We start from the raw sequence: 72089 nt of genomic DNA, 5'->3' as shown, positions 1-72089 counted from the left end.
GGGAGCAGGAGGATCAGGGAGCAGAAAAGTCAGGGAGCAGGAGGTTCAGGGAGAAGAATGTTCATGGAGCAGAAAAGTCAGGGAGCAGGAGGGTCAGGGAGCAGGAGGGTCAGGGAGCAGAAAGGTCAGGGAGAAGGAGGGTCAGGGAGCAGGAGGGTCAGGGTGCAGGAGGGTCAGGGAGCAGGAGGATCAGGGTGCAGGAGGGTCAGGGAGCAGGAGGGTCAGGGAGCAGGAGGATCAGGGAGCAGGAGATTCAGGAAGCAGGAGGATCAGGGAGCAGGAGGGTCAGGGTGCAGGAGGGTCAGGGAGCAGGAGGTTCAGGGAGCAGGAGGATCAGGGTGCAGGAGGTTCAGGGTGCAGGAGGGTCAGGGAGCAGGAGGGTCAGGGAGCAGGAGGGTCAGGGAGCAGGAGGGTCAGGGTGCAGGAGGATCAGGGAGCAGGAGGTTCAGGGAGCAGGAGGATCAGGGAGCAGGAGGTTCAGGAAGCAGGAGGATCAGGGAGCAGGAGGATCAGGGAGCAGGAGGTTCAGGGAGCAGGAGGATCAGGGAGCAGGAGGATCAGGGAGCAGGAGGATCAGGGAGCAGGAGGTTCATGGAGCAGAAAAGTCAGGGAGCAGGAGGGTCAGGGAGCAGGAGGGTCAGGGAGCAGGAGGGTCAGGGTGCAGGAGGATCAGGGAGCAGGAGGTTCAGGGAGCAGGAGGATCAGGGAGCAGGAGGTTCATGGAGCAGAAAAGTCAGGGAGCAGGAGGATCAGGGAGCAGGAGGATCAGGTTGCAGGAGGGTCAGGGTGCAGGAGGTTCAGGGTGCAGGAGGGTCAGGGAGCAGGAGGTTCAGGGTGCAGGAGGGTCAGGGAGCAGGAGGATCAGGTTGCAGGAGGATCAGGGAGCAGGAGGTTCAGGGTGCAGGAGGGTCAGGGAGCAGGAGGTTCAGGGAGCAGGAGGGTCAGGGAGCAGGAGGGTCAGGGAGCAGGAGGATCAGGGAGCAGGAGGTTCAGGGAGCAGGAGGATCAGGGAGCAGGAGGTTCAGGGAGCAGGAGGGTCAGGGAGCAGGAGGGTCAGGGAGCAGGAGGATCAGGGAGCAGGAGGTTCAGGGAGCAGGAGGTTCAGGGAGCAGGAGGGTCAGGGAGCAGAAGGTTCATGGAGCAGAAAAGTCAGGGAGCAGGAGGTTCAGGGAGCAGGAGGATCAGGGAGCAGAAAAGTCAGGGAGCAGGAGGATCAGGGAGCAGGAGGGTCAGGGAGCAGGAGGTTCAGGGAGCAGGAGGGTCAGGGAGCAGAAAGGTCAGGGAGCAGGAGGGTCAGGGAGCAGAAAAGTCAGGGAGCAGGAGGATCAGGGAGCAGGAGGATCAGGGAGCAGGAGGGTCAGGGAGCAGGAGGGTCAGGGAGCAGGAGGTTCAGGGAGCAGGAGGGTCAGGGAGCAGAAGGTTCATGGAGCAGAAAAGTCAGGGAGCAGGAGGGTCAGGGAGCAGGAGGATCAGGGAGCAGGAGGGTCAGGGAGCAGGAGGGTCAGGGAGCAGGAGGGTCAAGGAGCAGGAGGGTCAGGGAGCAGGAGGGTCAGGGAGCAGGAGGTTCAGGGAGCAGGAGGGTCAGGGAGCAGGAGGATCAGGGAGCAGGAGGTTCAGGAAGCAGGAGGATCAGGTTGCAGGAGGGTCAGGGAGCAGGAGGATCAGGGAGCAGGAGGGTCAGGAAGCAGGAGGGTCAGGGAGCAGGAGGGTCAGGGTGCAGGAGGTTCAGGGAGCAGGAGGATCAGGAGGTTCAGGGTGCAGGAGGGTCAGGGAGCAGGAGGGTCAGGGAGCAGGAGGATCAGGGAGCAGGAAGTTCATGGAGCAGGAGGTTCAGGGAGCAGGAGGATCAGGGAGCAGGAGGATCAGGGAGCAGGAGGATCAGGGAGCAGGAGGTTCAGGAAGCAGGAGGATCAGGTTGCAGGAGGGTCAGGGAGCAGGAGGATCAGGGAGCAGGAGGGTCAGGAAGCAGGAGGGTCAGGGAGCAGGAGGGTCAGGGAGCAGGAGGGTCAGGGTGCAGGAGGATCAGGGAGCAGGAGGATCAGGGAGCAGGAGGTTCAGGGTGCAGGAGGGTCAGGGAGCAGGAGGGTCAGGGAGCAGGAGGATCAGGGAGCAGGAGGTTCATGGAGCAGGAGGTTCAGGGAGCAGGAGGTTCAGGGAGCAGGAGGTTCAGGTTGCAGGAGGGTCAGGGAGCAGGAGGGTCAGGGAGCAGAAAAGTCAGGGAGCAGGAGGATCAGGGAGCAGAAGGTTCATGGAGCAGAAAAGTCAGGGAGCAGGAGGTTCAGGGAGCAGGAGGGTCAGGGAGCAGAAAGGTCAGGGAGCAGGAGGATCAGGGAGCAGAAAAGTCAGGGAGCAGGAGGATCAGGGAGCAGGAGGGTCAGGGAGCAGAAAGGTCAGGGAGCAGGAGGATCAGGGAGCAGAAAAGTCAGGGAGCAGGAGGATCAGGGAGCAGGAGGGTCAGGGAGCAGGAGGGTCAGGGAGCAGGAGGGTCAAGGAGCAGGAGGGTCAGGGAGCAGGAGGGTCAGGGAGCAGGAGGTTCAGGGAGCAGGAGGGTCAGGGAGCAGGAGGGTCAGGGAGCAGGAGGGTCAGGGAGCAGGAGGTTCAGGGAGCAGGAGAATCAGGGAGCAGGAGGTTCAGGAAGCAGGAGGATCAGGTTGCAGGAGGGTCAGGGAGCAGGAGGATCAGGGAGCAGGAGGGTCAGGAAGCAGGAGGGTCAGGGAGCAGGAGGGTCAGGGTGCAGGAGGTTCAGGGAGCAGGAGGATCAGGAGGTTCAGGGTGCAGGAGGGTCAGGGAGCAGGAGGGTCAGGGAGCAGGAGGATCAGGGAGCAGGAGGTTCATGGAGCAGGAGGTTCAGGGAGCAGGAGGATCAGGGAGCAGGAGGTTCATGGAGCAGAAAAGTCAGGGAGCAGGAGGGTCAGGGAGCAGGAGGTTCAGGGAGCAGGAGGATCAGGGAGCAGGAGGTTCAGGAAGCAGGAGGATCAGGTTGCAGGAGGGTCAGGGAGCAGGAGGATCAGGGAGCAGGAGGATCAGGTTGCAGGAGGGTCAGGGAGCAGGAGGATCAGGGAGCAGGAGGGTCAGGAAGCAGGAGGGTCAGGGAGCAGGAGGGTCAGGGAGCAGGAGGGTCAGGGTGCAGGAGGTTCAGGGTGCAGGAGGTTCAGGGAGCAGGAGGTTCAGGGTGCAGGAGGGTCAGGGTGCAGGAGGATCAGGGAGCAGGAGGGTCAGGGAGCAGGAGGTTCAGGGTGCAGGAGGGTCAGGGAGCAGGAGGTTCAGGGAGCAGGAGGTTCAGGGAGCAGGAGGATCAGGGAGCAGGAGGTTCAGGGTGCAGGAGGGTCAGGGAGCAGGAGGGTCAGGGAGCAGGAGGATCAGGGAGCAGGAGGTTCATGGAGCAGGAGGGTCAGGGAGCAGGAGGGTCAGGGAGCAGAAAAGTCAGGGAGCAGGAGGATCAGGGAGCAGAAGGTTCATGGAGCAGAAAAGTCAGGGAGCAGGAGGTTCAGGGAGCAGGAGGGTCAGGGAGCAGAAAGGTCAGGGAGCAGGAGGATCAGGGAGCAGAAAAGTCAGGGAGCAGGAGGATCAGGGAGAAGGAGGGTCAGGGAGCAGAAAAGTCAGGGAGCAGGAGGATCAGGGAGCAGAAGGTTCATGGAGCAGAAAAGTCAGGTTGCAGGAGGGTCAGGGAGCAGGAGGGTCAGGGAGCAGGAGGGTCAGGGAGCAGGAGGATCAGGGTGCAGGAGGGTCAGGGAGCAGAAAGGTCAGGGAGAAGGAGGGTCAGGGAGCAGGAGGGTCAGGGTGCAGAAGGGTCAGGGAGCAGGAGGGTCAGGGAGCAGGAGGGTCAGGGAGCAGGAGGGTCAGGGAGCAGGAGGTTCAGGGTGCAGGAGGGTCAGGGAGCAGGAGGTTCAGGGAGCAGGAGGGTCAGGGAGCAGGAGGTTCAGGTTGCAGGAGGGTCAGGGAGCAGGAGGGTCAGGGAGCAGGAGGGTCAGGGAGCAGGAGGGTCAGGGAGCAGGAGGATCAGGGAGCAGGAGGTTCAGGGAGCAGGAGGGTCAGGGAGCAGGAGGATCAGGGAGCAGGAGGGTCAGGGAGCAGGAGGATCAGGGAGCAGGAGGGTCAGGGAGCAGGAGGGTCAGGGAGCAGGAGGGTCAGGGAGCAGGAGGTTCAGGGTGCAGGAGGGTCAGGGAGCAGGAGGTTCAGGGAGCAGGAGGGTCAGGGAGCAGGAGGTTCAGGTTGCAGGAGGGTCAGGGAGCAGGAGGGTCAGGGAGCAGGAGGATCAGGGAGCAGGAGGGTCAGGGAGCAGGAGGGTCAGGGAGCAGGAGGTTCAGGGAGCAGGAGGTTCAGGGAGCAGGAGGTTCAGGGAGCAGGAGGGTCAGGGAGCAGGAGGATCAGGGAGCAGGAGGGTCAGGGAGCAGGAGGGTCAGGGAGCAGGAGGTTCAGGGAGCAGGAGGTTCAGGGAGCAGGAGGTTCAGGGAGCAGGAGGGTCAGGGAGAAGGAGGATCAGGGAGCTCAGGAAGCAGGATCAGTGGCAGGCAGGAGGCACTGTAAGTAGAAAGTAACATTTTTCCTATAAAACAAAATAAGTTTAAAAATATAAAAATTGTTTCCTCTACCAACGTAGGTATTTAGCTCTTCCAGTTTTTAAAGTAAGTTTTGTATTATTCAGCGTTTAAAAAGTTTACTTGCAGAGGGGCATTTTTAATTCCTTATATTTTCCTGGTTATAGTTTTATAAATGCTGAATTTTTTTCATTGTACGTGTACTATTATTTTTAAGTATCATATGTGAAGTTGTTTTAGTTACACACATCGCTCAGTAACATTACATCATGAAGGAATAGGGAGCAATGATAAATTAATATTCGATGTGGCTCTCACGTTACAGATTTTTTGCCAGAGTGGCCCTTTCTTGAAAAATAGTGAAGACAACTGGATAGAAGATTGGCTGGCTAACAGGAAGCAGAGAGTTGGTATAAACAGGTCTTTTTCTGGTTGACAGGATGTGACGAGTGGTGTGCCACAGGGATCAGTGCTGGAGCCTCAACTTTTTGCAATTTATATAAATGACTTGGATGAAGGGACCGAAGGTACGGTTGCTAAATTTGCTATTGATGCAATGGTAGGTAGGAAAGTAAGTTGTGAAGAGGACGTAAGCAGACTACAAAGGGACATAGATAGGATAAATGAATGGGCAAAGATGTGGCAAATGGAGTATAACGTGGGCAAATGTGAAATTGTCCATTTTGACAGGAAGAATAGAATTGACTCTTATTATCCAAATGGTGAGAAATTGCAGAGCTCTGAGATTCAGAGGGATCTGGGTGTCCCAGTGCATGAATCACTAAGGGCTAATATGCAGGTACAGCAGGTAATTAGGAAAGCTAATAGAATGTTGTTGTTTATTGTGAGGGGAATTGATTACAAAAGTAGGGAGGTTATGCTTCAGTTGTACAGGACACTGGTGAGACCACATCTGGAGTACTGTGTACAGTACTGGTCTCCTTATTTAAAGAAAGATGCAAATGCATTAGAAGCAGTTCAGAGAAGGTTTATCAGACTAATACCAGGAATGGGCAGGTTGTCTTATGAGGACAGGTTGGACAGGTTAGGCTTGTATCCACTGCAGTTTAGAAGAGTAAGAGGCGACTTGATCGAAACCTTTAAGACCCCGATGGGTCTTGTCAGGGTGGACGTGGAGCAGATGTTTCCTTTTGTGGGAGAGTCTAGAACTAGGGGTCACTGTTTAAAAATAAGACAGAAAAAAATTTAAGAGAGATGAGGAGAATTTTTTTCTCTTGGAGGGTTGTGAGAATTTGGAATTTTTCCTCAAAGGTGGTGGAAGCAGAGTCTTTGAACATTTTAAGGCAGCGCTAGATAGATTCTTGATTAACAAGGGGGTGAAAGGTTATCGGGGGTAGGCAGGAATGTGGGGCTGAGTTACAATCAGATCAGCCATGGTCTTATAAAATGGCGGAGCAGGCTCGAGGGGCTGAGTGGCCTAATCCTGCTCCTAATTCATATATTCATATATGTGTGCCATCAGCCATGCATTTAAACAAACCTAGTCCAGTTACCTAAGGTGAAGCATTAGCTTGATCTTCAAGCCAACATTTTGACCTCAATCTCACATCTGCAAACAGCAAGGCAGGGGCAAAGGTCTCTCCAATAAGAGGCTAGTGAATCTGAACTACAACTTAGTGAAGATCTCCAAGAGTCAAGCCAACTGAATCATTGGGACTTTCCAAAGTTGAAAGGGAGGGCCCATGATGGAACGTGGGCTTGATAGCACAGTGGTTATGTTACTGGACTAGTAACCCAGAGACCAATGTATTTGATAGAAACGAGGTCAAACCCCATCACAGTGCCTGTGGAATTTAAATTCAGTTAAATGAGTCTGAAATAAAAAGCCAGCCCCAGTAGTGGTAACTTTGAAGCTACTGGATTTTTATGAAATGCCACCGTTCTTTTTAAGGAAGGAAATCTGCCATCCTTACCCGGTCTGGCCTACGTGTGATTCCAGTCAATGCGGTTGACTCTTACCTGCCCTCTGAAATGGCCTAGCAAGCCACTCGAGTTGCTTCTCAAGGGCAATTAGGGATGGGCAATAAATGCTGGGCTTGCCAGGAACGCCCATAATTCCACCTGTGAATAGGAACAAAGCTTATTTTTGGGAACCTCTTCCCGTGACAAAAGGAAAAGTGTATTCTGAGAGAGAATTCTGGCTACTTTTAAGACCTGCATTGCCGAATTGGGTGTTCCCACGTGGCAGGACAAGTGTGGGGCGAGTCCGCCTGATGCGGGGCCAAGTGTGGAGAGCTGCGGATACAGGGTAGCTTTGCTGGGGACCTCAGCGCACCTTGTGTAAATTGAAAGGAAGGAAGAAAAAAGAGTTCTTTCAATCTTGATTTCCAAGTCAATCTGCTTAATCGTTGAGCAGCCGAGTTTTGGGGGTGATTGAATCTTAAATGGTCGCTGTGCTACCAGTTGATTCTCTGGCAGCTTTTATTGGGCTTCGCCGAATGCAGCAAATAGTAATACTTGAAAGAACTTGCATTCCTATCGTGCCTTCCACAACCTCAGGATGTCCCGAAGAGCTTTACAGCCAATGAAGCGCTTTTGAAGTGGAGCCACTGTGGGAAACGTGACCACAGCAAGTTCCCACAAACAGCAATGAAATGTCGACCAGGTCACCTATTTACCCTCGATGTTGGTTGAGGGATAAACATCAGCCAGGACGCCTGCTCTGCTTCGAAACAGTGCCACAGGATCTACCACTTCCCCCTGAAATGGCAGTCAGGCCCTCGGTTTAACGTCTCATTTGAAAGCCAGCACCCCTGACAGTGCAGCACCTCCTCAGTATTGCAGTGGATTGTCAGACTAAGTTTTCAGACCCGCATGTCCCCCCGCCTCCCCCCACCTACCCACCCCACCCCCCACCCCCACCACCGCACCCCCCCCCCCCCCCCAACCCCACCCATGCCCCCTAACTCCCTTCCCTGCCCTGCAAGAATTGCTAATGCATGCCACAAATAAGAAGATGCAACGGAGATCTAGTTTAACTTAGGAAGTGCGCTCCTGTTAGTGTAACTGGACTTGGTCCATCTGTTGCAACAGGGGGCAGACAATTGTCATCTGAATGCGTTAAGCAGCAATCCGCTGGTGCTGGCAGTCGCAGAGTTACAATTTTACACCGATTGTGTGTCACTGCCACCCAGTACGTGGCATCCTTGTCATTGCCAGCCCACTATCACATAAAGCAAACAATTTGTCCTTCTCTGACTCTTTGTGCATCCTAATAATAGGACATTGGAGGCAGTGGAAAGCAGCTCTCTATTCTCATTAGCCTGATGGTGACTGCTGACAGACCAGAGGGCACTGCGCAGGTGTCTGTATCTCCTGTTTGTGCTAATATAAAATCGCTTGAAGGAGAGTCTACAATGATCTAGACTAGAGAACTTTCAGAGAAAGTAAACACGATTAATGTGGCTTCAGAGAGAGAGAGAGAGAGAGCTGCCTCTCTCACACAGTCTTAGTCAGAGATGACAATGCTAATCCCTGCTGAATAATGATTGAACATTTCTCACCTGTAGCCTTTCTCATGATTGCACAGAGGCCTTGAGGTGTTAATCCAATGTTAATTAGAAGTGCTCAGGGCTCCTCCAGCTCAGAATGAACGAGAGGTGGGATGAAGGGGGAGCTGGGGGTAAGGCTACAATTGACCCCAGGACCCTCATGGAGAGTGGAGGTCGCCTTCTCTCCTCCCACACGTTCCCAGCCCTCCACTCCTGTCGCTTGTTGGAGTGTGGATTCACCTCTGCCAGTCACCCTCTGCTACCGAGCGGCCCTTCAAAAACACAGGAATTCGAGCGAGCGAGCAGTGGTAGATTATCGAAATGGAGAGAGCTTCCTAGTCCCAGGCCAAGCCTTGTGCGATGCTGGCTGAGTGCCTCACACATGTATATACCTTCCAGCAGTCTGGCTCTAAGTGGCCTTTGGGAGCAGGAACCTTGGCTAATTTATTGTTCTCTCCAGCCATTGAATGGAAGAGAAAACCCAAGTGTGGATTCAAAACAGGCAACAAGTTCAATATCCACATCTCTCAGAGTTCAAATTACTTCCCTGTGAGTCCCTTCACTAATTCCATTTGCGGGGAAAAAATGGCGCAAGTTGGCACATTTAAGTCAATGATTAAATCCAACTCGATTATTGCAAGTAAAGTGGCTCTTAATTTATAACGTGAGTAAATGAATAAATGAATTCAATCAAACGCTCATCTTGCGTCCTCTGGTAATTGCTGAGGGATGGATTCCCATCGCCATCGATACTATGCCGTAAGGAGTACAAAGTAGAAGCAAAGAAAGCAATAATAAGAAAAGCGGGACTCAAAGGGTCAAACAAATATCAATGTTCTTTGAGTTAGGCATGATAGATGAGAAAGAAACAGAGGGCTAGTGTAGATTAAATATCCTGTCATGGCTCTGTCAGCATTTCCACTCAGGCCCTGGTGTCAATGATGAGATTAGTCTGTTGTCTCTCCGCCCATCAGTCCCCGTCAAAAGGCAGACAGGATTTTGGCAAGTAAGCCCAAACTGGTTTGTGTTGGCATGTAGCAAATTAAACTAGGTAATTAAAATCAATAAGAGTGCTGCTAGGCCGGGAGCAGATCCTGTTTTTAATTGCATAGTGTGGTAACAATCTCGTTTGCTTCAGAGCAGGAGGAGGAGGAGGAGGAGGAGAAGTTGTATGGCTGTAATCGTCCTTGTTGAAATAACCCCTATATCTGTCTCAGTCAATAGTACAGGGGCTCTGGGATAAACAAGTGTGATGATGCAGCTCCTTGCATCAGGAAAAAAAAAAACAATGTTTCTCTCTGGAGCAGAAGCCAGTAGTATGATAACGTTTGTGCCGGTCTGCTGCTCCTTTCATTCAGCATTATCATCCTTGTTTTCAAATCCCACCATAGCCTCGCCCCCTTGCTCTTTCTGTAACTTCCTACAACTCTCCAAGATCTCTGCATTCCTCCAATTCTGGCTGCTTGCACAGCCCCGATTTGTATTGTTACACCTTTGGTGGCCATGCGTTAGCTGACTAGACATCAAACTCTGGAATTCCCTCCCTAAGCCCCTCAGTCTCTCTACCTCACTCTTGTCCTGTAAGGCATTTCTTAAGATCTGCCGCTATGAGTAAACATTTAGCCATGTGTTTTAATATCTCCTTATGTGTTAATCTTTTTGGTAATTGCTCCTGTGAAGTGCCTTGGGATGTATTCCCACGTCAAAGGTGCTATATAAATGCAAGTCATTGTTGTTTATATTTCAGGATTCATAATAGGGCAAGCTCAGTAGTCAACAAATACAAAGAGCTTGAGCATTCTTGATCTATTGTATCTAGAATTTCATGCGGGTGCAACAATAATCTCCCAATCAATCCGTTATACAATCCTCGCAAGGTCAAAAAGATATGGGCGTCTAGTTGATGCATGTGAGATGCATTCTACCAGCGGCTTGCCAAAGGATGAAAGACGTGCTTGCAGATGGCATAAGATTGATTCGGAAGTAGACAATACATGACTTGTATAATAACACAGTTATGGACTCAAAATCTAGGCCTTCCTATTACCTGAATGTCCCTGCTTCAAATTGAGAGAAGGTAGACCCTCTCAGCCACCATACCCTCCCATCCCCCCACCTCTCTCCTATCTATGCAGTAAGGATGAAGGGGTTTTCCTAATTCGTCAGATGAAGGGGTTCCTCTTGGGAGGAAAGATTGAGCGGGTTGAGCCTATGCTGGAGCTTAGAAGAATGAGAGGTGATCTTATTGAAACATATCAGGCCCTGAGGGAGCTTGACAGGGTAGATGCTGAGAGGATGTCTCCCCTCGTGGGGGAATCTAGAACTAGGGGGGCACAGTTTCAAAATAAAGGGATCTCTCATTTAAGATGGAGGTGACGAGGAATTTCTTCTCTCAGAGGGTCGTTAATCTTTGGAATTCTCTCGCCACCCCCCACCCCCCCCCCACCCCCAACCACCCGGAGAGCAGTAGAGGCTGGGTCATTGAATATATTCAAACCTGAGTTTGATAGATTTTTTTTGACAAGGGAGTCAACAGTTATGGAGGACAGGCAGGAGAGTGAAGTTAAGGCCATAATCAGATCAACCATCATTTTATTAACTGGCAGAGAAGGCTCAAGGGGACAAATAGCCTTCTTCTGCTCATACTGCTTATGTTTATAAAAAGGGATCAAGCTGGCTTATTGTTACATACAGTAATTTATAAGAAATACCCCAAAAAACTGATTCCCTGGTCATTTATCACATTGGTCACTGTGCGTTTACAATGATCACATTGGTTGCAATGCATTTGCGGCAGGGACTATACTTCAAAAACGCTACATTTGCCAGAAAACTGTTTGGGATGTTCTGAGGCCTGGTTCACTAATGCCGTTTAGGGAAGGAAATCTGCCATCCTTACCTGGTCTGGCCCTACATGTGACCCCAGGCCCACAGCAATGTGGCCGATTCTTAACTGCCCTCTGAAATGGCCTAGCAAGCCACTCAGTTCAAGGGCAATTAGGGATTGGTAATAAATTCTGGCCTGGCCAGCGACATCCACATTCTATGAAAGAATAAATTTAATAAAGGAATTATGTCACTTCAAACTCGTTCTTTTTTTCATTTCTATTAGAAATTGATCCAATCAGATAAAAATGAGAAGAGTTTTTTTGTGTTTCATCTTGACAGAGTCACTGCAGTGAGGCTAACAAAGAGTTGACACCCACGGTTTAGTGCACATCTGGCATGGTGCTGAGCCAGACAGGTACAAGTGAGCAGATTTTATCCTTTTAGATGAAGTTTACTGACCTCACTCCAGGCAGAAGATGGGCTGTGGCAATTGGCCAGATAGCCTCTGAATCTCGGCGGGAGTTTCTGTGACCCCAGTGACCACCCCACCACCACCACCTCCCTGACTGGAGAGCGCAGATCAGAAATCAGGTGAGGGGCCCCGTGATCCATGAGCCCGACATGTGGGCAGAAGTCCAACGGTTAACAAGTTGGGAAAGACGGTGGAGAGCAACCAGCATTCTTGGCACCTCACTTCAGTAGAGAGAAGAGGAAGAGGAATATGGCTGATAAAGGGCAGGGAGTTACAAATGAAATCGGTCCTTCAGCTGATATAGGTTCTAAAAAGCCAAAGGGCACGGTTGGTCAAGATTGCCTACTGTATCCAGTGTGTATAGATATATGGAGGAGTATGGGAGAATTTAGAGTGCGGAAAGGCCGATATGTCAGCCCTATTTCAAACCTATGCCTGGCGATTCTGTTGCTGTGAACTCCTTGCTCCTTCCTCCCCTCCCACTTCGCTGATCTTTCCCTCTAAGTTCCCCCCACCCACCCCCAACTCTCCATCTAAACAATCAACCAATGATGGTGATGCCTCTTTCAATCCAGAATCCTCCTTCTCAACATCAGTCCTGCTCACCCCTTTTCCCAGTTGTCAATTCACCCCTGGGTCAGCTGCCTCCCCCAGGCGCCTGTTTCACATCTCCAGCAGCCTCCAGGTGCAGCAACACTAAGGGGAAAAAAAGTAGTGTGCTTTCTTGCAGTCCCTGAGCTTGCTCCAGGCTCGGGGATTTTTGTACTTGACAGACTGCTGAAAAATCACGAAAGCAATCCGATGTCTTTTGACGGCTTCTAATTTTATCACTTTAACACCCAAACCCATCCTTTCCAGGATTACAGTTGCACTTGCAACTGGGCCCCTGTCAGGCAAGCAATGCAGGATTTCACAGGCACTGTATCCCTCCCTTTCCAATTTACACTGAGCGCTGTAATCACTCTTCTGCAATCAGGCCAACACAGCACATCAGTGTAATAAATTTTACATAATTACCTTCTCCATTCAATTCTCTGGTTGCAAGTTGACTGTGATATAACGAGCTATAAAAAGTGCAGGAAAACCACCCACAGGGAAGAGCATGTGAATATCACCACTAATGGTCAATGTTGCTGAGGCAGTTTAAAAAATGTATATATATATATGTACCATTTGTTGTGTGTAGGTGTGAATCATGGCTCCATTGGTAGCGCTCTGTCCCTAAGTCAAATCTGAAGAATAGAGGAGCTGAATATTATTTAAATGGAGAAAGACTGCAGAAAGCTGCAGCACAGAGGGATTTAGGGGTCCTCGTGCATGAATCATAAAAAGCTAACATACAAGTTCAGCAGGTAATAGGCAAGGCAAGTAGAATGTTGTCCTTTATTTCAAAGGGAATGGAGTATAAAAATAGGGGAGTCTTGCTAAAACTATACAAAGCACTAGTTAGACCACACCTAGAACACTGTGAACAGTTTTGGTCCCCTTATCTAAGGAACGATATACTGGCATTGGAGGCAGTCCGGAGAAGGTTCATTAGTTTGATCTTGGAGGGATTTTCTTATGAGGAGAGAGTGAGTAGGTTGGGCCTGTACTCATTGGAATTTAGAAGAATGAGAGGCGACCTTATTGAAACATATAAGATTCTTAGGGGGGTTGACGGGGTGGATGCTGAGAGGTTGTTTCCCCTTCTGGGAGTATCTAGGACCAAAGGGCATAATCTCAGAGTAAAGGGTCACCCATTTAAGACAGAGATGAGGAGGAATTTCTTCTCTTGGAGGGTAGTGAACCTGTGGAATTCTTTACCACAGAGGGCTGTAGAGGCTGGGTCATTAAATATATTCAAGGCTGAGGTAGACAGATCTTTAATCAGTAAGGGGATCAAGGGTTATGGGGAAAAGGCAGGAAAGTAGAGTTGAGGATTATCAGATCAGCCACGGTTTCATTGAATGGCGAAGCAGACTCGATGGGCAGAATGGCCTACTTCTGCTCCTACATCTTATGGTCTTATGTTGTGTGCTCAAATCTCACTTCAATGATTTGAGAATGTGATCCAGGTTGGCAGTACTGAGGGAGTGCTGCACTGTCAGAGGTGCCGTAAATTGTCTGCCCTCTCAGGTCGATGTAAAGATCCCATGGCCACTATATCAAAGAAGGAGAATTCTCATTGCCCAATATCTATGTCCCAATTCAGCATTGTCACTAAACTGATTATCTAGCCAATATCAAATTGCTATTTGTGGGAGCTTGCTGTATGTAAATTGGCTGTCGTCTTTCCCTCCATTACAGCAGTGATTGCATTTCATTGCTGTAAAGTGGTTTGGGAATGTCCTGAGGTCATGAAAGCTGCTTTGAAATTCAAGTCCCCTTTATATATCGTGTGGTGCCTAAAATAGAGCGTTGACTTGTGTACATCTCTGTCCCACAAAGGCAGGGAGTCATCGGAATTACTATCACTGTCATTGGGTTCAGTTGCTCGAAATTAGATGATGACTTAAAAACAGAAAGTGCTACAAAAACTCAGCAGGTTGGGCAGCATCTGTGGAGAGAGAAACAGCAATGACATAAGTTCGGATCCCACCATTGGCAGCTCCAAATTGCATACAGATAAAGATGTGGCTTCTGAATTTGTACCCAATGTTTTTTTTTACAAATACCTGGGATGGAATTTGTTTGTGTGCGTTCTGTATCTGTTAGGAGCTGTGCAACAGCAGAAGGAAACTATGAATGGACGCACAGGTTGATGCTCGGATTGTACTCTGAATGAGAAATCTTGATTAAAGTCAGGTCCTATTAGTGAAAATTTCTGTGCACTGTGGTTGAGTGGAGCCTATCTTTGGTGGGTTTTTGAGTTTTCATTAACATTGTGTGATATCACCATGGTTATATTTATTTTTTCTTTTGTTTAAATTGAAGCCTTGGATAAGAATGGGTCCTGCCTGGTCAGAATAGCTCAGAGCCCCCAGATGGCGACAATGCCAATGGGAGCGAGATTACCATCTGTGTAGTGCAAGAGTTGTCAACCGGGTGATTTACCTGCTGCTCAACTGCTTGACACAATGGGCCAATAAAAAAATGATCTAAGCACATGCTTGGGGCAGAGCAAGTGAAATTTTTGACAGTAGAAAGGGAAGTCCAGGGGCAAAGAAATATCTGAGTGCTAGTCAAGCTCAAGATCTACAGTGCAGTAGCTCTTGCTTCGCCGCTGTATAGAGGTGAGACTTTAAACCCCACTGAACCGTGATGTGTTTGATCAGCCATGTCTCCAAAGAGTACCTGGGTTTAAATGTCACCGGAAAGGCCTGAGGTGACCATGGAAGAAACACAGCAGCCAGCTTTGTCACTGATAATTAAGAAAATGATTAAACTCTGGTGATGTTACCAGAATAACTAACTGCCGACTGTGCAGTATCCCGCTCACCATGGACTGAGGCAGGAAAGATGAAGCAGGATAGAGCCAGGAATGAAATCGAGATTCGCCGGGAGGCTGCATGAAGAGTTGGCTGTCAGGCCAGCTGAATTGAAGCATCCAGCGAGCAGCCATGATCTGTGCAGTCGAGATTGTGAAAAAGAAAGCCCGCATGCTCTCGAAAATCTGGAATAAAAGCATAAGACCATAAGACCGTAAGACATAGGAGCAGAAATTAGGCCAATCGGCCCATCGAGTCTGCTCCGCCATTCAATCATGGCTGATAAGCATCTCAACCCCATTCTCCCGCCTTCTCCCCGTAACCTTTGATCCCCTTACCAATCAAGAATCTATCTATCTTGGTCTTAAATACACTCAATGACCTGGCCTCCACAGCCTTCTGTGGCAATGAATTCCATAGATTCACCACTCTCTGGCTAAAGAAGTTTCTCCTCATCTCTGTTCTAAAAGGTCTTCCCTTTACTCTGAGGCTGTGCCCTCAGGTCCTAGTCTCTCCTACTAATGGAAACATCTTCCCCATGTCCACTCTATCCAGGCCTTTCAGTATTCTGTAAGTTTCAATCAGATCCCCCCTCATCCTTCTAAACTCCATCAAGTATAGACCCAGAGTCCTCAAATGTTCCTCATATGTTAAGCCTTTCATTCCTGGGATCATTCTCGTGAACCTCCTCTGGACCCTCTCCAGGGCCAGAACATCCTTCCTGAGATACGGGGCTCAAAATTGCTCACAATATTCTAAATGTGGTCTGACCAGAGCCTTATAAAGTCTCATCAGCACATCCCTGCTTTTATATTCTAGTCCTCTTGAAATAAATGCCAACATTGCATTTGCCTTCCTAAATACCAACTCAACCTGCAAGTTAACCTTAAGAGAATCCTGGACTAGGACTCCCAAGTCCCTTTGCACTCCAGATTACTGAATTCTTTCTCCAGTTAGAAAATAGTCTATGCCTCTATTCCTCGTACCAAAGTGCATGACCTCACACTTCCCCACGTTGTATTCCAGCTGCCACTTCTTTGTCCATTCTCCTAACCTGTCCAAATCCTTCTGCAGCTTCCCCACCTCCTCAATACTACCTGTCTCTCCACCTATCTTTGTATCATCTGCAAACTTAACCAGGATGCCCTCAGTTCCTTCATCTAGATCATTCATGTATAAAGTGAAAATTTGTTGTCCCAACACTGACCCCTGCGGAACTCTACTAGTCACTGGCCGCCATCCTGAGAAGGACCCCCTTATCCCCACTCTCTGCCTCCTGCCAGACAGCCAATCTTCTATCCATGCTAGTAACCTGCCTCTAACACCATGGGCTCTTATCTTACTGAGCAGCCTCCTGTGCGGCACCTTGTCAAAGGTCTTCTGGAAGTCCAAGTAGATAACATCCATTGGCTCTCCTTTGTCTAACCTACTTGTTATATCCTCAAAGAATTCTAACAGATTTGTCAGTCATGACCTCCCCTTGATGAAACCATGCTGACTTTGCCCTATTTTACCATGCACTTCCAAGAAATCTCATCCTTAATAATGGACTCTAAGATCTTACCAACGACCGAGGTCAGGCCAATCGGCCTGTAATTTCCCGTCTTTCGCCTCACTCCCTTCTTAAACAGGGAGACTACATTAGCGATTTTCCAGTCCTCTGGGATCCTCCTTGACTCCAGTGATTCCTGAAAGATCACCACCAACGCTTCCACTATCTCTTCAGCTATCTCCTTCAGAACTCTGGGGTATAATCCATCTGGTCCAGGTGATTTATCCACCTTCAGACCTTTCAGTTTTCTTAGCACCTTCTCCTTGGTAATGGCCACCATACTCACCTCTGCCCCACGACTCTCTTGAACTTTGGGGATGTTACTCGTGTCGTCCACCGTGAAGACTGATGCAAAGTACCTATTCAGTTCCTCCGCCATTTCTTTGTTCCCCATTACTACTTCTCCAGCGTCATTTTCCAGCGGCCCAATGTCCACTTTTGCTCTCTCTTACCCTTTATATATCTAAAAAAACTCTTGCAATCTTCTTTTATATTACTGGCTAGTTTACCCTCATATTTAATCTTCTCCCTCCTTATTTCTTTTTTAGTTGTCCTCTGTTGGTCTTTGTAGGCTTCCCAGTCCCCTGGTTTCCCACTGCTCTTCGCCGCATTGTATGCTTTTTCTTTAGCTTTTATGCTGTCCCTGTCTTCCCTTGTCAGCCATGGTTGCCTCGTCCTGCATTTAGTATGCTTCTTCTTCCTAGGGATGACTTTTTGCTGTGTCTCCCAAATTACTCCCATTGCTGTTCCACTGTCTTCCTGCTAGGCTCATCTCCAGTCAATTCTGACCAGCTCCTCCCTCATGCCTCTGTAGTTGCCTTTATTCAAGTGTAATACCGTTACATCTGATTTTAGCTTTTTCCTCTCAAATTGCAGGGTAAATTCTATCATATTATGGTCACTTCCTCTGAAGGGTTCCTTCACCTTAAGCTCCCTTACCAAATCTGTCTCATTACACATCACTAAATCTAAAATTGCCTGTTCCCTAGTGGGCTCCACCACAAACTGCTCCAAAGAGCCATGATAAAAATGCTGGAAGTGCGCAACACATCAGTCAACATCTGAAAGGGAGCAATTTTTTTTTTAAACAAACAGTTGACGGTTTTACGTTGTGTGATAGTGTAAAACGGCTCATAGTGAATGAGCAAGCTAATTCACTTTACCCCCTCACCCCATCAACATTTTTACTTCCAATGAAGTCAATGGGGACAAGAATTGGGAAAGGTGTGACATGTGCTGCCAACTCACTAACATCAATTCGACACTATAGCACTGTCAAAATGGCCCCCTCTTTACTGAGGATTCAGGAGAACCTAGTTCCTATATTTTAAACATTTATTTTATTTGTTCGAGGGATGTGGGCTTCGCTGGCTGGGCCAGCGTAACTTTTGTCCATTGTCCTTGAGAAGGTGGTGGTGAGCTGCCTTCTTGAACCGCTGCAGCCCATCTGGTATAGGTGCACCCACAGTGCTGTTAGGAAGGGAGTTGCAGGTTTTTGTCCCAGCAACAGTGAAGGAATGGCGCTAATAGTTTCAAGTCAGGATGTTGAGTGGTTTGGAGAGGAATTTGCAGGTGTTGGTATTCCCAGTTATCTGCTGCCCTTGTCTTTCTAGGTGGTGGGGGTCACAGGTTTGGAAGGTGCTGTTGAAGGAGCCTTGGTGAGTTACTGCAGTGCATCTTATAGATGGTGCACACTGCTGCTACTGTGCACCAGTGGTGGAGGGAGTGGACGTTTAAGGTGATGGTTGGGATGCCAATCAAGTGGGCTGCTTTGTCCTGGATGGTGTTGAGCTTCTCGAGTGCTATTGGAGCTGCACTCATCCAGGGAAGTGGAGAGCATTCCATTACACTCCTGACTTGTGCCTTATGGACAGTCTTTGGGGAGTCAGGAGGTGAGTTACTGACTGCAGGATTCCCAGCCCTAGACAATATTTAACTGGCTGATCCAATTAAGATTTTGGTCAATAGTACCAAAGATGTTGATAGTGAGGGATTCAGTGATGGTAATGGTGTTCAGCGTCAAAGGAAGATATAGATTCTCATTTGCCAGCTATTTTTAGTATGTACTCTGCAGCTGTCAGTCACAAAAACATTTCAAGTTCTGAGGAAACAGTTGGGACTTAAATATGAATAGAAAATGGGTGCATTTGATTTCCTTGTTATCAAGCTGTCCAGAAATGTCAGCTCATGCAAAATTCTGCTGATAAATCTTCTTCTGTGTGAAGCCCTCATCTCCATCTTCAGCCAACTCTACTGGCTTCTTCCTCACTTTGTGTCAACCTCACGACACTGGCCTTCATTTCTAAATCCATCCAGCCCCTTATCCCCACCCTCATTGGGAAAAGCCCCTCTAGCCGACACCCCGTGACGTCCTGAGGATAGATGATTGCTTATCCTCTATCCCTCCACTTCACTGTCAGTGTCTGACCCTTCAAGCCCTTACGATGGCACACCAAAACCACATCACTTGGGCACCTCTCTTTCAACTACTAATGGCCTCCATAGAGGTTTTGCATATGACCTTTCTTTGTTCCCCACGGCCTTTCCCAATCTCATTTTAACTCACAACCAATGTTCACTAGGGGAATCAAGCGTACAAGTAGGGAAGTGCTGCTACATCTGGGCTTTAGTGAGATCGCATTTGGTGTACTGTGTAGAGTTTTGGTCTCCTCACTTAAGAAAGGATATAATTGTATTAGAAACAGCTCAGAGAAGGCTCATTCAACTGATTCCTGGGATGAAAGGGCTACCCTTATGAGGAAAGGTTCGGCAGGATGGGCCTATACCCATTGGAGTTTCAAAAAATGAGAGGCGATCTTATTGAAACATAACTGGGGGCTTGACAGGGTGGATGTTGAGAGGATGTTTCCCCTCATGGGGGAATCTAGAACGAGGGGGCATAGTTTAAAAATAAGGGGCCTCCTAATTAAGACTGAGATGAGGAGAATTATTTTGTCTCTCAGAGGTTCATTAGTCTTTGCAATTCTTTTCCACAGTGAGCAGTGGAAGCTGGGCCATTGAATATATTCAAGGCCAAGTTAGACATTTTTGATTGACGAGGGACTTGAGGGTTATAGAAGGCAGACAGGAAGGGGGAGTTGAGACCACAATCAGATCAGGGGCCGATCAGGCTTGCTCCTGCTCCTAATTCTTGTGTTCATTTTTCATTTGTGAAGTACTAAAGGATATTCTTTTAATTTGTGAGCTAGTTAATAAAAAGACCTGTTGTACTAATCTCACGAGGGCTGAAGTTGGAAATGTTAGTCACAATCCCACCATATGGGTTTCAATCCAGTCCGCATTCATGGAAATGAATGTCCATTCCCACAAATTTCCCAACTGAAATGAGCTGGTCAACCTAGAAACAGTTCTTACCACATGAGTTACAGAATGAAATGACTACAACCTGTTACTCTTCCAGCACAGAAAGAGGTCATTCGGGCCATCATGCATGTCCTTGCTCTTTGAAAGAGCTATCCAATTTATCCCACTCCCTTGCTCTTTTCCTGCAGTCCTGCAATTTTCTTCCCTTCAAGTATTTATCCAACTCCCTTTTGAAAGTTATTGCTGAATCCGCTTCTATCGCCCTTCCAAACAATGCATTCCAGATCACAACAATTCACTGTGAAAATAAAACTCTCCTCATCTCGCCTGGTTCTTTTGCTGAATGTCTTTCATTTGCGTCCTTTGGTTCCTGACCCTTCCACCAAGGAAAATAGCTTCTCCCTATTTACATAATCAAAACCCTTCAAGGTTTCAATTACTTCCTTTACCTTGCCACTTAACCTTCTCTGCTCTCGGAAGAACTATCACAGCTTCTCCAGTCTGCCCACATAACTGAAGTTCTTCAACCCCGGCAAACTGACAGGAAATTGACCGTCCTGCCCCGGGCCTAAGGGAGAAATTGTCCGAAGGTTGTAAAAGTCACCTAAAGTTCAAGTGGAGTTGGAAGTACAGTAATCAACGGGGACAATGGGACCTTTACCCTGTGTGTGATCAATCCAATTCCGGGTCTATAAGTGGCAGTGCAGGGACAGACAATGCAAAAAAAAAAACAGCCTGTTCCTCAGCAGCACCATCCATCATTTCGAGAGTATAAAAATGTCACAGGAAAGGAGGTTCTGGTGTTAGTAATACGCAAGGGCAGAAAGATGATCAATCTGTAAAGTAATAAAGCAGGCGGGAATAGACGTGCCACTGCTTCGGTTTTATTTTGTGCTTGGCAATGCATTTCCTGCATGGCTGAGTGTGTAGAACAAAGACGCTGCTTTTACTTAGTCAGTACACCATAGAATCATAGATTACTAGAATCTGCCCAGACAAACTGTACCGGAGGCCATTCAGCCCACTGTGTCTACGCCAGCCCTCTGCAAGAACAATGCGGCTGGTCCCTCTCCGCTGCCTTTTCCCTGTAAGCCTGCAATTTTTCTTTCCTACTCAAGAGCTTCTCCAATTCCCTTCCAGAAAGCCAAGAGTGTGCCTCCACCACAATCTCAGGCAGCGCATCCCAGATCCAAACCACCCGCCGTGGTTAAAAGCGTTTTCCCCCGTGTTGCCATTGCTTCTTTTCTCATCCACATTAAATCGCTGCCCTCTGGTCCTCGGCCCTTCCACCAGTGGGAACTCTTTCTCCCTATCTGCTTTGTCCAGAACCCTTATTTTGAACACCTCTGTCAAATCTCCTTTCAGCCCTCTCTTCTCCAAGGGAAACAGCCTCAACTTTTCCAAACCATCCATGTACTTGAAGTCCCTCATCGCTGGACCCACCCTCGCAAATCATTGAGTCAGGTGGCACAGAAAGAGGCCATTCCTCCCATTGTGTCTGTGCTGGCTCTCCAGGAGAGTTACTAATTAGCCCCACTTGCCTACTCATTCCCCACAGTCCTGCAAATGTTTCTTTTTTAAGTAGAGTTCCAATTCCCTTTTGAAAGTTACCACTGAATCTTCTATCTCTGGGTAGGCAGTACATTCCAGGTCATAAAAATTCACAGAGTTAAAAAAAAAATTCTCATCTCCCCCGGCTTTTCTTCCAATTATTTTACATCTGTGTCGTCTGGTTATTTGACATTCATTATTTAATTGGTATACATTTAAGAATTCAATTAGCACTGGGGGAGCAAAATCAATGTAAAACTGCCTGGGTCTAATCTCTGACTAACTAACATGCTCCGGGGGAAGTTTTAAGGAACCGAAACTCATGGCACAAAATGGACGCCCCCATGTTGAATGGGCGCCCTTCCTGACACTTAATTCCACGGATCCCAATGGAACTGGACAGCTGTTGCGCATAATGAACAGCTGATCCGATATCTGAGTTGGGTGGTCGGAGACTGGGGCTGAGAGCAGAGGTAAGCGGGGAGGTGGGTGGTGGGGGGTGCAAGATCAGATGTTTCAGATAGTCCGGAGGCTGTCCAGGCAGACACACTGGATTTGGTAGTTAATTGGGAAGGGCGTTACCTCCTGATCCAACAGTCCCTTGCCTCGGTTTAGCTGACGGGCACTCCTGGGTTAAATTTTGAATGGTGAAGCAAAAAAAGAGGTGTATAGCTCCATTATAAAATTTAAAGTGGCAGGCACCTCCTGGGAGTTGATTTGCTGTCCTCCCCCTTCCCAACCTCTGCTCGAGCTGGAAGTGGGCGGGTTGTCATCAGAATTCCAAATTTAACAACTTAAACACCCTCGCCACCCACTCAACATAAACCCAAATTCCTCTCCCCCCCTACCGTGCCTAATCTTTGGCTGTTTAACATGCACCTTCTGCCCCATCCATCTAGGTGGTAGAAGTCAGGGGTTTGGAAGGAGTTGTCGAAGAAGGCTTGGTGAGTTCCTGCTACGGTTTGTGTGAAAAAAAAACTGCTTCCTGACCCCTGCCGTGAATGGCCGGGCACCAACTTGAATCTTGTGGCCTACAATTTTGACTCTCCTACAAATACTTTCCCTGTGTCGATTCTGTTGTAGGAGGTCTTGCGACGCAGTGGGTCGTGTTGGTTCCTGGAATTTACTTGGGGCCCGTGTTATGGAATCCTGGATCTCCTCAGTGCCACGGACTTTCATCTTTGCTCTTCACCGCCAACACGCATGATTGCTGAGCACAACAATGTAACGATCCTCAAGCATGCTGATGGTATGGTACTTGCGTGTCTCAGAAGGAAACTCAGTGGAGAAGTTCGTGAAATGGTGCGATGACGATTCTTTTAAACTGAACAAAAACAAGACGCAAGAACCGAAGAGTCATACGGACTCGAAGCGTTAACTGTATTCCTCTCCGCAGATGCTGTCAGACCTGCTGAGTTTTTCCAGGTATTTTTATTTTTGTTACGCAAGAACTAGTCACTGACTTCAGGAATAAGCCAGTTAATTATATTGTTCCCATGAAAATTCATGATGCAGACGTTGAGGTAGTTACCAGCTGCAAGTATCTGGGTATGAAAGTCGTTGATAAGTTGAATTGGAGGGAACAGCGTACAGATGCAGTGGTCAAGGGACATACATGATCATACTGCCTCAGGAAATTAAAATCCTTTCAAGCAGATCCCACAATCATGAAACTGTTCTATACGGCTGTAGTTGGGAATGCTATCCTTTTTGGATGCCTTGCCTGGCCCTGTTTTCTGAGGGAGGGAGACTCTTTAAGGGTACAGGGATAATTGAACCAGGCTGGAAGGGTATTTGATGAGCAGATCTTTTGTGATGAAATCTGCTCTCGAAGAATTTTGATGCAAGTATCGAGTGCCATGGACAATGAGACTCACCCTCTTGTCTCAGTATTACTGTTGGATACGCTCAGAGTAAAGGCTACAATCCCTCAGATGCAGGACAAATGGGTTCCTGAATTTGTTTGTACCCTTCTCGAGAAGAATTTTGAACAGGAGTTTGATGTATGAACGAAGATATTCACTCAGGGTAGGACTCACTGACTGTTTTAATGCACTGGAATAGTTTTTAGTACAGTTTAATTAAAGTTAGACCTCTGTGATCAGGTAATCTTCTTTCTCTTTATTGTTATTGTTCATTTGTATGTCGTTTTTGAGTGAACGAGCAATGTACCCAGAATGAATTTCTGTACGGACAATAAAGCAAAATTGAACATTCTGGATCCAATCAGGTTCCCTCCAGGAATTACAATCTGGACTGCAGCAGTGAGGCTTTGGAAATGCAGCATAGGGGGGGTTTTTTTCATCACAAACACATGGCCTTTTCCAATCGTCCACAAGCACTGTAATCACTCTTCCACGTTCAGGCGAGTTCTGCACATCATCAGTGTAATACGTTTTTGTATAATTACCTTGTCCGTGCAGTCCTCAGGTTGTGAGCTGACTGCTAAATAATGAACTGTTGCAAGGTGCAAGGAAGCCACCCACAGTGAACAGCGGAGCGTGTATCTGTTTTGAAATGTCAAGCTCGTACTCTGCTCTATGCTTTGTGCTGCAAAATGCCCTCGTTTTCACATCTAATTCCTTTCCTTTCTCAGTCACCATGAAGACTCGTTGAGATGTTCCCCCTGTCTGCCTCTAGATCACTCGTGGTCTTACTCAGGGGCAATTCCTGGGGGACAGGGCAGGGAGCGAGCGAGATGGATGGAAAAGAGCACAGGTGATTGGACAGTGTCTGGGAATGGTGAGAATGCAGGTCAGACAGCTGCAGGTCAGTAGGTAGCACTGTCCCTTCCAAGCCAAAGGTTGTGGGTTCGAGACCCACACCAGGGACTTAGGCACAAAATCTAGGCTGACACTCCTGAGGGAGTCCTGCACAGCTGGAGGTGCTGCCTTTCAGGTGAGATGTTAAATTGAAGCCACTGCCTTCTTGTAAAAGACCCCACTGCATAAAACAAAGGAGGAACCTCCCTGGGTACTGGTCAATATTTAAGTCTCTGATCATTATCACGTTGCTGTTTTTGTGGGAGCTTCCTGTGCATAAATTGGCTGATGCATCTTCTCCGTTACACCTTAACTGTATTTCCTTTGGGGTGTTCATGAAAGACACTATGTAAATGCGAGCTCTTTCATTTATGCAGATTATTCTCATAGCTTTGAAACCATGATGTCACTGAGCCCCATGCTCTGTCAATGGGGAGAAGGCAGTTGGGTAAAAACAAGTGACGATGGCCAAGAGTGGTCAGCCAGAAAGAATTGCAGGGTGCTTAAGAAAATGTCTACATTCAGTCTTGTGGGAATTGATTGGTCTGTGCTATAATGTGATTATCATGGAGTGATTAGCAAAGCTATACAGTATTATTAGACTGAAGAAGCTGGTATTGTTCTCTTTAGGGCAGAGAAGGCTAAGGGATTTGATAGAGGTATTTAGAAGCATAAAGGGGCTTATGCAGAGTAAATAAATAACACAGTTTGTCTGTTGTGATGGAATATCTCATAGGACTGCTTTGAATTCTCCATGTCTCAGCCAACAATTAGCCCTCGCCCAAAACAGATCAATTGGCCCTTTCTCTCAGTAGCTGGGATCTTCCTGTGTGTAATATGGCTGCCCTATTTGCCAGCATCACCTTGATTACAATTCAAATACAATTGATTCAAGAGCTTTGGGACATGGTGAGAATGTTAAAGGCTCCATTTCAGTGCAAAATCTTTCTTTGCCAGTCTTGATCTCGTTGAGTGACTCAGGGGGCTGAACAGTCTCCTCCTGTTCCCCAGTCACTTATTTTTTAAGTTTAAGCGCCTCCATTTTCCCTTGTGACTCAGTCTCTGACAGTATGGATCAGTCTCGGGACCTTTCTCCTAACTGTCCCTCAGAGCTACCACCTGATGAAAACTGGGCCTCAACCTCCCACTCCCTTCAGTACGGGTGGCTGCCCCTAATCTCTGAAATTCCCTCCCTAGCCCGTCCGCCTCTCTACATCTCTCTCCCCCCACTCCACCCCTTAAAACGCCCCTCAACACCTATACCTCTTTGACTAAATCACTCCTCCTGATCTCTCCTTTGGTGGCCCCCATGTCAATTTTCAACTGATGGCTGCTCCTGCAAAGTGCCTTGTCTGACTCTCCTTAAGCTAAGGTGCTATATAAGTGCCAGTTGTTGCCTGACCTAGCACTCAAAATCAAACCTGACCAGAAACATTTCCCACTTTTGGCGTCCCCATCCTTCCAGTTAAACTTTCCTCCCAGTCAGGAGTGCAGGGAATACGCCCCAGGGAGGGGTGGGGGTCACGGGAGAGAAGGGTGCGTGAGAACAAAGAGATCCTGCTCTGCTCCAACTCAAATCAATCTGTCCTGTCTCATTTTAATTCGAGATGAAAATGCAATCGTGGTTGTTAAAAAAAAAAGCTCATTTTCTGTTTCATGTATAATTTACAATTTTACCCGTAGCTTGATGAAGTTATAGCCTGAGGTGGACCTGGAATCATCAAATGAGGCAATTGAGTCATTTTTGTTAATTGAAGCAACAAATTCATTTAAGGCTGAGAGACTTCCTTTGACAATGCAAAATCTCCCTGCCTTTTCCTGAAATATCTGCTTCCTTGTTCTCCATTCTGCCCAGCCACTGCCTCCCGCGCTGTAAGTGCCAATTCATTCCGGGTTTCCGTGGGCACTGGTTGTCCATGTGGGTGCCCCAGCTTTGCACGGGCGTTAGTTTTTCAAGAGCCAGGATAACAGGCCGTTCGGTGGGCCTTTGTCACTCCTCCCAGGTGAAGCAGCAGCTTACATGTACTTCTTTCAATTTAGTATACAGTCTTGGGCTGCTCTACACTGGGGAGCGACCAAATGCAGGTCACGTGACTGCTTTGCGGACGCCTCCACTCAGTCCGCAAGCATGACTCAGAACCTCTGGCTGATTTTCCCTCGCCCGGATCAGGAGGCAAAGAAAGCACCTGCATTTATATAGCACCAGTGATGACTAAAGTGACTGCACAGAACAAAAAAAGGAGAATCTCTCACATTTTAACTTCCCTCTAGCTCTGATGAAGAGTCACACAGACTCGAAACGTTAGCTCTGTCTTCCTCTCTCCGCAGACGCTGTCAGACCTGCTGGGTTTTTCCAGCACTTTCTGCTTTTGTTTCAGGTTTCCAGCATCCGCAGTATTTTGCTTTTAACAAAGAAGGAGGACCTGTGGAGATCAATCCCCCCACAGGTAATGTTCACTGTAAGCGCTAGGCACACACAGCCACACAGCAGCCCAGGTGCTAGTCGCTCACAAGTTACTCCCTTTAAGATGCCACAGCATGCAACAAATTTAAAGTTACCACGCATTCTGATGCATTGGGGGAAAGGGTGGCATCGTGGTGATGTCACTGGATTAGTAAACCAGAGGAGCAAGGCTCTGGGGACATGGGTTCAAATCCCACCTCAGCAGCTGGTGGAATTTAAATTCAATGAATAAATCTGGAATTGAAAGTTAGCAACTATGATAACAATTGCTGTAAAAACCCATCTGGTTCATTAATGTCTTTAAGGAAAGGAAATCTGCTGTCCAGACTACATGTGACTCCAGACCAACAGCAATGTGGTTGGTTCTTAACCATGTCCTGAAATGTTCAACTCCAGGGCAATTAGGGACGAGCAACAAATGCTGGTGACAGCCACATTCTATGAAAAGAATAAAGAACCAAAAGAATGAACAGGCCACAAGCAAATAAGAAATACCCAATGTCCCAGAGGGGACATTGCCCAAAGCTGGCAGAGTGGGCAAAAAACAGAGAAAAATTATTTTTTTCACATTTCCAAATTGGTAATCAAACCATTGGTAAGGTCCAGCTAAAAGCCTGAACAGCCAGGCCCATGCCTTTTTTGTTTTATTCATTCACTGGTTGTGGGCACCACTGGCTGGGCCTGTGTTTATTGCCCATCCCTAATTGCCCTCGAGAAAGTGGTGGTGAGCCGCCTTTGTGAACCGCTGCAGAGTTGGCAACAGGAGCCCCATCAACTAGGCCGGAATGAAGAAGACACCAAGGCAGCAACAAACAGCTGCCTAGCAGTTGTCAGAATTGGGTTCCACTGGATTGGATACCAGGACCCGCCAAAACCAGGGGCCGCAAAGTGTATTTTGAACTGGCGATGACATAGAGCACATTGAGGTGAAGCAGCTCTAAGGAAACAACCTGAGAGACAACACTATGTAACAACATTATAGCACCAAAGCCTTAACTTTTGGATATGGAAACCAACACATGTACCACACGTTAAAGCGAGTGATAAAATTGCAGAGCGTTTTCGTTATTAATTAATTATATATGTTTATTGTGCAACACCACCAAACATCAGATGATAATCATGGTTGCATGGCTGGAAAGGTCACTAGATACAGTATACAATAACTCGGTTGCATCTTTCTGTTGATGCTGGATTCCAGACTTAGTAAACCTGGAAAGCTGGTATCACAAATTCGACCCAAGACCTCCCCAACACCCAAGTGCCCACAGGCCTCCTTTGGCCTGCGATGATTCACTGGACTTTCTTCCTGCGGTAGGGTCATTCCATAATGGGACACACATTCCATGAAGGTATTTTAATAGTCACCAATAGGTCCAATGGGGAATTCAGAAAAGAAGAAGAAAGACTTGAATTTTTATGACACCTTTCACGATCACCAAACATCTCAAAACGCTTTCCAGCCAGCGAATACTTTTGATGCATAATCACTGTTGTCATGCAGACAACACAATAGTCAATTAGCAGAGAGCAAACCCCTGCGAATAGCTTTGTGATAATGGCTGGATAGTCTGTTTCCGCGGTGCTGATTGAGATATGGCCCAGGACACCATTGATGACTCCCCTGCTCTTTCACAATGGTGCCATGGCATCTTTTATATCCCCCCAGAGAGGGCAAACCCAAAAGACAGCATCTCCAACAGTGCTGCACTTCCTCAGTACCGTACTGGAGTGTCAGTCTGGAGTCTGGTGCTGAAGACGTAGAGTTGGACTTGAACCCAGAACTTTCTGACTCAGAGGCAATAGTGCTGCCAACTGAGCCACATGAAGATCCCCTTTGCAAGAGAGTCATTAGAATGAGGTGAATAGCATGTATGAACTTAAGGGGAAGCTCAATAAACAAATGAGGGAGAAAGGCTCAGAAGGGTTTGTTGATGAGGTGAGATGAAGAAGGGTGGGAGAAGGCTCGTATGGGGCATAAACACCAGCATGGATCAGTTGGGCTGAATGGCCTCTTCCTGCTCTGTAAACACTTATCAAGCTGTTGTAAGGGATGCTCCACAGAATCTGGTGGTGACCACCGGGTTAAAATGGGCATCCCAGAATCATGGCTTGTTGGAGGAGTGATGGTGTGTGGGGTCTGTGAGGTGATCTCGAGGTCCATAAGGTCATCAGATCCCTGTCCATCTTGCATCAGGTTCTGTGTTTTGGTGTAATTATGGCCTTCCTCGCTCAGTTCCTCTGACATTGCCACCAATGGAAATAGTTTTCCTGACTGCCATGCTGTCAGTTGGAAGTGATGCTAGACATCCCCGGGGAGTGTCTGAAGACTGCACAGGGTCCCCGGGGAGTGGGCCAAGACTGACAGGGTTTCCTGGGAGTGAATCAATATTTACACGTTGCACACCTGACACAAATATTCGAAAAGCACAGTCTCGGAACCATAAATCCTAAGCTCAATGATCCTAAAATTGGTCAGGTTTGAACTAATTAGTCAACAGTTTAACTGAAGCAATGTTTAATTGCTCATTTGTACTGTAACTGTTGGAATGTTGGCAAGCTACTGGATTCCTGTGCCTGAGATGGACAAGACATTAATTTCTGTGCTAAAGCAGGATTGATGCATTAGCCTTGTGGAGTCCCTTATGAGCAAAAGGCCGCAGCCATCATAATAAATATCCAGATTCCTGATGTGTCATAAATTTTGCTGCGACGAGACACTGTGGGATACTGAAGGCAGTTGTCTGATGAATGTTCTAAGTTTAGCTGAGGTACTCAATAAAATGTTCTCTTTCTCGGTTTCTGTGATCCCTCCCTTCTCGAAGGCGTTGACTGGGACATTGTTCCAAGACACGAACGCCTCGTAAGTGCTTTGGGCTGTCCTAAGGCCACAAAAGTTGCAGGCTCTTTCTTCCTTTGTCACCCAAGTTGCTAACCTCCATGTTGGCAGTCTTTCAGCAGCTGTGACTCAGTGAGTGGCATTCATGGCCTCCGAGGCAGAACATGTCCCGCACCAGGGTCTGGTCTGAACTGAATCTGAAACTCCAGCGCAGTATTGAGGGAGTGCTGCGCTCAGGGGTCTTCTGGGTGTGATGTTAAAGCAAGGCCCCATTAAACCCCTCAGCTAGATGTAAAACATCCAGTGACACTTGGCTGAAGAAAAACTGGGGAGTTCTCCTGGTGTGCTGGTCAAAAGTTATCCCTCAACTAACATGCCACCAAAACAGTCATTAGCTCACCGCTGTTTGTGGAATCTTGCTGTGCTCAAGTTGACTGCCATGTTTCCCACACTATAACCGTACTTCAAAAGTACTTCATTGGGTGTAAAGTGCTTTGCGACACCCTGAGATTGGGAACGATGCCGTATAAACAAAAGCCTGTCTGACCCTCTTCCTTTCACAGGGCATCACAGTTCATCCCATTGTCAAAAGGCGCGCTCCATCCAGCAGGGAGGTCACTTTGAGGAGTAGTGCCCCATTTCTCTGGACCATGCGGTGCAGAAACCTTATGATGATGCTGACTGCTGAGATCAGTAACATAGCAGGAATCAAACTGAGGACCTCCATGGTCTTCTTAGCCCAATTCCACAGCAGGGGGAGATGCTTGATATCCAGAGGTTAAGGCTAATGCTCCAGAGACACAGGTTCTAATCAATGAAAACTGCATTTAATCAATAAAAGTTAGTTAATATTCTAGAATTGAAAATTCGTCTCAGTAATGGTGACCATGAAACCCATCTGGTTCACTAATGTCCTTTAGGGAAGGAAATCTGCCATCCCACCTACATGTGACTCCAGACCCACAGCAACGTGGTTGACTCTTAACTGCCCCTCTGAAGTAGCTGAGCAAGCCACTCAGTTGTAGTAATTAGGGACGGGCAACAAATGCTGACCCTGCCAGCGATGACCACATCCTGTAAAAGAATTTTAAAAAACTGTACACATCCTAGCTGAGGCAACTCCTTTCAATGTCACATCGATTAGCATATAAAGTTTATCAACTCATGGACAACTAAAGCGATATCAAAGGCCTTTCTTTTCCTTTCTGCTAAAATTGATGCTTTCATTCAGTTGTACAGCTGAAAGTCTTGCAACATTACATCTGGATTCAGAACAGGAATTGCTCCTCTGTCAGATTTGATGTTTGATGCAATATTAAATCAGTCAGCTAGTACTGTATATTTCAGCTATCTCTCACAATCAGCCCTTTATTTCTACAAGCTAGGCTGATGTCATCTGGTTAATGGGAGCGCTACCTCTTACCTCGTGAAGGAAGGAAAGATTTACACCTGCCTTTTCAAATTGCTGAGGGGAAGTTACAATCTTCTAAAATATGTACCTATTCTGAAATATGTACCTGTTCTTGTGAATCTGAGGGCTCACTTTCACCTCTCAATTAGAAGGTGGTGGCTTCAAGTCATAAGCCTGGAGGATATAATCTTGGCTGACACTTCTGTGGAGTGCTGTACTGTCGGAGGTGCCAACTTTTGGATGAAATGTTAAATCGGGGTCCCACCTACCTCTCAGATGGATGTAAAAGACTCGACAGCGTTATTCAAGGAGGAGCAGGGGATTTCTGCCAACGTTCCTGGCCGATGTTTAGCCCCTGCCCAACATTGCTGAAACAGTTTAATTGGAAATGTATGCAATTACTGTCTGTTGGAACTTGCTGTGCGCAGAATAGATGGTGCATCTCTCTACATTACAACAGTGACGGGGAGCGTAGGAGCAGGAGGAGGCCATTTAACCCCTCAAGCTATTCATGAAATCATGGCTGATCCACATACCCAACTTTGCCCCATATCCCTTTATAGCTTCGGTCAGCAAAAATCTAACAATCTCAGTTTTAAAGGTTTCAATTGATCTAGCATCAATTTCTGTTTGTGAGAAAGAGTTCCAAATTTCTATCTCCCTTTGTGTGTAGAAATGTTTCTTAATTTCACCCCTGAAAGGTCTGGCTCTAATATTTAGACTCTGCCCCCATGTCCTAGATGCCCCAGCTAGTGAAAATAGTTTCTCACTATCTACCTTGTCTGTTAGCCTTAATATCTTGAAAGCTTTGATCAACTCACCCCTTAATCCTAGTTTGTGTAACCTCTCCTTGTCGTTTAACCATGGGAGTCTGGGTATCGTTCTGGTAAATCAATGCTGGACTCCTCCAAGGCTAATATATCCTTCTCAAGGTGTGATGCTCAGAACTGCTCACAGTGACTCCAGCTGTGGTCTAACCAAGAGCTCATATAGCTAAAGCAAGACTTCTAGCTGCTTAGATTTTTCTTTATTCTTTCATGGGATGTGCACATCGGTGGCAAGGCCAGCATTTGTCACCCATCCCTAATTGCCCTTGGACTGAGTGGCTTGCTAGGCCATTTCAGAGGGCAGTTAAGAGTCAACCACATTGCTGTGGGTCTGGAGTCACATGTAGGCCAGACCAGGAAAGGATGGCAGATTTCCTTCCCCGAAGGACATTGGTGAACCAGATGGGTTTTTACAACAATCAATGATAGTTTCATGTTCACCATTACTGAGACTAGCTTTCAATGCCAGATTTATTAATTGAATTTAAATTCCACCAGCTGTCGTGGTGGGATCTGAACCTGTGCCCCAGGACATTGCTGGACTAGTAACCCAGATGTCAAGGCTAATGTTCAGGGGCTGCGGGATCAAATTCCACCACTCAGCAGGTGCAATTTAAATTCAATCGGTAAAAATCTGGAATTGAAAACTCTGTAAGTAGTGACCATGAAACCATCATCGATTGTTGTAAAAACCCATCTGGCTCACTAATGTCCTTTAGGGAAGGAAATCTGCCGTCCTTACCCGGTCTGGCCCACATGTGACTCCAGACCCACAGCAATGCAGTGGACTCTTAACTGCCCCTCTGAAATGGCCTAGCCAGCCACTCAGTTCAAGGGCAATTAGGGACGGGCAACAAATGCCGGCCTTGCCAGCGACGCCCACACCCCGTGATAAAATGGAAAAGAAAGTATTAAAAATGAGCATTAGCCTGGGCCTCTCAATTACTAGTCCTCTGGAAATCGAGGCCAGCATTTCATTGGCCTTTTTGATCATTTTCTATTCCTGTTCATGACATTTTAATGGTGTGTACCTCGGTCCCTAAATCTCTTTGGATCCCCACTGTTTCTACACTTTAACAAGTACTCTATTGGCTATGAAGCACTTTGGGAATGCCCTGAGGTCATGAAAGGCGCTATAGAAATGCAAGGCCTTCTTATTTTCCCCCTGTCATCCATGGTGCACAGTTTAAGGAAGGAAAGCACCCAGTGGTGAAGCCCACCAGATGTGAGGATGTCACATCATAATGACCTTGTGATGGCATCTATTAAGTAGTGCCAACTTCCTCGAGTGTTAGAAGTGCACTTCAGGAGGATAATTCACAAGTTCCCTCCCATGCTGGTGCTGTGTGAAATATAAATGGAAAGTGTGAGATTAACGTGATGGAAAGTTTCAAATGGAAGTTACAGAGGTGTGAATGAAAAATAAGTACTAGACATTTGGACTTGAGCCCAGGTTTGCTATTTATACATCCTAGTTTATAGTGTGCCTGCACCGATGGCAGTTTCGTGTACATGTTCTGTTCCGTACAGTGACTGAAGATTCTTTCTGAGCAGCGCAGTGAAGGAGGAACATTTTTCAGGCTGATGTTTTGGCTTTTGAGCTCTGGTATGGAGCACTGGGTGCCAGGAGGGCATAAAGGTATATCGGATCTGGAGGGTTAGGTGGTCCTTACGTAGCCTGCCCCCTACCCTCAGATCCCAGCTCTAATCACTGAGGCTTGGGCAGCAGCTGCTGGATCCATTTTCCACATTCATACAAGCTCAAAGCCAACAAGAGACCAGTAAATCCCTGCATCTTCCTTTGCGTTATTTCCCCTCTGCTGAGCCACCGATAGCAATCCTATTGCCCCCATCACAGCCCTCCCCTCTTACCCTCCCTAATTCAAACCAACATGACCACGTCCGAGTGATAATTTGGCCTGGCATTTCCTTGGAGATGCTTCCTGCTCCTCCCCGGGAGAATGTTGGGAACAGACTCACTGCAATTCTGGCCAAAGTTTGTGCAATGGCTCAGGGGGGAGCAGGACCCAAGGCCATTCCAGCCACATTGCATCATGAATTGTACATAACTGAACCCTTGCCTCTTAGCAAGAAGAAAACACAGTTAAACTGGGATGGGTTTGACTGATGTGCAAAGACTGACAACATTGGTTATGTTATTAGTGCCTCTCAGTTGGGAGCACTTTAACTCTGATGGGCGTTTGTGGGTTCAAGTCCCACCTGAGAGAGTGCTGCATTGCCATTGGTGCCATCCTTGGAGTGAGGCATTAAATTGACTTCTGACTGTCTCTCTAGCTGGATGTTCAACATCCCATAACTTGTAGAGGAAAAGGGAGCTCTCCTGCTGTCCAGTACAACAATTTTCTCTTAACCAGCACCACCCAAGGTGGACCACCTCATTGCTGATTGTGGGATCTTGCCCTGTGCAAATTGGCTGCCATGATTCCCCTCGACTGGAACACACATGATGGGCCAACTGGCTTACTTCTGAGTCATAAATGTTCTATGATCACAACAAGGATTGCATTTATGTGACGCTCTACTCTGAAATTTGATGCGTGCTAAATATGTCTAAGTTTCTTTATTTGTTTGTCTCATTTCCTCTTTCCTTTTCTGACTTACTCTTACTTTTTCTTCACATCCTACCTGACTGTGTAGGTGAGTGTTTTGTCTTGCTGGAGAGTGAACCATCACTAGGGGTGTAGGGTTATCGCAGCAAACAGAGTTGTTGTGAAATCCCTCTATGAAAACTCCAGGGCCTATAGTTTCAACAGAAGGCTTTCTCCATCGCATTCACTGCCGGCATATCCCTTTAGTACAATAAAGGTTCACCAGACTGATCCCTGGGTAGGTGGGGCTGCCTATGAGCAGGGACTGGGGAGACGGGGCCCGTATTCTCGAGCATTACGAAGAATGAGAGGTGACCTCATTGAAACATGCAAAATTCTTACGGGGTAGATGAGGAGTAATTTCTTCACTCAGAGGGTGGTGAATGTTTGGAATTCTCTGCCATAGAGGACTGAGGAAGCTCAGTCATTGAGTATGTTCAGGACAGAGATCAATAGATATTAATGATATCAAGGGAAATGGGATAGTGTGGGAAGATGGGTTGAGGTAGATGATTAGCCGTGATCCAGTTGAATGGCACAGCAGGTTCAAGGGGCCAAATGGCCTACTCCTGTTCCTATCTCCTGTGTTCTTCCAGAGCAGTGAAAGCAAGAAAAGGGCAAGGGATCACCATCACCACCACAGTAGGCTTAGGAATGATATTGCCCATTTAGGGATAGGGCTTATATGTGTGTAAATCATTGAAGTTAGCAGGGCAGAGGTTTATAAATAGAGGCATAGAGTACAAAAGGAAAATAGTTGTGGCAAACCTTTATAAAATACTGCTTCAGCCTCAGCTGGAGTAGTCTATTCAATCATGGGCACCCGATTTCAGGAAGGGTGTGAAGGCATTTAGAAAGCAGAAGCAGCTGAGCAAGGATGAAGGCCTTCAGTTGCCATGATAGGTTGGAGATGCTGGGACTTAGAGTAAGGTTGAGAGGAGATTTAGTAGAGGCATTCAAAATCGTGAGGGGGTCCGGTTAGAGCAGATAGAGAGAGACAGTTCCCACCAGCGGAAGGGCTGAGACCCAGAGGACACCCATTTAAGGTGATTGGCAAAAGAACCAAGGGCGGTATGAGGGAAATCATTTTTGTGCAGCGAGTGGTTAGAATCTCGAAAGCATGAGTACAGTAGAGGCAGGCTCAATCGAGGCTTTCTGAATGGAGCTGGATAATTATCTTAAGAGAAAAAGAATTACAGGACTACGGTGGAGGGGGCAGGGGGAGTGCGACCAGCTGAGTTGCTCCTAAGAGAGGCAGATGGAGACGAAGGGCCGAATGGCCTCCTCCTGTGGAGTAACCATTCAATGATTCTATGATATAGTGGACCTGTGCTTGAAAGATAAAACCATGTGGCTGGTTATTTATTATGGCTTCAATTCCCAATGATTCGTGTTTTTGCTAGTGGCTGTGGTATCTAAGAGCTCAACTCCTTTAAACACCAGAAAGTGTTTACGGTAAATTGAATTCCCATGTTGCACTAATAGCTGAAATCAGTGGGTGGGGGGTGGTGGGAGTTGGGGAGTGTTTGGGGGGAGAGATTTCGGGATGGAGTGGGCTCAGGTGACCCTAAATCGTCATGAAAATCAACACCAAGAGTCGCTTCTCTTAGAATAAAACTGTAGCGGTAAAAGCCCAAGGCAGATGCGTCAACAGAGTAAGTAATAGTTTGCGTTTGATGGGTGTAATCTGAAAAGAGAGGATAGTGCAGCTAATCAGCAAGCTGAAGGTGTACCATTCTGTCATTGTAATATGTCTGTTGAGAAGATACAGAGTGTGGGCTTTGCAGCCACTGATGAGAGGCATATAGTTGCATATGACAGATGATGCCTTTTGTCAATACAAGGAATAAGGTGCCCTGATAATATCATGAAGAAAGTTGCAAGTGACAGGCCTCAGTGCTGCAGTTGATTCACGTACTAAAGCTGCACTGGTTTGGGCCTGATGGACATGAACCAAAAAGAAAGTTGGAGGCTTGGAACTTATCAGAAGCACACGGGAAATGGAAAAAGCACAGATTGACCCCGCGCCCACCCAACATTCTGCAGCTGAGGGTGAGGAAATACATAGAACTTACACCAGAGAAACAGGCCATTCAGCCCAACTGGTCCATACCTGTGATTATACCCCACTCTAGCTTCCTATCCACCCCACCGTCTTCCTCCCAACCCATCTGCTGATCCTCCTATTCCTTTCTGCATCATGTGTTTATCTAGTATCACCTTAAACAAATCTACATGATTAATCTTTGTTGTAATATGCCTTTAAGGGATTACAGCATGACATCACTAGAAAGGAAGTGTGTCATGTGATCCAATTTTAGTTTCGCTTTTAAGCAGGGCGCTCACACACACAGCTCTGCTGCTGGTGTCTTCAAAGGTTTATATCCACATGTGCCTAGACTTAATAAATGAACCTACAAAGTGTTTACCAATCCCTTATGAGTGATTGGTGCCTTCATATCTTTATAAAAACCTGACAATCAACGCTACTTCTGTAGGGTGCAAGTTCCACATTCTAACCACTCTCTCAGTTGGTTTAAAGGTAGCATATTGGTTATGTCACTAGACTAGTAATCCAGAGGTCAGGACTAATGTTAAGGTGGCATGAGTTCAAACCCCACCATTGTAGCTGGGAATTTAAGTTCAATTAATAAATCTGGAGTTGAAAACTAGTATTAAGAAAGGTAACTACAACTGCTGCTGGATTGTGGTTAAAAATCTGTCTATCTAGTTCACTAATGTTCACACATCTGTCAAATGTACCTGGTCTGGCCTACATGTAACTCCAGACATGTAGCAATGGGGTTGACTCTTAACAGCCCTCAGAAGTGGCCTAGCAAGCCCCTCAATTCAAGGGTAATTAGGGATGGGTAACAAATACTGGCCTTGCCAGTGACATCCATAGTCCATAAAAGAGGGAAGTAGTATTTAGTGTCCTGGCCTTCTCAAGGGCAATTAGGGGGATGGGCAACAAATGCTGGCCTTAATGCCCACAATCCATGTTTGAGTATTTTTAAAAATCCCTCAATGAACATCTCCAAATTAGATTATTTGACTATTATCTCATTGCAATTTGTGGGAACTTGCTGTGTGCAAATTGGCTGCTCCATTTCCTCCATTGTAACAGTGACTACACTTCCTTGGCTGTAAAGCATTTTGGGATGTCCTGTGGTTGTGAAAGGGGTTATATAAGTGCAAGTCTTACTTCTTTTCGATCCTCAGGCTATCTTATGCTAGCTATGAATGGGGCAGGGAAGGACATCAACTGGCCTCAGTCTCCTTTGGAGGGGAAAATCAGTCAGTTCTTGGTCCTGATTGTTATCCAGTAACCCCTCTTAGCAAGTGCATGTGCGAGTGAAGAATGAGTTAAGTATTCCTTACTATCTGCACTCAGATGTGAGTCAACATAGAGGAGGTGATGGCGTAGTAGTATTGTCACTGGGCTAGTACTCCAGATACCCAGGGTAATTCGCTAGGGACCTGGATTCAAATCTCACCATGGCAGATGATGAAATTTGAATTAAATGAAAAATCTGGAATTAAAAGTCTAATGATGACCATGAAAGCATTGTCAGTTATCATAAAAACCCACCTGGTTCACCAATGTCCTTTAGGGAAGGAAATCTGCCATCCTTACCTGGTCTGGCCTACATGTGACTCCAGACCCACAATAATGTCTTAACTGGCCTAGCAAGCCATTCAGTTCTCAAGGGCAATTAGGAATGGACAATAAATGCTGGCTCAGCCAATGACACCCAAATCCCACGAACGAGTAAAAAAAACACATTTTAGGGAGAGAAAGTGAGAAAATTAGAGACACAGATGGAAAGAAGGGCTTTCTGCTGAGCTGAAGGTGAATTTAACAGACCTGGCAGCCAAGAACATTAGACTTGTACTTGTCAAACAGTAGGAAAGAAATATAAGCATCAAAATAAAGAGAAATCTCACCTGTCCCAGCACACTATGTTCCCCATAGCACATACAGATCTAATTATATTAAATTATTTCTGACTAAGAAAAAGGTTCAGATTGTGAATGAAGGTCGTTTAAGGAAAAATGTCATGGATTAAATCAAACATTTATTGCCCCTTGTGGCTCCTGTCAAAGTGAAATGAGGCCATTATGCCGTGCAGAGAAGGAGGGATCTTCAGCGATCATGTCTTCACCATGTTCAAATCTGCATGATATAATTAAGCCACAACATTAACAGCTTTTGATAGTCATTCCAGAGTTTGGTCAGCTTCTTGAAGTCATAGCCGAGCACCCAGCACCAGCTTTCTGATACTAATTGGCAGGCTAAAGCTGCTGAGGATTATGGGTAGGCCTAAATGAGCGTTGATCTCAATTGGCTGGCAAGCAGCAGAACTCTCAATTGGATACAGGTCTTCGATAAAACCTTGCATTCGCTCAGTCTCCAGCATTTGAGCTGCTACTCTAAAGCCAGATGGATCACTTACAGCTATAGAAAGCTACAGTAAATTGTTTCAATTCAATTTAAGCCAAAATACAAGATAGAAATGGATTTATTTTTAAGCGTGAGCTCACCAGAATCCTTTCAGCTACTACCTTGTGCCATTCAAGCGTTAAGCAGAAAACGGATTCATTAGTAAATATTTATTTGCCCCTAAGACGCTTTATTTGAGGGGGAAACTCTATAAACGCCACTTGTTGTTCCTCTGTGTCTCGCCTTCTCTGTCTCTGCCACCATCTCCTTTCTGGTGAGCCTTCATATAAAACCTGAAGCTGATCTCAATTCATTGAATTCCAAATTGCTGGTCACATGTTTTTTATTATTTCACGGGGTGTGGATATTGCTGGTTAGGCTAGCATCTATTGCACATCCCTAATTGCCCCTCGAGAAGCTGGTGGTGAGCTGCCTTCTTGAACTGCTGCAGCCCCTGTAGGTACACCCACAGTGCTATTAGGGAGGGAGTTCCAGGATTTTGACCCAGTGACAGCGAAGGAATGGTGATCAGGGCTAGGATCAGTGCTGGGACCTCAAATGTTTACAATTTATATAAATGGTTTGGATGAAGGGATTGAAGGGATGGCTGCCAAATTTGCTGATGACACAGAGATAAGTAGGAAAATAATTGTGAAGAGGACATAAGGAGGCGAGATAGGTTAAGTGAGTGGACAAAGATCTGGCAGATGGAGTATAATGTGGGAAAAGGTGAAATTGTCCATTTTGGCAGGAAGAATAAAAGAGAAGCATATTATCTAAATAATGAGAGACTACAGAGCTCTGAGGTGCAGAGAGATCTAGGTGTCCTAGTGCATGAATCACAAAAGGAGAGAATGCAAGTACATCAAGTAATTAGGAAAGCTAATATAATGTTATCATTTATTGTGAGGGGAATTAAATACAAAAGTTGAGAGGTTATTTTTCAGTTGAACAGGGCACAAGTGAGACCACAATTAGAATACTGTGTACAGTATTGATCACCTTATTAAAGGAAGGATGTAAATGTGTTAGAAGCAGTTCAGAGACGGTTTACCAGACTAATACCTGGAATGGGCGGGTTGTCTTATGAGGAAAGGTTCAACAGGTTAGGTAGTTTAGAAGAGTAAAAGGTGACTTGATTGAAACATATAAGATCCTGAGGGGTCTTGACAGGATTGATGTGGAGAAGATGTTTCCTCTTGTGGGAGAATCTAGAACTAGGGGGTCACTGTTTAAAAATAAGGGGTCGCCCATTTAAAACAGAGATGAGGTGAAATTTTCTCACTCAAAGGGTTGTGAGTCTTTGGAACTCTTTTCCTGAAAAAGTGGTGGAAGCAGAATCTTTGAATATCTTTGAGGCGAGGTGGATAGATTACCGGTAAGCAAGGGTGTGATAAGTTATCAGGGGTAGGTAGTTGCAGATTTGAGGTTACTATCAGATCAGCCATGATCCTATTAAATGGCAGAGCAGACTCGAGGGGCCTACTCCTGCTCCTTAGTCATAAGTTCGTACATAGTTCCAAATCAGGATGACTTGCAGATTGTGATGTTCCTGTGCGTCCACTGCCCTTGTCCTTCTAGATGCGAAAGGTCTTGGGTTTGGATGCTATTGTTGAAGTAGCCCTAGTGAGTCGCTGCAGTGCATCTTGTGCATGTAACACACTGCTGCAACTGTGTGTTGATGGTGGAGGAAGTCAATGTTTAAGGTGCTGGATGTGGTGCCAATCAAGTGGCTGCTCTGTCCTGGATGGTGTGAAGTTTCCTGAGTGCTGTTGAAGTTGTACTCATCCAGGCAAGTGGAGAGTATTCCATCACACTCCTGACTTGTGCCTTGTAGAGACAGACAGACTTTGGAGAGTCAGGAGTTGAGTTACTCACTGCAGGATTCCCAGCCTCTGACCTGCTCTTGTAGCTACAGTATTTATATGGCTGGTCCAGTTCAGTTTCGGTTTGATGGTAACCCCGCCCCCAGGATGTTGATAGTGGGGGATTCAGTGATGGTAATGCCATTGAATGTCAAGGGGCGATGGTTAAATTATCTCTTGTTGGAGTTGTTCATTACTTGGCACTTGTGTGGTGTGAATGTTACTTGCCACTTGTCAGCCCAAGCCTGGATATTGTCCAGGTCTTGCTGCATATGGGCATGGACTGCTCCAGTATCTGAGGAGTTGCGAAAGGTGCTGGACATTGTGCAATCATCAGCGAACATCCCCACTTCTGACCTTATGATGGAGGGAAGGTCATTGATGAAGCAGCTGAAGATGTTTGGGACACTAATCTGAGGAACTCCTGCAGTGATGTCCTGGAACTGAGATGACTGACCTCCACCAACCACAAGCATCTTCCTTTGCGCTCGGTATGACTTCAACCAGCAGAGAGTTTTCCCCCTGATTCCCATTGATTCCAGTTTTGCTAGGGCTCCTTGATGTCACACTTGGTCAAATGCCGCCTTGATGTCAAGGGCAGTCACTGTCACCTCAGCTCTGGAGTTCAACTCTTTTGTCCATGTTTAAACCAAGGCTGTAATGAGGTCAGGAGCTGAGTGGCCCTGGCAGAACCCAAACTGGGCAACAGTGACCGGGTTATTGCTGTGTAAGTGCTGCTTGATAACACTGTTGACAACACTTTCCATCGCTTTGCTGATGATTTGCTACTTCTTGTGTACACAACATACCTGGGCAATTTTCCACATTGCCGGGTAGATGCCAGTGTTGTAGCTGTACTGGAACAGCCTGGCTAGGGGAACAGCAAGTTCTGGAGCACAAGTCTTCAGTACTATTGCCGGGATATTATCAGGGCCCATAGCCTTTGCAGTATCCAGTGCCTTCAGCCGTTTCTTGATATCATATGGAGTGAATCAAATTGGCTGAAGACTGGCATCTGTGATGCTGAAGATCTCAGGAGCAGGGCAAGATGGATCATATACTTGGCACATCTGGCTGAAGATTGTAGCAAATGCTTCAACCTTATCTTTTGCACTGATGTGCTGGGCTCCTCCATCACTGAGAATGGAGATATTTGTGGAGCCTCTTCCTCCAGTGAGTTGTTTAATTGTCCACCACCATTCACGACTGGATGTGGCAGGACTGCAGAGCTTAGATCTGATCTGTTAGATGTGGGGTTGCTTAGCTCTGTCTATCACTTGCTGCTTATGCTGTTTGGCATGCAAGTAGTCCTGTGTTTTAGCTTCACCAGGTTGACACCTCATTTTTAGGTATATCTGGTGCTGCTCCTGGCAAGCCCTCCTGCACTCTTCATCGAACCAGGGTTGATCCCCTGGTTTGATGGTTATGGTAGAGTGGGGGATATACCAGGCTGTGAGGTTACAGATTGTGGTTAAATACAATTCTACTCCTGCTGATGGCCCACAGTGCCTCATGGATGCCAAGTTTTGAGCTGCTAGATTTTTTCTGAATCTATCACATTTAGCACGGTGGTAGTGCAGTGTGAAGAAGGGACTTTGGCTTCACATGGACTGTGCTGTGATGACTCCTACTAATACTGTCATGGACAGGTGCATCTACGAAAGGTACATTGGTGCAGATGAGGTCAGGTAGGTTTCTCCCCCAACCCAGAGAACATTCTGTGCCCTTTCCATCCTCAGTGGTCCCTCCAAGTGGTGTTCAACATGGAGTAGCACTGATTCATCAGCTGAGGGAGGGTGGTAATCAGCAAGAGGTTTCCTTGCCCATGTTTGACCTGATGCCATGAGACTTCATGACCTCCGGAGTCAATGTTGAGGACTCCCAGGGCAACTCCTTCCCAACTGTATACCACTGTGCCACCACCTCTGCTGGGCCTGTCCTGCTGGTGGGACAGGACATACTCAGGGATGGTGGTACCTGGGACACTATCTGTGAGGTATGATTCAGTGAGCATATGTCAGGCTGTTGCTTGACTAGTCTGTGAGACAGCTCTCCCAATTTTGGCACAAGCCCCCAGATGTTCATAAGGAGGACTTTGCAGGGTCAACAGGGCTGGGTGTGCCAATGTCATGTCTGGTGCCTATGAATATGCCAGGTGATCCAGCCAGTTTTATTCAGGGAGAAAGTCTGGGGCCTGGTGGGTTAGTGAGAGGGAGGAAAGTGGCAGAAGCAGCTGAACGGATTGCCTCAATCTTAGCGAGAAAGAAAAGTCCATGAGTTCCTCATACTTGTTATTCAGGATGAGGGTGGAGGGGGCAGTAGAAAGGGGGTTAAGCAGATGGTTTGCGGTAAAGAGAAGCCAAGGACTATCTTTGATTTTCAGGATGATGAGCGCTTTTGGTAGAGGAGAGCAAGATCCATTAGCGCATCAGGTTTGGTCCAAACAAATCTGGTGACGAGCAGCGAATTCAATTTTCCACTGTAAGCCTGCAGCCCTTGGACTTAAAGGAGCAGAGACATGGTCATGCAGGGAGAAGCGACCAGGGTGAGAAAGAGTAATGGTTTTAATGAGGACAAGGACATCAAACATAGGCCGGAATTTTCCAGCCCCTCGCGCCGGCAGGATCTTCCAGTGCCGCTGATGTGAATGGATATTTCAATGGCCCCACACAGAGGGAACCTGCCGTGGGGCGGATTGGAAAATCCCGGCCATAGATTGAGACTTGTGACAATAATTTTATTTAGAGCAAGAGGTTTCGAACTGCGCGGAGAGACCCCTGATCCAAAATCCCTCTGAAAGGCCTGGAAAAATGCAGTCAGTTATCAAAGTGGATTTGGTCTTCAGGCTACTGAGGAATGAGGAATAAACGTATGGTCTCTCCAGCAAAGGGCAAATTGGAAAAGTAAAACTAAACCCTTCAGCTAATCTGCTGTCTTTTAATTGTTGCTGTCCCTGCATTGTTTTGCACTGTACCTCCGTGGAAATGCAGGATTTATTTTCAGCATAAAAATGGGTAATTTTTGGATGAAGGTATTAGAATTGATGTGCAGTCTCCAAACAAACTGGAAACATAACAAGCTGAAAACAAATTGGCAAAGAACAAACTTGCAGTTTTTAATTAGTGCTGAGGAGGGGATTCAATTGAGATCCTCCAGATTATGAAAGGGTTGCTAAGCTGGAGGTGGAGAAGATAGGCTGAATTTTCTGTGGAGAAGAAAAGAGTTGACGTTTCGAGTCCTCATGACCCTTCGACAGTTCTGTCGAAGGGTCATGAGGACTCGAAACGTCAACTCTTTTCTTCTCCGCCGATGCTGCCAGACCTGCTGAGTTTTTCCAGGTAATTCTGTTTTTGTTTTGGATTTCCAGCATCCGCAGTTTTTTTGTTTTTTTCTCTGAATTTTCTGTGCTTGGCTTGTGGAGATGGGTTGAGCAAGGGTGGTGGGGGGTTGGGCAGAGGTGGTGGGAGGGGGAAGGAGTTGGTGGGGGGGGGGGTCCCAATTAGACCAATTAAATCACCCATTAGGGTATTTGTCAGAAACCAAATGGAATTTTCCAGAAAGCAGTTTGGTTCTGTTTCCCCCACCACCATCACACGCCCCACAGTGAGGTAGAAGCCTGGCCGATGAATCGAGGAACGCTTCCGGGCCAGATCTGGGAGCTATCGATGCCTTATTGAATTTACCTCTCCTTTCCCCACAGCCATATTGCTGCTGCTGAACTGTGAAGGGGCTCCCAGACCTGGAAACGATGGCCACTTGTTACTTTTAATCTTTGAATAATAATTCAGCGGGTGCCTCCATCTTGAGACATCCGCTTGTTCTCCTACCTGCATCGGCAGCTCCCACCTCTAATGGTGGGGCTCCCGGTCTTTCAGTGCTGGAGCAGTTACAGCCTCAGAACCTTGGCAGTCATCCTTAAATAGATGGGGCTCCTGCAAGCAGTCAGTTAATTGGTCACCTCCTCAAAGATTGCCCTCTGGTTCCTGGCACTGATATTTGGGTGTTCCGACTTCTGCTTCTTCCCGATGACAGGGCCTGGTTGTTAATGTTATGGTAATTATACAGTTAACATTAAGGATAAACAGGTGGAGAGTATTGATTGATTAAGTACAATGAGCACATATAAAGAGGGACTGCTGGCTCACTGGGTTGGGGATGGATACTGAGGCTCCCCAACCCAGAGCACATTCTGTGCCCTTGCCACCTTGAGTGCTTCCTCCGATTAGTGCTCAAAATGGAGGAGTACTGGTCATCAGCGGAGGGTATCATCAACCGATAGGAGGCAGACATATAATATTGCATTCTGTAAGCAAACAAACTATCAAGAAAAGGATTTTCATCTAGTTTCAGACTTTACCAACTGGTTTGGCATCCACTTAACAATGGCAACAAAAATTCAGCTCGAGATTTCCACTTGTGCAGGGGACCAAGACTCAGGACCATAAATATGAGCCACTCACTAATAAACCCAATAGGGAATTCAAGATAAACCTCTTCATCCAGAGAGTGGTGAGAATATGGGAACATAGATTAGCTGAGGTGAAAAGCATGGATGCCTTTCAAGGGGAAGCTAGATGAACACACGAGAGAGAAAGGAATAGAAGGCAATGTTGATAATGTGAGATGAAGAGGGTGGGAGGAGGCTCAGGTGGAGCATGGACCAGTTGGGCTGAATGGCCTGTTTCTGTGCTGTAACTGCTATGTAATTCTATGTAAAATTACAGCTGAAGGATTATATCATTTGAAGGACTACCCTGCCTTACTGCTCCGAGATTATTTTGCCAAAGATCTGGCGGAAGCAGATCTGTGAGAAATGAAGGCCAACACAGGCAACCTCAACTTGCACACAAACAAGATTACTAAGACAAGGAAATCATGTTCCTGACCTTCAAATCAAGCAACCCAATTTAATAATCTTATAATTTTAAAGCAGGCGAAAAGAGAGAGAGAGAGGGAGAGAGGGAGAGAGAGAGAGAGACCACTGCCATTTATTGGAAAATTAAATCTCAGAAGGGCAACAAAGGAGAAAAATGAGCAACAACCCTATTAGAGGAGAAGATTTTTGTTCAAATCCAATAGAGGTGGCCAGGGACAAGCAGAAAAAATATAACTAGCGTCAACCCACAGTGCAACATGCACGCTCCACTAACAATTCTGCCCTTGGAACTAGGCCCAGAAAAGCATCCCGAGGGAAATTGCTAAGAACACTGCACGCTCCGATTTCCTGGTGTTCAGCTTAGTTGTTCTCTAAAGCTTACAGAATTATTTACAGCCTGGTATATATTATTTTACCTTGGCAGAAATGAATTTTGATTGAAACTGCGACTCTTCAATGGAGGGAAAAAAAATATCGCTTCTACTTTCCACTTGCATTGAAGGTCACTGAATCCCATCTCATCAATAACCTTCAATGCTTTGTAATGGGGAATGGGAGTAATGTAATAGAGTGCGATACTTCTTGATGCTAAAGTTCAGGCTGCTGTGCTGCAGAAGCAGCGAGAGTTGTATTTAGTGCATTAGTCTCAAATTTCCTTTCTGATTCTTTCTTCTCTCTCCCTTCTCTGCGAGTCCCCTCATTTCTCTCTCTTAAGGGCAAAATCATGCCCCATTTTTATCTTGCCTTTCGCAGCATCTGAAGCAGTTTACAGACACTGTTGCACTGTTAAGAAACACAGCAGACAACCTGTGCACGGTAAGCCTGCACAAAAAGTGGCAACACAATTTGTTTTGGTGTTGCTACTTGAAGCAAGAAGTGAAGGGTTACCAGAGCTCGCAGTGTTAAAGTTGTTTTTTTTCTCTGTGAATGTGTTACCTGTGTTGGACGGGACAAATGTGATTATACAAAGAGACCCAAATGTGATCATACAGGACACAAATCTGGGGGGAGATGGCTGTAACGTCACTGGGCTAGTAATCCAGAGGCCCCAGGCTAATGCTCTAGGGACAAGGGTTCAAATCCCACCATGGCAGCTGGTGGAATTTAAATACAATTAATAATCTATAATCTCAGTAATGGTGACCATGAAACTATCATCAATTGTTGTAAAAGCCCACCTGGTTCACTAATGTCCTTTAGGGAAGGAAATCTGCCCTCCTTACCTGGTCTGGCCAATGTGTAACTTCAGACCTACAGCAATGTGGTTGACCCTTAACTGCCCCTCTGAGATGGTCAGTTCAAGGGCAATTAGGGATGGGTAACAAATGCTGGCCTTGCCAGTGATGCCCACACTCCATGAAAGAATAAAGAAAGAAAAGTGATTATACAAAGGGACGCTTCCTCCTGAAACTGCTATATAAATGAACCTGCTGTGACTAAAAATTTTCGAGAGACTCCTGTTCAGTGAAGGCTCCCCCCTGCATGCTTGTAATAAAGACTTTCCAACTTCAGCTTACTCCAGACCCCTAGTGGCTTGTGCCCTACAAAACTATTTGAGGGATAAATGCTTGCCAGGGAGCCGGGAGAATAGTACTGCAGAAGCTTTTACATCCTGCCTTCCAACAGCAGGGTTCGGAGCTAAAGCGTCAGTGCTGCACTGATGTCTTAGCTCAAATCTCCCGTGTGGGCTTGAACCCAGCACCTTCGAGTTCAGAGGCAAGGGAGTGACTATTGAGCAAGGCTGGCATCTGCTAGGATGGCTATATGGTTTGTTAATTAGTATGAATTCCTTACCTCTACAAATATATCTATCATGCTCCATTATATATATTACTACAGCACCAGCAAAAGTAAAGTTCTACATTCTGAGTTTAGAGAAATGGTTCATTGGCTGTTTGGTCACGTAACGTTAGGTGCTGAGTTATTCTATGCCTGGCTATGCTTGCAGCACCTATTACAGGCACAGCCCTTTGGAATCATGAGGCAGTCACCATTTTTAGTATATAATAGATGGCACATCATAACATATTGCCTCAGTCTAACATCAAACAGGCAGCAAAATGAGAAAGATGAAGCTTTTTCCACATCAGTGATTGTGGAGACCAATCAGCATAGATTCTTTACACCTCGGGTCTAATTCAGCCATATTATTATCACTGTAATTAGCCCCAGGAATTAAATTATTTGCTCCAGTTTCCTAGTCTCAGTCTGTTTTTATCACTTTGCTCAACAGTTGTCTCAACTTCAGCAGAAGCGTTGACTCTTACTAGGTCATGATCCATCAGTGCCAGAGGTGTGCCACTAACTCAGCTCAATGGTGTCCTTTGCAGCTTGGGAGTTGGTGTTGAAACTCAGGCAAGTAGAAAGAGCAGAATCAGTGCTGTACCAGACCAGTAAAGTCTCAATTCCATGCTGTATCAACCATTGTTGATACAAACCTGTACAATGTTAGACCTGTGGTATGTTAGACACGATCTGTGATATATTAGACACAAGCTGAATTAGATCTGCGCTGTCTCAGGTCAGAGCTGCATCAGACCTGTGTGGTATCTAACCTGTGCTGTAATAGACCCATGCAGTATTAGACTTATGCTATGATGTTCTACATCAGGCCAGTGCAATATTAGACCAGTGCTATATTAGATCTGTGCTACATAAATATCAGTGTTATTTCAGGCCTATGTGGTATTAAACTAGTGCTGTAATGGACACATACCATATTAGAATTGTGTTATATACCGCTTGCTCTATCAGACCCATGCTGTATCAGACCCACACTGTATCAGACAGGTTAAATAACAAACCCACTGTTGTAATACACCAGTGCTGTATTAGAACTGAGAATATTGAATTCTGCCTGGTTACAAAAACAGGAATGGTTCTCGTCCACAAGGCTGGTATCCCGACTATAACGAACGACAAAAAACTTTTAACTATCCATTCTTCAAAATGAACACTATGAATAATGAAGTGCTGAATAATTAGCATGTAATATATGCTAATGGAATCACTAGTGCAGGTTTGTAGAGCAGCCTATTGAAAAATATGTTAATTGGCAAATACAGTTTTCATTTATTTCTGTGTCTCGTTATATGCTTTCCCTCTTGGCTTGATTTTCTTTTCGTCTGTTGAAGACACAGGTCCTCTTCAGCTGGAAATGTCCTCCTTTGTTCCCCATGCTTCTGGGCACCATCAGATTTCAGGCTGGTGCCATTCTGAGTTGGGCTATCTGAAAGGTTGGCAACGATGATTTTTTTTCCTCTTTCTGCTGTGGGAAAAGTCCCTAGTTTTCTCCCTCAGCATCCTCTCATGGCAAAAATCGCTGTGATTGGCAACTTGTTGCGTGAGAAAGAAAGACTTGCATTTATATAGTGCTTTTCACAACCACCAGGAATCTCAAGGTGCTTTATAGCTAATGAAGTACTTTTTGAAGTGCAGTCACTGTTATGATCCAGGAAATGTGGCAGCCAATTCATGCACAGCAAGCTCCCACAGGCAGCAATGTGATAATGACTGGGTAATCTGTCTTTTTTTTGTGATGTTGGCTGATGGATAAATATTGACCAGGACACCAGGGATAACTCCCCAGCTCATCTTTGAAACAGTGCCATGGGATCTTTGACATCCATTCGAGCAGGCAGATGGGGCCTCTGAAAGATGGCACTTCTGACAGCGCAGCACTCCAACTGCGCTTCACTGGAGTATCAGCCTTGATTTTTGTGCAGAAGCCCTGGAGTGGGATGTGAACCTAGAAGCTTGTGATTCTGAGAAACTGAGCCACAGCTGACACAAAGACAACAGCCAATGACTGCATCTCCCCATTCCATGGTGTTTCACTGTGTTGCCCCCTTAATGTTAATGCCTTCTCTTCTTTCATGCAACAACTTGCACTTATATAGTGCCTCTATTGTCACCTCACTTCACAGGAGTGTTATCAAACAAAAACTGACCACATGAGGACAGGTCCTCAAAGGCTTACTCAAAGAGGTAGATTTTAAGGAGCATTTTGAAGGAGGACATGGAAGTAGAGAGATAGAGAATCTTAGGGAGGGAATTCCAGAGCTTAGGGCCCAGGGAGCTGAAGGGACAGCAACCACTGGCAGAATACTCCTGTTTAAAAGGCAGATATCCATTTGCCGGATCAAGCAGCAGAAGACATCCTGTGAATCATCCACTCTTCCCTTCAGGATCTTCTCCCTGTCCAGAAGCTGAAACCGTTACTGGGAGAAAAACCCAGCTCTTAAGTGCAGGCTTCAATAAGCATCACCAGCTCTCAATTCACCCTGAAGAATGTCCTGGTTTATCCTTTCTCACATTGTCAATCCAGTCTCTCAGAATCTAATAGCGTCACTTCCTATTACCCGTCTAGCCTGCCACGAATTAAATAGTTACCTCACCTAGACTATCAGGAACTGGGCACTTATTCATCAACATGCTGCCAGGAATCAGATGAATATTCCCAAGAGGGAATCATCAAAGACAGAAAAATCACAACACTGACAGCAGTGTCTACCACTAAAATGTGGAACCTCACCCCTCTAAATTGTTCTGAAAATGAGAAGGGGGGTCATTCAAACAGCACAGTCACATTAGGATACCAACCCTCAAGAAGATGGAAGAAACGATTTAAGATGTGAAGCTGTTTAAATTGGAGGGCTTTTTAAAATAAGGTGAATCAGGAAATATTGTTTTGACTGGTTAGTGAGTTGGTAACTTCAGATGAAAGTTGAGGCTTTGCAGAATTTTTTTGTGCAGAGGATTGTCAGGAATTCACTCTCAGAAACAGTATAGGAGGCAGCTTCCAGAATAAAGAAAAGGGATTTTGAAAAGAAAAGTTTGAAAGGCTATTAGTAAAAGGTCAGGAAATGGGACCAGCTTGATGGTTCTCATAGAAGCTAGCTCAGGCCCGATGGGCTGAATGACCTTCTCCTTGTTAGTTCTATATCAGTTGTGTTTAACTATGTGTAGGTGGAGGACATTGATTGGGATGGTACTTGAGCACATAAAAAGAGACACTTAATGAAACTGAGATGTGATTGAGTTAGGAGGTATATGCTTGTAATGTTCACTCTGTAAATAAATGTAGGACTGAATAAAATTTGGCTCCAGTATCATCCTTCACCAACTGGCTTTTTAGAAAAAAAACACTCCCATGCTGTAAAACTCTATAGATGGAGGCACGCATGGTAAAGAGGCATTCCCCAGCTCCCTTCTTGCAGAGAGCTAATGGCATTTTTCAATAAAAGAAACTGGCATTTACAACCTCAATTTAAGCTGAACTGGAGCTAAATTTAGATGATCCCAAAATAAACCTGTCAACTAAACCTAGATCCGTTTCAATTGGCTCTTTCAATCTGACACCCACCTCAGGTCACGCTCCCAGTTCCTTTCCAACGCTTGTTGGATATATATTTAATGCACCATACTTCTGTTTCCCAGATTTACATCCACCTGAAAGCTTTGACATTAATTGAACCACTTGCATCTTGTGCTCTGCTCCCTTAATTCATTGGCTTTTAGACTGTGATGCTACATCAGGCCAGTTTGCTCAATATTAATACCCAGGGCTCATTACTGCACCACAGTAAGTACTGGAACCTTTTCCAGTTGTTGAATGCCTCCACTGAGAACATTAAGGAAACTGCCTCTGCTCCCTCCATGGCCGGTGCTGTCCGGGATTTTCTGAAGGCAGGTCAGGTAAAATGCCTGCAAGCCATCTTCATCTTGTTGCTTCCGTGTTTGGCGGTTGCCCTAATGGATGTGAAACTCCCAAGTGCATAATCTAATGTTACATTCACACACCAGCATGCTTCATAATACTTTGGACTTGTCTGCAAGCATTTCTCAAGCACAACAGGGACCAATAAATGCCTTTTCAGCAAAGTTGTGCTTAGGAAAAGTTTATTTTTAAAACTTTTACTAGTTCGGATACAGTGCCAACCAAAGCAATGTGTAACACCACAATGGAAAATACATCAACAAGCAAAATACAACCTGGGCATATTATATACATTATAATAGCAACAGCAGCTGGCATATGTATAGTTCCTTGGAGATATTAGGTGGTGGTGTCTTACAGTTCACTCAGGGAGTTTAGGTTGCTATGGTAACATGCACTTTTATATGCATGCTACAGCCTGGAGCTATGGATAGTGATGGTAGAGGCTCCAACGTTCTTTTCATCACTTGGCTGACCAGGAATCTCTCCTGCTCTTACTGCCTGACATTGGCAGGATGTGCAGGTTAACACATAACCTGTTTGGCCTCATTAAGAACGTGCATCCCTTAATTGGCCATCAAGTTCCTCGGAAGTGGGACTTGAACCCAGAGTTCCTAGCTCAGAGGAAGGACACCGCCCAGTGCGCCACAAGATATTAAGACAGGTGATCAAAAACTTGGTCAAAGAGGTGGGTTTCAAGGAGAGACGAAAAGGACAGGGAGAAGTGGAGGGGTTTCTGAGGGAAATTTCAGAACTTAGGACGACTTAGACAACTAAATGGATCATCATGGATTGGGATGCTAGGCTGATTAGTCCCAATGGGCCCAATATCCTTGTCTCAACCTTGACTGTCCTAGCATTGTTGTATCTGATTAGTTAATGGATGTAGCCTTCTCCACCATCTTCACATCTTTGAATGTGTAACCTATTGCCTATTCTCCACAGTTATGAATTTGATGCTGGCTATTAGTAAATGCATAAGAGTGATTCACAGAGCTGGCCCTTTGCCCTCTTTTGCCCTGCAGCATTACCTGGAATGTACAGGACAGAAAAGGCTGTTCAGTGTAACTGCTCCAGGGTTGGTGTTAATGCTCCACATGAGCCTCCTCCCACATCCCTTCATCAAAACTCTCCAATAGGTCCTTCTATTCCTTTCCCTAAGGCTGCTTAAAGCGTTACCACGTCCACCACACTCCCCAACCCCACAGCAAGACTGAGCATGTGAATTCATGCCAGGGCTTTATACCCCCGTCACGGCGTGTCTCCCCTCCCCCCGCCCCCCAGCACCACCAACCTTTGGTGGATGCGGCGAGCCACTTAAAGCTCCATTCAGTTCGGCAGGACCATAATATCCCGCTGGGTGGGAGGGGCTGTAAAATCCTGCCCCACATTTCTGAAAGGAACGTGGAATACATTGGAACACTGGGTGCTGCAGCTATAAGCAACTCTGCCCCTATCCCTGCATCAGCACTGTGGGTGCACTGGTGGGATGGAGCAGGAGCAGGGGTGGGAAACATCCCTTGGATAGGCACACAAGGTATACAAATATAACTTTATATTGAGTAAAGGAATCCATTTGGTATGGATAGCTTAAAGGACCAGGCAGGGGGCTCCAGAGAAAGTTCCATGGACAAGTGCAAAGACATGGAAGTTATTGTTGAGCAATGGCATTCAGCTTATCTTGGCATGTAACAATTTGTAAATTTTTAATATGCTGAACAGCACTACCAATGTTCGCAAGGATGCACCTGAACATCTGCTGTCCTTGCTATAGTGTGCAATTGTTCAATTGTTGTTTTTGATTATGTCCCTCTGATAACTGATCTCTGCTCACTATGCTTGATTGATTGAGCCTGGGTGTGGACTCAGAGCAAAGTAAACAGGCACCACAGAAGCTGTGCTGTAAGCATGAGTGCAGACATTTTATGATTGCAGAGATATTTTAAAACTCTTGTAAGTAAACCTGTTGCACACTCAGAAACTAGATATTAGTCTATCTCCGAGATATACAATGGATACCTCATAATGGGAGAGAGAATTGACTGCAAAAAGGAATTTCCAAGGGCCAGACCAGTCTGTTAAAATCCCCACTGCTCTTATGTTTGAAGGTACAATTTTAATATAAAAATAGATGGTTATTTCTCCATATCTGACAAACACTTCACCTATTACTGTGAAGGGAAAGATTTGAGGCTAAGCCTAGAGCACCTAATTTATTGTATGCAACAACAACTTGCATTTATATATTTTGTTGTTGATTGGATAATGGCATCACTGGCTAGGCCAGCATTCATTGCCCTTGAGAACTGAGTGATTTGCTAGGCCATTTCAGAGCTAACCACATTGGAGTCACATATAGGCCTCACCAGGTAAGGATGGTAGATTTCATTCCCTAAAGGGAATTAACAAACCTTATTTATTTAATTCAAATTTCACAATCTACAATGGTGGGATTTAAACCTTTGGTCTCTGGGTTACTAGTCTGGTGATAATACCACTACACCACTACCTTCCCTGATACATAGTACCTTTAACTTGGTAAGACATCCCAAGGTGCTTTACAGGAGCAATTGCCAAACAAAATTTGAGGCTGAACAACACAAGGAATTGATAGGGCAGGTGGTCTAAGAGGTAGGTTTCCAGGAGTGTCTGAAAGGGGGAAGAGAGGGAGATGGAAAGATTTAGAGAGGGGATTCCAGAGTTTAAAGCCTCACCAGCTGAAGGCATGGCCGTCCAAAGAGGAGAGACTAAAATCGGGAATGTACAAGGGGCCAGAATTAGAGGTGTGCTGAGACCTTGGAGGGTTACGGGACTGGAGCAAGTTACAGAGATAGGGAGGACAGATGCCTTGGAGGGACTTGAAAGTAAGGATGAGAATTTTGTTCAGATTGCTGTAATTTGCATAACTTTTTATAGCGCCGTGCCCACTTAGTGCGATTGTGCACGAGCGCATAATCGTGCAGTTCAGACCAAGGTAGAAAAATAAGGCTCCGATGCTGAAATAATTCGCCTGCGTCCCTCCCCTGTTGGATCACACTGCACGGAACTGGAACAGCAACGGGCCTATTGAAGATAAGGCCCGACTGAAGTCATGACTTATCGCAGCCTCAGATCTCAATGTGTTTAAATAAACCCCTCTGTTCTGCAATACCCACAGTGCTTTCTGAGGCTCTGCAATTTCTTCATATCTTTTAAAAACCTTTAAGGGTTTTGTTGTGCTGAGCTGTGCACTTCCCTGCAAGGTTTTCTGATAAATATGTTTGGCTAATTTACACTGGAAGCTCGTTTAATGTTCTCACCAGAGAATGCCATTTAAAGTGGATTTATGATGCTTTCAGTTTAGCCGCTGATGCAAGGATGTGCTGTACTGCTATACAAAGCACTTTGCATAAATAACCAGCCACAGTAGGAATCGATGGTTGCTTTTACTCTCCATTCATTGCTAAATACGCGCTTGTGCTCCTGAAGGTGAGGAAGGACAATACTGCAACACAGTCTGCCATTGCAATTAGCAACCTGGAAGAATTAGTGATCTTTTCAGCCTCCCCTAGGTTACACTCTTATCATCAAGCATTGCGACCCATGTTACGATGGTGTTTGGGTTTAGCTTTCCTCACCTGCCGCTTCCTCCAATCGCCTGCTCACCCTCTACCCCCACCAATACGCAACCCCCCCCCTCCCCCACCCCACGCCACGCCCAATTCCCATGGCCTTAAATCAGGTCGTGAGCAGGGAACCAATCCCCACAGTAGCAGGGAGATCATGCAACATACAGTGAGGATCCATGGCACCGTCAGAGTTTGTGGGCATTGCAGGAGAGGTTTCCATGGCAATGGGCCTCCTCCTTGAACTGCCGCCGCCCGTGTGCGTGGTCCGATACAGCAAAAACTTACATTTATATAGCGCCTGTAAAATGCCCCAAGGCACTTCACGGGATGGTTATAAAGTGAATGAGACACTGAGCCACATAAGGCGATGCTAGGGCAGAGGGCCAAAAGCTTTGGTCAAAGAGGTGGGCTATAAGGAGCATCCGTAAGGAGGGGTGAGAGGTGGAGAGGCCCAGGGGTTTCGGGAGGGAATTCCACAGATTGGCGCCCAGGCTGCTGAAGACGGGCCTACCAATGATGAAGCGATTAAAATCAGGGGTGCTTCGAGGCGCCAGAATTAGAAGAGCACAGATATCTCGGGAGCATTGCGGAGAAGATGACAGAGATAAGGAGTGGTAAGGTGATGAAGGGATTGGAAAGTGAGGATGAGAATGCTACTGAGCATCTCTAGAGGGCATTTAGGAGTCAATCATATTGATGGGGGACTGGGGTCACATATAGGTAAGGATGCAAGATTTCCTTTCTTAAAAGACACTAGTGAACCTGATGGTTTCTTAAGACAATACAAAATGGCTACTTTTTGCTTTCCTATATTATTTTGAAACCAGCATTCAAATTCTCAAACTTCCCCGGTAGGATTCGAACACCACTAGAGTAGTTCAGGCCTCTGGATTACTAGCCCAATATCACAACCGCTATGATGACGTGGCCCTAATAGATGGTGATCCTGCAGGTCGCCAGAAACCTGAATTTGGCAGATGAATGCCTATCAAAATCGAAACATAAATGTGTACATTGAAGTGGAGCGCCTGATTTTTTTTTTCCTTATGTTCTGGCCAAGCCTGTGTTAGCTTGAAAACTCTCGAGTTTCTCAATGAGAAGTTTGTGAGTGTGAGTCCCGAGCCAATGGTTTGAGCACACAATGCAAATAGGTAGCCGAGAGTGGTATTGAGAGAGCATTTCTTAAGGTGAGGCATGAAAGTGAGCTCCCACCTGACTTGTTTTAAATAGATAGCAAAGATCCCCTGGCAATCTTCAAGAGAGAGTAGGGAGTTCTACTGGTGCCTTGGCCAGAATACTGCCCTCAACAGCAACAGAAAAAGAAAGACTTGCATTTATATAGCACCTCTCATGGCCACCAGCCATCTCAAAGTGCTTTACAGCCAACGATTGAATTTTTTTGAAGTGTAAGTTGTAGTATAAGGATCTGGCACGTATGGGGGTTAATGTGGGACTGAGTATAGTACCGCCCACACAGTAATGTAAGAGAACACATGACCCGCATCTAGGAGTCTCTGTGGTGTTGGACAGAGCTGTGTGCAGACCTAAGCGTGGAGACAGCTCCTAGTTTGTACCCATTACTGTACATTTGTAAATGGTTTTAGATGTTAATAAAGACTTACAGTTATCCTGCTCAAGACCCTGAAGACTTTATTAAAACTTATCAAAATGTAACCAACGCCCCACAACATGGTGGCAGCTCATGGAAAAATCCCAAGACCTCGTTAAAATGCAGAGACAAGCTGAAATGCTGGAAGGCTGATTAAAAATTCGACAAAGCCTCCTGACCTTAAAAGAAGCTCCCATAAACAGAAGGGCAGAGGAAACATCACCAGGAAAAAAGCTCTGAAGAAAGGCCTGCCCCACAACATCAATCACTGTTGTAATGTGAGATCAGAATGGTCACTGTGCTTGCCTACATAGGAACAGGTGGAGGCCATTCAGCCCCTCCAGCCAGTTCTGCCTTTCAATTAGCTCATAGCTGATTACATCAACCTCAGTTGATTTTCAACTGACTCCCGGTCTCATTAGTTTATTTGGGGGGAGATTTCCACTGCCCCTTTGTGTAAAGAAGTGCTTCCTGGCATCACCCCTGAATGGCCAAGCTCTCATTTTAAGATAATGTCCTGTTTTTCCAGACTGTCCCCACCAGAGGAAATAGTTTCCCTCTATCCAGTTGGCTGGAACAGTACGTGGCCAATACTTGCGCTACATGAGTGCCAGGCAATGACCATCTCCAACAAGAGAGAATCTAACCATCGCCCCTTGATGTTCAATGGCATTACCATCACTGAATCACCCACTTTCAACATCCTGCGGGTTATCGTTGACCAGAAACTGAACTGGACTAGACATATCAATACCGTGGCTACAAGAGCAGGTCAGAGGCTAGGAATCCTGTGGTGAGTAACTCACCTCCTGACTCCCCAAAGCCTGTCCACCATCTACAAGGCACAGGTCAGGAGTGTGATGGAATACTCTCCACTTGCCTGGATGAGTGCAGCTCCCACAACACTCAAGAAGCTCAACACCATCCAGGGCAAAGCAGGCCACTTGATTGGCACCCCACCCACAAACATTCACTCCCTCCACCACCGTTGAACATGGTAGCAGTGTGTACCATCTACAAGATCCACTGCCAAAACTCACCAGTAAATATATTTAGCTTCCCTCTATGTTTATGATGCTACCACATGGCCATTGGAGGAAATCCCATTAATCCCCTTTCACCAGGTCATTGTTAAAATGATCTTGGAAGTTAAGGTGGGATATTCCTTCAAATGATGTAGTCCTTAGACTTCAATTTTGCATAGAATTACACTGTATTTAAAGCACTGAAACTGGCCATTGGTCCATATGACAGTGCTTGTGCTCTGCACAAGCCTCCTGCCACTTTACTTCATCTCGCCCTATCAGCATATCCTTCTACTCTTTCTCCCTTTTGGTGTTTATCTAGCCTCCCTTTAAATGATCTATGCTCTTCGCTTCAGCCACTCCATGTGGCAGTGAGTTCCACCATTTTCAGCACTCTCTGGGTGAAGACGCCTCTCTTGAATTGTGAGCTTGCTGTGCACAAATTGGCAGCAGCCTCTCCTACATTACAACAGCGCCTACACTTTGAAGTACCTCATTGGCTGTTAAGCGCTTTGTGACATGGTGTGGCTGTGAAAGGTTCTACATAAATGCAAGTCTCTTATTTGGAATTCCTTATTGGATTTATGAGTGACTTTTTTGAGAGGGCATGACATTTCGAGCGTTGATGGGGAGTTGATGGGTTATTGCTGCACACATGTTCTACAGGAAGAGTTGAAATCTAATCTATGGTGGGTTAAGCACGGATTGTGAGAGGGTTCATTTGATGCAAGGAAATGCTCTGCCTTCCATCATTTTAGCTGAAGCCAGGCTATTAGATGAGATGTTGAAATGTTATCAGTTATAGTACAAGCCAGTTAATGAGAATATCTGATTAAAGGGACCATTTGTTCTGACACAGATTAATTTTCTGTATATTCTAATGCAGGTACAGCTGATTTACCGTAACATCTTAGCCTTAAGTGTTGCCATTTGGTAACAAAGAACTAGTCAATAAACTGTGGCATAGCACACAAGGAATCAGCTGAAGTGCAGTTAGAGGACAGGAAAATAATTAGACCTGATGTAGTTCGGGTACCTGTTTTAAATTCATTCAGTCAGATACGTCCATGATAAATTCCTTTGGTGGCAACTGCTTAAGTTAACCTGTCACTGCAACTATACCCTCCCACCACTCATGGCGCTGTTGTTGGCTGGTTTAACAGTTGAAGACTCTCCAATTGGGCTCAATGTCTCTGGGCTAGTGAAAATTAATGTTGGTCAGGGTTCCTAAACATACTTGCTGTTTAATCATTGCACCAGAGATCTGGGGACCCCAGGGTGATGCCTCCCTCCAACACACTGTTAAGTGTATATTAATTGTATGCTGGTGGTGGGATAACAGGTGATTCACTTGAGCCCCTATAAATAGACTGAAACTGTGGTTGCTGGGGTAGGACGTGCTTGCTTGTAATCAATAGCTGTAAATAAATGCCCATGCAAGTGTGTAAAGGTTGGCTCCAATTATAGACTTCATCAGCTGGCTTTCTAAGCCAGAGCATGGGTGAATACACAACTAATACTCACATGTAGAATAGCAAGTTAAATGAAGTTGTTGTTCTCTCATGTTGTGGAAGGACTTGCAGGCTGGTTAAATCTTATGGGCCACAGTGTAAACACTCCTTCCAAGACCATAACCATCCTTATAGCAGCCGACAGGATGGTCAGTCCTAACGTTGTATAATTCTGTAAGAGGTGAGGGTTTGACGGACTCCAACAACCCATGTTATGTGTAGAGGTTGCAAAAAGAAAGAACTTATATTTCTATGGCCCCTTTCATGAGCTCAGGACGCCTTAAATGGTTTTACAGCGAAAAGGACTTTTTGAAGTGGAGCCATTGTTGTAATGTAGGAACTGCAGCAACCAGTTTACGCACAGCAAGATCCCACAAACAGCGATGAGACAGGAACCAGATAATCTCCTTGTTTAATGATGCTGTGGGATGCATATTGACCAGGGAGGACTCTTGAGGGAAAGTAAGCCGCAGACTATATGCATCCTGTCGAACACCGTTCAGATGCGGGGTTGTTGTGGGAAGTTCTGACGAGAGGTCATCGACTCTGCTTCTTTCTCCACAGATGCCCCCTGACCTGCTGGGTGTTTTCCAGCGTAATTCTGCTTCGATTTCAGACCCTGAGCATCAGCAGGATTTTGCCTTTTGCTGGGAGGTGGTTCATTTAAGAGATTCTCTGATGCACTATGTGAAAATTAGGAGTGGCTAGCACTCGCTGTATCCCTCAAGTCACACTCGAGGAATAATTTCAATCTAGATTTACCGCTTTCATCAAGGAAATGTATTGAGCAATTTTCTAAATTGGATAGTTGTCCTATTTGGGCACCAGGACCATATTTTACAGCACTTCATCTGACTGCACTCCTGTTTTAAAAAAAAAATGGCATGTTAGGCTCTTATTTTACTTCATTTGATAATGATAGAATCGTTTCTATTAAAACCTCAATCAAAATGATAGCAACATGCTCTTGTAAGGATCAACCTGATACACTGGAGTGGGACAGAAAGCACTCAGCGAACAAGAGGATTTGTTTTTGCTGAAATGGTTTCTAAGTGGAGCTACGGTTCTGGAATAGCTCCAGTTCATATCGATGAGTGCCATGTCGAGGAGACCTCTTTTTTTGTGTTGTTTGTGAATCTGGCGCTCAGCGAGGTGAAGGTTGTTGGTGGTTGGGAATGCAGCACTCACGCTGTTTCAGACTCCAAGCGATAGACTCAAGCTCGCCCAAAAGTCACGTAATGCATGATCTGATGCAACTTTTTTTTATTCGTTTTCAGGAAGCGGGGGCGTCGCCAGCTGGGCCCAGCATTTATTGCCCCGTCCCTAACTGCCCCTTGAGAAGGTGGTGGGTGAGCTGCCTTCTTGAGCCGCTGCAGTCCCTGTGGTGTAGGTACACCCACAGCGCTGTTAGGGAGGGAGTTCCAGGATTTTGACCCAGCGGCGGTGAAGGAACGGCTGCTATGATTCCAAGTCAGTGGCTCAACGGGGGGGCACACTCATCTTGGAATTACAGGGTTCTGTGTTCAGGTCCCACTCCAGGCCTGAGCACAAAAACTAGGCTGACTCTACAGTGCAGTACCGAGGGGGCGCTGCACTGTCAGAGGCACTGCCTTTCGGATGAGGTGTTAACCTGAGGCCCCCAACTGCCTGTGTGGATGGATGTAAAAGAGCCCATGGCACTCTTTTGTAAAAGAGCAGGGCATTTATCCCTGGTGTCCTGGCTAATGTTTATCACTCAATCAAAATCAGATTATCTGGTCATTATCCCATTGTCACTTGTAAGAGCTCGCTGGGTGCAAATTGGCTGCCATGTTTCCTATGCTCTTTTTTTGATTCACAGGATGTGGGCATCACTGGCTTTCTGATATTTACTGCCCATTCCTAATTGCCCTTGAGAAGGTGGTGGTGAGCTGCCTTCTCGAACCGCTGCAGTCTGTGTGGTGTAGGGACACAGTGACCACACTTCAATAGTTGTGAAGTGCTTTGAGACTTCTGCCGATTGGGAAGAGTGCTATATAAATGCAAGTCCTTCTTTGTTGTATAGTCAGATGCAGCTTGCTAGTCAAGCTAGAATGCAGTTGGTAAGCTAGGTACTGCATGGTTAAATGCAGCTCCCTCTACACAAGGTACCTCAGATTCAATTTCAGAAGGGTGCTCGCTAACTACCTCACCACTGCTACATATTTCTGTCTCCCATTCCAAGGGGGTAATTCTACCTGACCTTGCATGCCAGGAAACTCAGGGGATTGGAGTTGGCTGACCATATTACTCTCAGACCCCATTGTACTCTCCAGTGGCTTCAACAAAATAGGTCCAGGTGTGAAATGGGCTGCGCACCCAAAACCAACTGTAACCCTTCTGGCGATTTGGTGTACAATTGCCCCCCTTTTCCCCACCCACAGCTGTTTGAGTCAAGCACATTACTGTGCCAAATCTGTAGTAGTTTTAATTGAAGGGATTACAAAGGATATACGGCAAAGAAAGAAGGAATTCAGTCCAACTAGTCCATGCCGGTGTTTATGCTCCACTCGAGCCTCCTCCCCATCTTTCCTCATCTAAACATATCATCATAACCCTCTATTCCCTTCTCCCTCATATGCTCCTGTAGCTTCCCCAGAATTATAGTTAATAGAATTGCACAGTTAGATGTCTTCGAAGGATTCTAGGCATACATCAGTAGGACTTTATACCCAACACCAGCATTTATTGCCCATCCCTAATTGCCCTTGAGAAGGTGGTGGTGAGCCGCCTTCTTAAACCACTGCAGTCCATGAGGTGTATTTACACCCACAGTGCTGTTAGGGAGCGAGTTCCAGGATTTTGACCCAGCGACAGTGAAGGAACAGCAATATAGTTCCAAGTCAGGATGGTAAGTGGCTTTGGGGGGGAACTTGCAGGTTGTGGTGTTCTCATCTATCTGTTGTCCTTATCCTTCTTCATGGTAGAGGTGATGGGTTTGGAAGGTGCTGTCTAAGGAGCCTTGGTGAGTTTCTGCAGTGCATCTTATAAATGGTACACACTGCTGCTACTGTGCGTCGGTGGTGGAGGGAGTGAATGTTTCTGGATGGGGTCCAAAATAAGTGGGCGTTTTGTCCTAGTTTGTGTCCAGCTTCTTGAGCCTTGTAGGAGCTGCACTCACCAGGTAAGTGGAGAGTATTCCATCATATTTCTGATTCATTGAAGAATTCCCAGCCTCTGACCTGCAGTTGTAGCCATAATATTTATATGGCTGCTCCAGTTCAGTTTATGGTCAATGGTAACTACCCAGGATGGTGAAGCTGGCTTGACCATGTAATCTGTCACTGCGGCCCGCCCAACAGGTGATGCAGTGGGCTCCAACTGGATGCAGAAGAAGGGGGTGGCCCGAGATGAATTGGCATCAGACTGTTTGTAGAGATCACCAGCTGGTCAACAGACGTTGAAACGACACGAGAGCATGTGGGCAGGAGAGAATGAAGAGCTTTGCCTGTCTCATGCATCTCAAGACGCGGGAGATATTAAGTCTACATCTGAGAAAGTTCGACCCACACCCACTCAGATTTGAATTGGGGCTGTTGTCGCATTGATCACTTCATTAGGGTCATCAAGGAGGCAGATCACTCTGGTACATTTAGAATGACATATTTCTGGCATGGAACTGCACTAACCAGGATGGTGAGGAATTGCGAGCTAGCGATCTAGAGGCCCCGGCTAATTGTTCTGGGGGGGGGCAGGGGTTCAAATCCCACCATTGCAGCTGATGGAATTTAAATTCAATTAGTAAATCTGGAATAGAAAGCTAGCCTCAGTAATGATGAGCATGAAACTATTGCTGATTGTTTTAAAATCCCATCTGTGGACCAAGGTCAGCAGCAAAGCAGCCCTGGCAGGACCCGAGCTGAGCATCAGTGAGCAGGCTTTTTTTCTGTGTTAAGTGTTGCTTGATAGCACTGTCGACAACACCTTCCATCATTTTGCTGTTGTTTGAGGGAAGGCGCAATCCTCTGATAAGGCGGTAATTGGCCAGGTTGGATTTGTCCTGCTTTTTGTGGACAGGACATTCCTGGGCAGTTTTCCACATTGTCAGGCAAATGCCAGTGTTGTAGCTGCACTGAAACAGCTTGGCTGGGGACACGGCTAGTCCTGGAGCACAAGTCTTCAGCACGACTGTCAGATGTTGCTAAGGCGCACTAAGTGAAGCGGATGGGAGTTGCACAGTCACCCTTACTGATACTATCTTTTCAATTCCAGATTATTTCATTAACTGAATTTAAATTCCTCATCTGCAGTTGCAGGATTTGAGCTCACATCGCCAAGCCATTTGGAGTCAGGTCCTCTGGCTTACCAGTCTACTAATAGAGACACTGTGCTACTGTACCCTCTGTAGGGTAACAGGTATTTCCACTCCCTTCTTTTATCTGTGAGTATATGTTGCAGGTAAAATGCCGGGATTTCTGTAGATGTGGGATCACTGTAAAAATAATCATGGTCACTTCTTTCAGCCTATTACTCCTGGGTTTCTCATCTTCCCGACTCAGAACCCTCTTCAACCCTCTTTAACTATCACCCTCCAAATTCTTGCAGAGGGTTGTGAGTCTTTGGAACTCTCTCCCTCTGAGACTGGTGTGGAGGCAGGGTCGTCGACTGTTCTTGAGGCAGCAGGAGATAATCTCTTGACTAACAAGGAAATCAAAGGGTTTTGGGGGGGGCTAGGCAGGAATGTGGAGTTGAGGCCACAATCGGATCAGCCATGATATTTTACTAAATTGCGAAGCTGGCTTGAAGGGGCCACATGACCTACTCCTGCTTCTAATTCACGTGTTCGATAATGTATCTCCTTTCTTCTCCCCAGCTCTGTGAAACATTTCAAGATGCCTCACTAAGCATGGCTCCCATGGAAAGCTCATAAAAGATCAACTGACTTTTTTGCCGCTCTCCAGATGTTCTCGTCCTGCCCGTGACGATGCCCACCACTGGCAGAACCTAAAAATCCCAGTCATTAGCTCTGTTTCTCTCACTATTCATGCTGCCTGACCAGCTGCGTATTTCCAGAAATTTCTGTTTTGCCTGCAGAAGTTTAAGTTGCATTGTAAGAATCATAGTGGAGGGATTTTTTTTTGGCAGGAATATACATTATTCGTAAAGTATCTGAAAGAACATTGCAAAACATTTCAAAACGGCCATCACAAAAAGTGTAACCATATTCAACTTTTCCACATAGATCATGTCGCACCCTGAGGTACTTCAATATAATCAAGGAACATTACAGACAGTTCAAAATGGTCATTACAGACAGTTAGACAGTGCAGTGGTATTTAAGTTATCTACATAGATCATGTTGCACTCTGAGGTGCTTCAATACAATAATGATATGTGTAATATTCACTGCAGACATTCATTGTGAGCTGTACAGCCCGAGGGCTCTATACAATTCCCACCCCCTCAGTGCACTGTGGCAGAAAGGTCTTAGACAGCGACCTTTCCCCATTGTGCCTTTGCGGCGGCTGCCCCAAGCTTTAGTGTGTCCCTCAGCACGTAGTCCTGGACCTTGGAATGTGCCAGTCTGCAACACTTGGTCTGGGACAACTCTTTGCACCGGAAAACCAACAAGTTTCGGGCAGACCAAAGAGCGTCTTTCATTGAGTTGATGATCCTCCAGCTGCAGTTGATGTTTGTCTCGGTGTGTGTCCCTGGGAACAGCCCATAGAGCACAGAGTCCTGTGTCACAGAACTGCTCGGGATGAACCTTGACAGAAACCACTGCATCTCTCTCCAGATCTTCTTTGCAAAGTCAAAATCCACAGGGAAGTGAACAATGGTCTCTTCCCCACCACAGCCACCTCGAGGGCAACGTGCCGAGGGGGTGAGACTCCTGGCGTGTAGGAAGGATCTTACAGGGAGGGCCTTTCTCACCACCAGCCAAGCTACGTCTTGGTGCTTGTTGGAAAGTTCTGGCGATGAGGCATTCTGCCAAATGACTGACAGTCTGCTCAGGGAACCATCCCACAGGATCCACCCTCTCCTTTAGGGCCTTTAAGACGTTACGTGCTGACCACTGCCTGATGGACTTGTGGTCAAAGCTGTTTCTCTGCATAAATTTTCCCACGAGGGACAGGTGGTACGGCACGGTCCAACTACTTGGAGCGTTCCACGGCAGCGTGGCCAGACCCATCCTTCGTAACACTGAGGACAGGTAGAACCTCAGCATGTGGTGACACTTGGTGTTTGCATACTGAGGGTCTAGGCACCACTTGATGCAGCCGCACACAAAGGTGGCCATCAGTATGAGGGCGATGTTGGGCACGTTATTCCCCCTTTATCTAGAGATTTGTACATCGTGTCCCTGTGGACACGATCCATTTTCGACCTCCAGATAAAGCGGAAGATGGCTCGGGTGATCGCCACCACACAGGAGTGTGGAATGGACCAGACCTGCGCCATGTACAGCAACAGCGAGAGTGCCTCACACCTGATGACCAGGTTCTTACCCGCAATGGAGAGGGAGCGTCGCTCCCACATGCCCATTTTCCTTTTCACCATAGACACTCGCTTCTTCCAGTTTCTAACGCATGCCCCGGTCCCTCCGAACCATATCCCCAGCACCTTCAGGTCGTCAGCCCTGACAGTGAAGGGGACAAAAGATCGGTCAGCCCAGTTCCCAAAGAACATGGCCTCGCTCTTCCCATGATTTACCTTGGCTCCCGAGGCCAGTTCGAACTGGTCGCAGATGTGGATCAGTCTGCGCACCGACAGCGGATCCGAGCAGAAGACGGTGACATCGTCCATGTACAGCGAGGCTTTGACCTGACTGCCTCCACTGCCTGGGATCGTCACTCCTCTTATGCCCAGATCCTTCCTGATGGACTCAGCAAAGGGTTCTATGCAACACACAAACAGAACAGGGGGAGAGGGCAGCCCTGCCTGACTCCAGATTTAATAGGAAAGCTATCTGATTCCCACCCATTGATTGAGACTGCACTACTGATGTTAGTGTAGAGCAGTTGGGTCCAGTTGCAGATTCCCTCCCCAAACTCCATTTTGGAGCGTACATCCACCATGTAGGTGTGCGATATTCTGTCAAAGGCCTTCTCCTGATCCAGGCTGATGAGGCAGGTATCCACACCCCTGTCCTGTACATAGGCAATCGTATCCCTGAGCAACGCGAGGCTATCAGAGATCTTCCTGCCCGGCACAGTGCAGGTCTGGTCAGGGTGGATCACCAACTCCAGAGCGGATTTGACCCGATTGGCGATGACCTTGGACAGAATCTTATAGTCCATATTCAACAGTGAAATGGGTCGCCAATTTCTAGTTTCCTCCCTTTCCCCCTTGTGCTTGTAGGTGAGGGTGATGATGCCTTTCCTCATGGATTCTGACATACTGCCGGCCAGGAGCATACTCTCGTACACTTCTAGCAGGTCCGGGCCCATCCAATCCCACAGAGCCGAATATAACTCTGCCGGCAAGCCATCACTTCCAGGAGTTTTACTCTTCTTGAAGGACTCAAGGGCCATAGTCAGCTCATCAGGAGTTAACGATTTGTCCAGGCTCTCCCGTGTACTGTCGTCTAAGACCTCTGTGATAAAGGACAGAAAGAACTGGGAGGCCGTGCTGTCTGTGGGCTTCAGGTCATACAATCCGGCATAAAAGGATTTGCTGATCCTCAAAATGTGGGACTGTGATGACTTTACTGAGCCATCTTCTTCCTTCAGGCTGCTGACCACAGAGCTCTCTGTGTGTACCTTTTGGAAGAAGAAACGTGAGAATGTCTCAGATAAAAGCAAAAAACTGCGGATGCTGGAAATCCAAAACAAGAATAAAAATACCTGGAAAAACTCAGCAGGTCTGACAGCATCTACGGAGAGGAACACAGTTAACGTTTCGAGTCCGCATGACTCTTCAACAGAACCAAGGAAAAAAAGAAAAGAGGTGAAATATAAGCTGGTTTAAGGAGGGTGGGACAGGTAGAGCTGGATAGAGGGCCAGTGATAGGTGGACTTAACCAAAAGATGTCACAGACAAAAGGACAAAGAGGTGTTGAAGGTGGTGATATTATCTAAGGAATGTGCTAATAGGTGACATTAAGGGTAGAAAGCTGGACGAGCAAGGTACAGAAACCCTAGTGGGTGTGGGGTTGGGGGAAGGGATCGAAATAGGCTAAAAGGTTGAGATAAAACAATGGATGGAAATACATTTAACATAATGAAAATAGGTGGGAAAAGAAAAATCTATATAAATTATTGGAAAAAGAGGGATTGGAAAGGGGGTGGGGATGGAGGAGAGAGTTCATGATCTGAAATTGTTGAACTCAATATTCAGTCCGAAAGGCTGTAAAGTGCCTAGTCGGAAGATGAGGTGCTGTTCCTCCAGTTTGCGTTGAGCTTCACTGGAACAATGCAGCAAGCCAAGGACAGACATGTGGGCATGAGAGCAGGGTGGGATGTTAAAATGGCAAGCGACAGGGAGGTCTGGGTAATGCTTGTGGATAGACCGGAGGTGTTCCGCAAAGCGGTCACCCTGTCTGCGTTTGGTCTCTCCAATGTAGAGGAAACCGCATTGGGAGCAACGAATGCAGTAGACTAAATTGAGGGAAGTGCAAGTGAAATGCTGCTTCACTTGACAGGAGTTTTTGGGCCCTTGGACGGTGAGGAGAGGGGAAGTAAAGGGGCAGCTTCTGCGGTTTCATGAGAAGGTGCCGTGGGAGGGGTTGAGGTATAGGGGGTGATGGAGGAGTGGACCAGGGTGTCCCGGAGGGAATTATCCCTGCGGAATGCCGCCAGGGGGGCGGTGAAGGGAAGATGTGTTTGGTGGTGGCATCATGCTGGAGTTAATGGAAATGGTGGAGGATGATCCTTTGAATGCGGAGGCTGGTGGAGTGATAAGTGAGGACAAGGGGGACCCTATCATGTTTCTGGGAGGGAGAGGAAGGTATGAGGGCGGATGCACGGGAGATGGGCCAGACACGGTTGAGGGCCCTATCAACCACCGTGGGTGGAAAACCTCGGTTAAGGAAGAAGGAGGACATGTCAGAAGAACTGTTGTTGAAAGTGGCATCATCGGAACAGATGCGACGGAGGCGAAGGAACTGAGAGAATGGGATGGAGTCCTTACAGGAAGCGGGGTGTGAGGAGCTGTAGTCGAGGTAGCTGTGGGAGTCGATAGGCTTGTAATGAATATTGGTGGACAGTCTATCACCAGAAATTGAGACAGAGAGATCAAGGAAGGGAATACGTCTCATCCTGCTCCAGAGCGGACTCTGGACTGGAAGATGATCTTGGAGGCCTCCGAGGCAAAGAGCGAGGCTTGCTGGCTCTTCATCTCTTGGAGTTTGTCCTTGATATCGACCCCCACTGACTGCAGCCTGCATGTCCTGCATGTTTTTCTGGAGTGGGGACATTTCCCTCTGTTGCTTTCTGGACGCCTTTGAGGATGAAAAACCTCTTGAGTCATAGTGGAAATGACTAAATATCAGTTCAGATCCTTTCCTTCAAATAGCCTCTTGCTTATCTTCTACAGTATTGGAACAGATGACAATGCCTTTTTAAGTTAGATAAATACCAGGGTAACTCTCTGGAGTGGAAAAACTGTTGAATATTCAATAATTGCTTAAGGAAAGCCATGTCTAAACTGAACAGTTCTGGTATGTGTATCCTGCTTACAGGACTCATGTTGCTTTTATGACCAGAACCTGTCATGACCAGTGGCATCTCTTTAACATAGTAACATAGAACCTAGGAGCAGGAGTAGGCTATTCGGCCCTTCGAGCTTGCTCCGCCATTCAACAAGATTTGGCTGTAGTTTCAATTCCACTTTCCTGTCTCTCCCTCATAACCCTTGTCTATCAAAAATCTATCTAACTATTTAAATTTAAATGTACAAATATCATCCACAACAATTTGGCTTCATAATGAGCAAATGTGATTGCATTCCTGGTCAGCCCTCTAGCTCAATCTATCTGTCTCCTTTCTGCCACACTCTATCTATTTGATGGTATTCCTTTGTGTTTCAAGATCCTCCTATTTGTCTCTCTCTCTCAATTCCTTGTCTCAATCCTTCTACCTCTTTTTCCTGGCCTATCCGTCTCTATTTCATGAGTCCTCTCCCTGGTCCATCTCCTTTTCTGCTTCTGAGCTCTCATTATTGGTCCATTTTTGGTCTCAGGCCCAGCTTTCAGTGCCTCGGTAACAGCGGGAGTTAGAAGGCTACTTCACCGCTTCAGAAATGAGGCCCCAGTTTCTTTTTAAACTTCTGTGCCCCACTTTATTCCCAATGGTGAACTTCCCACCCATTCCTTCAAAGAACTGTATTAAACACGCATTTGTGCGAGGGTGTGAGTGTCCTTTATTTCATTGTCATGCTTTGAATTGAGTTATATCTGCTACCATTACAACGTTCAGCCAACTCTAACAAGTGACATATTGAATTAGGGTTTATGTGTGGGTTAACAATTATTGAAAGATATTCCTTTACAAATTCAATTAATCTCACAGCATATTCACCCTCTATACATCTCTGTTTTTGAATATTTAGATATAGCAAACAAAAAAGCTGTTGCTGTAGCTACTCTGACTCATGCATTTAGGGGGAGACGTTGGCTTGGTGATAATGTTACTGGGCTAGCAATCCAGAGACCCAGTCCTAATGCTCTGGAGACATGAGTTCAAATCCCACCACGGCAGCTGGTGGAATTTGAATTCAATTAGTAAATCTGGAATATAAAAGCTCATTCAGTGATGGTGACCATGACAACTATCATTGATTGTTGTAAAAAAAAAAAAGCCATCTGCTTCACTAATGCCCTTTAGGGAAGGAAATCTGCCACCCTTGCCTGCTCTGGCCTATATGTGACTCCAGACCCACAGCCATGTGGTTGACTCAAAAGAGCCCATTGAAATGGCCTGGCAAGCCACTCAGTACAAGGGCAATTAGGGATGGGCAACAGAGGCTGGCCTTGCCAGTGACGCCCACATCTCATGAAAGAAAAAATAAATTCTGCTGTTGTGGTATGTTACACTCCTTTGCCTTGCGTCCTGCTCACACATCCACTGTAGCTCACCTGCGACTGTTCCATGACATCTGATATCCAGCCACATCTCGATCCATTAGGATGTTTTTTAAACATTAAATGAACAATGATGCTCAGGTAGGATAGCATCGTGGTTATGTCACTGGACTTGTAATTCAAAGGCCTGGGCACAAGCTCTACTATTGTTGGCAATTACTGCTCGCAATGCCAGAGACACTCTGGGAATTAATTTTTCAAAATCCATCTCAGGTTAGCCATAATTCCAGGATTCCTCTGAAGTCTCCGGGGTGGGGATGGGGGTGGGGGGGGGTGGGAGGGTGGGGGGGGGGGGGGGGGGGGGGGGGTGAAGATTAAATTCCAGGGCACTGCTGGGAGTGAAACCCTGGAGAAAGATTATAGGAGCACGAGTAGCCCATTCAGCTTGTTGAGCCTGTTCTGCCATTCAAACAGGTCATGGTTGATCTGCTACCTCAGTGTCATTTTCCCATACTATCCCTGGATGCGGTTAGTATCCAGAAATCTATCCATTTCTGTCTTGAACATGCTCAATGATTGAGCTTCCACAGTCCTCTGGGGTAGAGAATTCCAAAGATTCACCACCTTCTGGGTGAAGAAATTCCAACTTAGCTCAATCTTAAATGGCTGCCCCTTATTCTGAGACTGTGTCCCCTGGTTCTGAACTCACCGGCCAGGGGAAACATCCTACCCGCATCTACCCTGTCACGCCCTGTAAGGATCTTGTAAGTTTCAATGAGATCACCTCTCATTCTTCAAAAGTCTAGAGTTAACTAGTTGAACAGCCCCAGTTTACTTAGTCTGTACCTCTCAATCCCACCATCCCAAGAGTATTAAAAAAAGTTTCTCCTTTCGAACACTTTAATTCATTATGAAGGTGGGGAAGAAATTTGGCTGACAGTCGATAGTCAAAAAGCACCCATTCAGCTTTCTAATTGGAAAAGGAAGGTGGGACACTGTGAAGATGGACACGTTGGGCAGCCAATGACAATTGTGTGGGGGCAGGGAAGTTAAAGGCAGGTGGAAACCCTCTAGGAATGTGTGCAATTGAATTTGTAATGTCACACCCCACTCAATGTGGGTGGCTAGGAATTGGCTGCAAAGAGAAGGGGGAAGAGGGTTGCAGGGAAGCAGAGGGAGAGGTTCTGGCCTGGGAGTGCACTGGGAAGGTCTCACACCAGATTGCACTGGGTTGGTTGCTTCAGACACTCGTGCTGCTGGAGTATATGAGGGCTCAGAAAAGACAAACAAGGCCAGAGCTCCTGCCCTCCACGTTTGTCCCTGAAAAGCATCATCTCTCGGCATCAGAATAAAATGAGAACACTTCCATAGGTTTTTGCCGTATGACATCGGATTGATGGAGAGCCCACTTTGTCCAGGCTTTGCTGACCTCCCCTGCTCTCCATCAAGAGCCAAGCCCCAACCCCAGCTCTCCATTCACACCCGACCCGCCTCCACCCTCCATCCACCCCAAAGCCCAAGAGGTAGGGGGCACTCACAGGTTTAAAAAGAATTGAGAGTGCATTTTTGCACAGCAAGTTGCTACTGGAATGCAATAACTGAAAGCTCGGTGGAAGCAGATTCAACAGTAACTTTCAAAAGTGAATTGGATATAGACTTGAAGAGGGGAAATTTGCAGGCCTGTGGGGAAAGAGAAGAGAAACTCATGGAATTTAAATTCAATTAATGAATCTGGAATTATAAAGCTAGTCTCAGTAATGGTAACCTTGAACCTATCATCAATTGTCAGGCAAAACCCATCCGATTTACTCATTCCCTTTAGGGAAAGAAATCTGCCTTACCTGGTCTGGCCTACTTGTGACTCCAGACCCACAGCAGTGGATTGACTCTTAACAGCCCTCTGAAATGGCCTAGCAAGACACTCAGTTCAAGGGTAATTAGGGATGGGTAACAAACGCTGGCCTTGCCAGTGACGCCCACATCCCATGAAAGAATAAAGAACAAAAACAAGGAATGGGACTAATTGGCTTGCTCTTTCAAAGAGATGGCACAGGCATGATGGGTTGAATGGCCTCCTGTGTTGCATGATTCCCTGGAGCAAAGCTGCCCTCCAGACTACAATGACCTGCATGATCCAACTTACTGAGAGATGGTTGTGGCATTAGCCCCATCACTGGCTCTCCTCCCCCTCTCTTGTTTCCGCGGCATCACCAGCACAATTTTAGGTTCACTGATGCTGTTACCTTGGTTACGGCTAATGCTACTGGTTTTTGGATCTCACAGGGAGGGAGTTAGGAGAAGGATCTCATGACGAGGGAATTTGTAGAAGGATCTCACGGTGAGGGAGTTTG

Source organism: Carcharodon carcharias, chromosome 30, assembly GCF_017639515.1.
Source record: "Carcharodon carcharias isolate sCarCar2 chromosome 30, sCarCar2.pri, whole genome shotgun sequence".
NCBI classification, from domain to species: domain Eukaryota; kingdom Metazoa; phylum Chordata; class Chondrichthyes; order Lamniformes; family Lamnidae; genus Carcharodon; species Carcharodon carcharias.
This window is presented reverse-complemented; position numbering follows the sequence as displayed.